This window comes from Bufo gargarizans, chromosome 1 (genome assembly GCF_014858855.1).
Source record: "Bufo gargarizans isolate SCDJY-AF-19 chromosome 1, ASM1485885v1, whole genome shotgun sequence".
Classification (NCBI taxonomy): Eukaryota; Metazoa; Chordata; class Amphibia; order Anura; family Bufonidae; genus Bufo; species Bufo gargarizans.
Genome location: NC_058080.1, coordinates 498,251,804 through 498,304,827, shown reverse-complemented (window position 1 = coordinate 498,304,827; position 53,024 = coordinate 498,251,804). Strand labels below are relative to the sequence as shown.

Below are 53,024 nucleotides of genomic sequence, written 5' to 3'. Positions count from 1 at the left end.
AAGCTCCAGTTTTGCGTCTGGTCATCAAAACGGAACAAACCGCATCAGTCACTAAAAACAACAGTAAGTCAATGGTAAATAGAAGCCTTAAAAAACTGGATCCACCACCCATCAACTGTCAATGTATTTAATGATAGATCAGTTTTTTCCACAACTGCATCCTAATGTGCAAAAACCAAACCGATGTTTAATTCTGGAATTAAACGCGAGTGTGTAACAGGTCTAAGTCAGTTAAGTACATACCTGTTTTTTTATTTCAGGAGGATTCTGGTTTTTTTCCCATTTCTTCCTGAAACTAGACAACCCCTTTAAGGCATATAGGAAAATAAGTGACAACCATAAGGAGCCGCATAGCTTCTGATCCTGTTGCCACTTTTAAAAACGTTGAAAGAAACCACTAAGGAATTCAAATGGCGATATATAATTTGCAAAGAAATAATTATTGTAAAGAATGTGGTCCGCAGGCATTACAACAAATAAAAAACAACCACCACCATGCAAGGTCTGATCTTTATTTTTCTCTTGCATTTTTATTTGAAACTACGACTAGCTCCCCCTGGTGAAACTTCACAAGTACTGCAAATCATGACAAAAGGGTTTACCACATTGGCCGAGCCTAAAACGCTAACTCTTAAGTAATGAAAGCACAAAACCACACACAAAAGGTGGCATTGTATCCCTGAGGAATCTCATTTTATTGTTTAGAACAGGACTGAACAATCAAGGTGTCATTTACAAGTGCTGTTCGACAATCTGAGTGTTCAGTAAAAATTCTCTTAATCTACCACAATCTTAAAAAAAAAAAAAAAAAAAATAGCAAACGGGGAAAAAGGTACAAAAAGTTGTTTTTACTTTTATTTGTTTACATGTCTTCAAGGTCTGAAAAAAACCACCATTTACACCTCACTGCTAGAGAGAAAAAGAGCATAGGCAGTGGAAAAGGGAAAAAAAGAAGAAGCAGCGAGGAGAATGATGAGGACAGACTCCTGACACAAAATAACAGAACGCAAAGGAAGTAACATTGTACAAGAAATCCTAGTAGAGCAGCACAAGAAATATGAAAACGGCAAGCTTTAAGAGGAGGCAGGGGAACTGGTCAAATGCACATAGGGATACAGGCAAACAACCCAGCGGAGTAGACTGGCAGTGTCACTTTAACCACTTAACTGCCACACAGCGTCACAAAGTCCATGAAGTAATGGAAGGGTTTATAGATACAATAAGAATGTCTTTAAAAAAAAAAAAAAAAGTGGAGATTTTTTTTTTTATGTTGTGAAAATTTATTATGGATTTCATTTTGTGACCAGTCCAGTTAAGAAGACATAATAAAATAATGCCATATTGGTCCATTTTAACCATCACATAGCATCCCAGCAGTCTGTAGCAGCAAAAGCACAGGTGGCACACACCTCAGACTCAGGGCACGTGAAGGAAAAGGTAAGAAATTCTCAATTTTGGGAACAGATAATATTGAGGAATGAGTAGAAAGACAGGACGTGGGGATTTACTTCAAAAGTAGAAGGGGGTGAAAAAACTGAATGTGAGTTGGGAAAAGGAAGAGTTCACGCTAGTGTTACTTCCTCCTCTTCTTTGACGGGGTGGGTGCATGCCCAAGACTCTTCCTCTTCTTAGTCAGAGTTTGTTCCTCCTCTTCCTCATAACGACTTTCACGGTCAGCTGTTGAGGGAAGACCATTAACGTTAAAGCCATCACAAAAGAACAGCACTTATTTTTCTCAACTTTACACCATTTGTGACCATGTGGTGAATGAGCCCAAGCTACAATACCAAGAACAGAGCTGTGCTAGGTAAGGAGGCCACGTCACTCACTGTAGTACCGCTACCTCTTCTAACGGCAGACCAGCAGGGATGCCAGGTGTCGGACCCTCACTGATCAGGTACTGATGGCCTGCCCTGAAGATCGGTCACCTATATTAAACACCCAAAGAACCCCTTTAAAGGAAACTTCAGAATACAGAAAAATTTGATATCACACACAACTTGTAGTTGCATGTAACCCTCAGCAGGATGAACAGCCGTAATCCACAATATATTCCTGCCAACTTTAAAGTGGTTATACCACAACAATTGTCACCTAGCAACTGGTCAGATAATACACATATGCAACAATCTATAACTAGAATGCGATCCCCAGACCCCCGTTGGAGTGGTGGTCACACATGAGGCCTGCCACTTAATTCAGTCTATGGACTGACTGAGATGCACAGCGTTCACCTATTTCTGTACCCAAAGACTTTAATGTATAGGCAAATACATTCAAATGTTCCAGGAAAAAAGGGGAGGAGGTGCAAGGGCCGCCATTCTAGCGATTGGGGGGGATCCCAGGGGTCCTGTGGATAGGTGATAAAATGTTTGCTGTGGAGAACACCTTAAGTGTAAAGCTCATCTCTTTGGTCAAAGGGGATAGACGGTAACTTAATGTGGTGCCTGCATTTAGACTCACTCTTTACAGTAAGCTAGCCTCTGTTTCCCCTAGGACATTATGGACACTGACATAGGTTGAGGTACAGTGTACCTGTCTGCATGTGGATGTTCCTAATACTTTGGCTGCAGGATGCAGCATTTACAGTTCACAAGAGACACCTAGCCTTGCTCAGAGCAGATTTCTGTCAATTTTATTGTGGCCTCTTCAAGTTGCTTCCCATGTGGTTCAAGAAGGGTTGTCTACCACCATAACTTACTGTGAGATTCTTGTATTAGAATAACGTAGAAGGAGAATACATTACAGGGCACAGAACATCCTATTCATTATCACTATTTTACCTTTCCGGGCTTCTTCTTCTAGTTCATCCCAGTCTTTACCACTCTCTTCATCGGTGCCTAGAGAATCTTCACTGTAAACTGTAAATGGAAAGAGACTTTACTCACAGCCGTCCATTCATTGACTATGAACAACTTCTACTTGACTAGCCCAGATTTCATTCCCAATATGCAGTATTTCCATACCAGATTCTTCAGTTTCATCCGAATAATCCTCATCACTGTCTTCCTCCTCCTCCTCAATTTCTTCCTCAGAGGGATTGAAGGTCTCATCTTCTACTTCAGACTCTGAACCTGCAGCTTCTGCATCACTGCCCTACAGGAGTAATGCGGATTTTACACATTGTGCTACCACAAAAGAAAATTGGAAGAATTTTTTTTGAAAACTAGTCATAATAGTAAACGAAGACGGCCATTTTGTGGACGACAGATTGTTCTAGATGACGCTGCCATTTATCCCTGGACTGGGCTTTATTAATCTAAATCATCTTTTTGACTTTCCAAATTTGGTAGTTTATCACCAGCTGGTTACAAGTTAACGGAAATCTGTCACTGGCTACCTTCCTATGAAACTGCTCGCATAGAAACACAGCTGTCGTTCACATGATACAAACACAGTTTTTCTTTTGTTGATCCAAGATGATGATACTTTTTCTTAACATGCAAATGAAGTGCAATGAGGGCATCACCACGGCTCTCGTTGCACCCAAGTTCCACTCATTTCTGTGGCCACTCTGTGTCTGCTTTGATTGACAGGGCCTGGCAGAGGCATAGCAGTAAGGGAGAGGCTGGTCACAGAAAGGAGTGAAGCCTGGATGCACAAGACCAATGGTAATGCCCACATTGCTCCAACAATCTAATTTGCAAATTAAGAAAAAGTGTAACTCAAGGCCAGAGCCTCAGATCAACAAAAGAAAAGCAGAATTTTAATCAGGTCAACCTTGGCTATGTGTCTATACAATCAGTTGAATAGGGAGTTGACTGGTGACAGATTCTCTTATAAATCAGACGTTGCTTTAGTCTCTCACCTCGCCTTCTGGTTCAAGGAAAGACCAGCCACCCTGCTCAAAGAAACCTTCAGGGTCATCCACAATGGTCTTCATAATTTTTGTCCAGTTCAGTGACTGAACTCCCTCAGTGTACTTAATATCACAAGAGCTGTGTAACACAATAAGTGAGCAGATTAGTGCATGACAGTTTTCTAAACACAACTTTGTACGGATAGATCTTCTACGGGTCAAAAGCAGTCAATATAAAGCAATCTATGTACTGGAATGAGGAATACAAAAATAGATAAGTAAACATTCCCTCAGTAGTTTTCACCTAAATAGCTCCTTTTAAAGGGTGTCAGGGTGTTTAGAAAGAACAAGGGGGTACTCACTTTAACCACTCTTTAATTGGATCAAGGGATGCCACAGGAATGGCATTGATCATAGTAACCTTCTTATTGTAGTCCTTGTAGACTATGACCATGTCAAAGTTCTTCAGGTGAAACTGGACTCTCTCAAAGTGTACAAGCTCGACCTCATCTAACGTTACAACAAATGGAGGCTGTCAAATAAAACCAACACATTATTCAAGGAAAAGGCTAGGGAAATGCTACAGTTAAAGATACTGAATAGTTAGTAATATGCAGACCCTTGGGGAAAGTGAAGTGGATACTCACCCATTCAGTCGTGTTTACCAGAGAACTGCTCGTGGGCTGCAAAAGACACGTACTCCTGTATGGGGCGCCATTGAACCTAGAACAAGAACGTGATATCTATAGTATGAAAACAGTTTAAAGTTAACAAGCTGCTGGGAGTATTTTTTTTTTTTTTTTGTGGACAAAAACCCAGGAAGTCTGCAAAATGCAACTACATTGATCAATGTAAAAAAAAATATGTCATGAAAATAAAGTCTTACCCCAAGTCTCTGAATGGAACCTCAAACTCTAGATCTTCTTTTGTTAAAGATTCAACCTTTTCAATAAAGTTTTTGAAGGCAGTTTTCAGTTTGTGCCTCATCTCTCTCTCCAGCTATTAACATGCAAGATAAAAAAAAAAGTTTAGGATCCATTGTACAATACAAATGACAATTGCAGACCCCCACCCCAATTTATTTTTATTACTTCGGTACAGCTAGAATACATGATTATGTCTTATATAATCTACACACATTTAGGAATACACTGCATCACATACTGCCCTGAGATGGACACTGAAGCCATAATGTGAGGCACGCCATTCTGACAGTCCAAAAGAGCCCACAGGATAGATTATTGTTAGCGAAAACCAATCTTATGGCTAAGGAAAGGCTATGGTAGAAGCTGACCGCACAGAAAAGCCAATCATTGCAAATAAAGACATTAACACAGTGCAAGAAGAGTCTTTTTGGACCAAAAACAGCAATTGAACATTCCTTGAACATTCCTTCTTAGCAGAATGACCCCAGGTAGATAAGGATGGATCTGCTAACCTGTTCTGCATAAAGGTCATCGCGGTCATGCATGTGCTGGTGCTTTCCAAGATCAGTAGTGATCTCTCCGACTTCTGTATAGAACTGGACATCCGTGTGCCTCTTCTTCCCAAACATTATGGCATTCTGTACAACAAAATTATTGTATGTGATGAATTCATATGTGATCAGTTATATGTCTCCAAATACACTCATTTTTCATATTTCAAAAGATAGTCTTTACCTTGAGATGGAAATGAAGCACAATGATCATCTCTCCATCACAAGGCTGGAAAATGGCATGTTTAATGTTATTGTACAAAATATCCACTTTATCTCCTCTTACAGACGTGAAACGGAAACCTAAGATGTGAAAAGTATAAAAAAAATAAAAATCACTTACAAGTGTCTCTTAACCAAGATGCAGGTTACTATAGAAATTAAATAACTTCACAATCAATTATGTTTATGTGCTCTAAATTGTGTGATCCCACTACTGGTAGTTTAAAGGGAACCTGTCATGAACTTTCTGCTGCCCATACTAACAGCAGAATAAAGTAGAGACAGGTGAGTTGATTTCAGCGGTCTGTCATTTATAGGTTACAAGTAAGTGGTTGCCGAGAACCAACATTACAATCATTGCAGACTGGGCCTGGAAAAAGAGTCCTGGCCACCTGAGAAGAGTCCTGGTTATTCATGAAGTCCTGCCCACCTGCTGATGACTGACCGTCTTCTACCTAGTTTTCTCCCTGTCTCTCTAGTAGAAAACTGCCAATCATCAGCAGATGGGTGAGAGACCAGGAGATTATGAATAACCAGGACTTCTCAGGTAGATTTGGGCTGTAATGATTATGATGCTGGTTCTCAGCAACCACTGACTTTTAGCTCCTGACTGACACACCGCTGAAATCAGCATTTCTGTCACTATTTTATGTGACCCTAAGTGAGGTCAGCAGAAAGTTGATGACAGGTTCCCTTTAAGGGGAACCTGTCACTATGAAATTGAAATGCAGTACAAACTGCAGGCTAAATGTTAGAGCAGGAGATGCTGACTGAGGTAGTTTTGTGGGGAAAACATTCAGGAAAACTTGTAATTTATACATTTAAAAGGGGTAATCTGGCAGTTCAATAATAATGATGGCCTATCCTCCAGACCAATCAGCTGTATGACGAGGCTGCGGTGCTCCAGTGAATGCTGCAGCCTCCTCACAGCATACTAAACACATGCATATAGCGACTGAGCTCGATATTGCAGCCCATACCCATTCACTTGAGTGAGCCCGAGTTGCAAACAGGCCATGTGACCAAAGAATGTGACATCACTGACCTAGGAAGAGGCTGAGGCCTAACAGCTGGTCAATATGGGTGACAGGAGTTTGACCCTCACCAATCAGATATGGATGGCATTTCCTAAGGATAGTCCAGTCCTCTGGCACTACAGATGCGGTGAAACTACGACTCCCAGCATACTCCATTCACTCCCACAATCTGCATGCTGGGAGACAGTGTTGTCAAACTGGAGTGCCGGAGGAGGCCGATCCCTGGCAAAGGCCATCAATACTGATCTCCAGGAAACCCCCATTAAGGCTACTTTCACACCTGCGTTCAGGTGTCCGCTCGTGAGCTCCGTTTGAAGGGGCTCACAAGCGGCCCTGAACGCAGCCGTCTGGCCCTAATGCATTCTCAGTGGAGGCGGATCCACTGAGAATGCATCCGTCTGCCAGCGCTCAGCCTCCGCTCCGCTCAGTGAGCGGACACCTGAACGCTGCAAGCAGCGTTCGGGTGTCTGCCTGGCCGTGCGGAGGCGAGCGGATCCGTTCCGACTTATAATGGAAGTCAATGGGGACGGATCCGCTTGAAGATGACACCATATGGCTCAATCTTCAAGCGGATCCGTCCCCCATTGACTTTCAATGTAAAGTCTGAACGGATCCGCTCAGGCTACTTTCACACTTAGAAATTTTTCAAAGTTATAATGCAGACGGATCCGTTCTGAACGGATGCAAACGTCTGCATTATAGGAGCGGATCCGTCTGATGAAACATCAGACGGACCCGCTCCAAACGCTAGTGTGAAAGTAGCCTAAAGCTCTGCTCTTTCTACGCATAGGTGTCACTGGCAGCCTTCCCTGTACGCTTAGCTGTCAGGTACTGATACAACTGCTCACATGACAAGCAGAGAAAGTTAAATAGTCAAGCTGTTCAGCTTCTTTTGCTCGATATGACGCCTACAGACTGAACTGCATTTTAAAGGTGACAGGTTCACTTTAACGTTCTGACCGATGGTCGTGCAATTATAAATGTGTTGTACGTGGAAAAACTATTATAAGAAGGTCATGAAGAAAATGTATAATTATTACAGGCATTTATAAGACACTTACCATTTACATGTGCTTCAAGAGATCCCTGCATTCGCTTCTGTGCAATGTTAGGCCTAATGTACAGGTCTTTCAATTTGGGATTACTACGATTAAGATTAATGACAAGGGAATCTTGCTTCACAATGCCCTGGAAAAGGAATTGAAGGCCATATTTAACATTCATAAAGCTCAAGGGTCAAGAATAGGGACCAACACAGGTCAGTCTTATTTTCTCACCTCTTTCTCCTTCTCCTCTGCCTCCCTCGTCTTGTATCGTTTCTGCACTTCCTTGATAATTCGGAAAGCATTCTGCAAGTTAAGTGATGGCACAGCAGTCTCTCCAGGGGTCTTCATATTGGAGGCTCGGTATGTTCTAAATAAAGAAGAATTATGAAGAAATCAAGAAAGAAAAATATTCTGTGGAAATCTAATTGTTGCCACAAACATTACTTACATTTCCTTAACAAATGTGGCATCAGGGTTGGGGAAAATGTTGCCCTCATTTCGCCCTAGAGCACTACCAGGGCAGTAGAAGTTGATACGGAGATAAGTGTAATCACCTTCGACTGACATACTAATATTCTGTGCAAAATAAAACAGAACACATTAGAAAGAAAGAAAGCACTCAAAAGCAATCAAGACAAGGACATGTCTACAAGTACCTTCATATTGGGAACTAGTACTACACCTAGCAATCTGGATCTCATATGGGTATATAGGGGACAGTAATAGCAGCTGAATGTGTTGCCATTTCACAGCTACAGATTTGTTCCCGAGTCCACTGTATCTGTGAAGGAAGCATTCCCTCCACCCCCTGTGTACATGTGGAAACAGCTGTCTGTCAGTCATTGCAGGAGGAACGTTCTTCCCCTGATGAGGAAACCTCACTCATAACCATGTATTCTCCTATTAGCCAAAACCACTCAATATAAATTTCCACCATCATAGCTACAAAGGAGGCTATGTTCACACGGCCAAAAGTTTTTGATCAAGTAAGGGTGCTTTCACACTTGTGTTGTTGTATTCCAGATGGCAGTTCCGTCGCCGGAACTGCCTGCCGGATGCGGCAATCTGTACGTAAACGGAAACAATTTGTAGACTGATCCAGATCAGTCTCACAAATGCATTGCAATACCGGATCCGTCTCTCCGGTTGTCATCCGGAAAAACTGATCCGGCATTTATATTTTTCACATTTTTAAAGGATCGTTTTTTCCGGGACCGGACCTGGAATTAATGCATTTCAATGCAAGTGTTCCGGAATTTTGGACGGAGAAAATACTGCAGCATGCTGCGGTATTTTCTCAGTCCAAAAACCATACAGTGACTGAACTTAAGACATCCTGAACTGATTGCTCTCCATTCAGAATGCATTAGGATAAAACTGATCAGTTTTGTTCTGGTATTGAGCCCCTAGGACGGAACTCAATACCGGAAAGGTTTAACGCAAGTGTGAAAGTACCCTAAAATGGGCATTTTGCACTGCATAATGGATGTTAGAAACACTACCTAATAGCTTCCCACTGATCTTAATGGGAAATACATACCCAAGGGCACATAGGCGTGTATTTTTACACCGCTGTTCAGAAGCAGCACAGTTACTTCTTTCAAGCATTTCTGATGCTGCTTTTGAAGAAGTCAAGATGAAAAGGGTAGAATACATTAATTAGGGGGGTTTATAGCTGCTGATTGCACTACTGATCTGCCACCAATTTTATTGCTGTGTTTATTCCTACGTGAACATAGCTGGAGCATGGCCTGTAGCTTTAAAGGGGTTATCCCATCTTAGACAATGGGGGCATATCGCTAGGATATGCCCCAATTGTCTGATAGGTGCGGGTCCCACCGCTGGGACCTGCAGCTACAAGGAGAACGGAGCCGGGTAGAGTTGTGGCTGGAGGACTGTCCACCACCAGGCGCAGCTGCCCGCCTCTCCCATTGAAGTGAATAGGAGCGCACTGCGCATGCGCGGCCACCGCTCCCATCCATTTCTATGGGGCAGACGGAAATAGCCGAGCCAGCGCTCAGCTATTTTAGGTGGCTCCATAGAAATAAATGGAGGGCGGCTGCACATGCGCAGCGCGCCCTCAAGTTTTTCCGCTCTGTTCTGCTTGTAGGTGCGGGTCCCAGAGGTAGGACCCGCACCCATCAGACAATGGGGGCATATCCTAGCTCCCCTTACTTAGGGATACATATATTTAGCTGACAGATTCACTATAAAAACACCTTGGTATCAGATGCTCTGCCTGCAAATTCGCTTTCGCATAATCTGATTACTAAAAATGGACTGCTATCCCACTATTAACATTACAAAAAAATTGTACCTAAAATATCACCGGTTCCTGGACAGCTTGGTGATCAGATGTTCTGCAGAGTAATAAAATGGCTCCCTCTGTGCTGCCACTGCTCAGGGCACACGCAGCACAGGTAGTCCTACGGCCGATTTCTTTCACATGGGTGTCCTTAGAGTTTTATATGCTGTTGATTCAGCAATACAATATACTGTTCACTTTACATACAGCAGATGCTTATTTACCTTGATGGTGGCAATATGGAAGGGAGTAGAAATTCCAAACACAGGCATAATGACAGTCTCATACTTTTTGTCTATACAAATCTTCATCTCCCGAATTTCTGGCTCTTTTGGCATTTGAGAAGCGTTTTTGTACGAAACGTTAGACTTCCGAGCCCTGGATAAAGAGAAACAAATCACTACCACTGAATGCGACTGCATAAAACAGCCATATGATAGTATCTTGGAGAACAGTGCCGTTAACATCAGTAACCTACTTCTGCGCTTGCTGTTCACCCTTCTGTTCTGTTAACCTCCTTCGTGCCTCCTCATTTAGGTGTGTTGCAAGCTCCTTCTGGTGAGTCCGGCGCTTCTCTTCTGCTGTCATCTCATTCTATGGAAGAGATTAGCAGTGATCGTCACAAAGACAATACATACAATCCTAACAGTAAGGTGCGCACAGTTCATTCTCTAGTTAATGTTTGGTTAAACACAGAACATACTCTGGTTCTCTCCGTAAGAAGTGCTGCAGCTCGAGATCCTCGGCCAAGAAGCTCCTCAGCATCATCCTTGGCTTCATCCTCCTCTTCATCTTCATTCTGATGAGACAGTTCTAGTTATAGTCAAATTCTTACACATCACTGCATTTTATAACTAAGTAAAAAAAAAAATGTCATTTTATTTTTTTCTCTTTTTCAAACTGTCCAAACACAAGCTCCAAAAACACAATCAACACAAAAAACTTGTCTTTCAGAGCTTTATACAGGTTACCTTTAAGAAGATTCCGACATTCTTAACCTTCTTCTTAACACTGGTAAGAATAGTTGCTGGTCCCTCCTAAGTAAAACATACAAGAAAATAAAATATAGTATTGAAAAAGCAGCAGAGACATTATTTTGGAAACTAAACGTTAATAACTGAATTACATCAGAATGTTTAATATAATACAAGTTCACCTCATTAACCAGCACTGTATCCCCAACAAACAAAGCATAAGTCTTCTCTTCTTGTTTCTTTCCCTCTTTTTTGGTCAGGTCTGCCAGGCCCAAGTGAACACTGAACACCATTCCTAAGAAACATAAAAAAGGTATGGTCAGCTAAATGCAGGAAAAAAAAAAAAAATGAAAGTGAAAAAACAATACATGCATATATACTGTCCTATTACCTTTCTTGAGTTTGTACTGATTTTTGCTGTTTATTACGAGAGATCCTTCCCGAAACTCTATTCCCATAGCAAAACTGATAGGCAAAAATAAAATAAAAAAGTTACCAAGATATCTGTTGCACGTAATATTATGCACAAGAATCCGTACCGCACACACCCCAGATTTTTTGTGATCTTGCTCATTAGATCTGGCTTCTGTTTTTTCACTTGATCCATAATTGATTGATAAATGTCACTTATTTTTGCACCTGGAAACAGAGAAGAATGAAAATCATTTAGGCTCTGTTCACACCTGGTTTTTGAACTACATTACAAAGGAAACAAAAAAAAAAGGGTGAAGAGTCTAAGGACATGTTCATATATGCGGCAACCTATTCTGGTAGTCTGTTCTAGCGCAGGAACAGACTACTGGCGTTTACCATATCCGACACAGAGATTTTTGTGGACTCCCCTGTAAAATCTCTCTCTCGTCGAGTTCATGGGGGGGGGGGGGGGGGGGACGACGACATAAAACCGTGGGTATAGCTGCTTGCTGCCACTAGGAGGCAACACTAGGCTAGAAAGCGATAGCTCCTCCCCTGCCAGCTATACCCTCCCCAGCCAGGAGAGACCATATCAGTTTGTGCCCAAGCAGTAGGAGTAGCAGTAAAGAACTGACAACACAGTCAGAACACCGCCTACGTCAGTAGGTACGAACAAAAACTGAACTCCAACCGATAACCAACCAACCAACAAAGGAAAAAACAAACAATGGGTGGGTCCCGTGTCCCCCAATGAACTCAGCGAGAAAGATTTTACAGGCGAGTCCACAAAAATCTCCTTTTCTCGCTCGTATCATTGGGGGACACAGGACCATGGGACGTCCCAAAGCAGTCCAGGGGAGGGAAAAATACTAGCCCATGAAAAAACTGCCCTCGCGGACGCTCAGGACACAGCAGCCTGCAAGACTTTACGGCCCAGGGCAGTATCTGCTGACGCCAGGGAGTGCACCTGCTAGAATTTCGTGAACGTGTGTAAGGAAGACCACGTAGCCGCCTTACACAACTGGACAGCTGATGCATGATGGAAGCTGGCCCAGGAAGCGCCAACCGCTCTGGTTTAGTGCGCCATGATTCCAGGGGGCGGAGTCCAGCCCCGGAAACAGTATGCCTCGGTGATTGCTAAGCATATCCACCTAGCAATTGTCACCTTAGAAGCGGCGCATCCCTTACGAGGACTGTCAGGAAGCACAAAACACATCCGTAAGGCGGAAAGAGCTAGAGATTGACAGATAGATTCTCAGAGCTCGAACCTCGTCAAGCTTGTGAAGAGAAAGCTCCCTAGGATGCGAGGGAGCTGGACAAATGGAAGGGAGGACAAATGTCCTTGTTAACATGGAAGGCCGAGACTACCTTTGTTTGAACGGCAGGTATGGGATGGAGCACCGCCTCATCCTGATGAAGGATTAAAATAGGTTCCCTACAGGAAAGCGCTGCCAACTCTGAGACACGCCTGATTGACGTGATAGCCACCAGGAATTCAACCTTCCAGGAAAGATAGCGGAGGGACACTGTCCATAGCGGTTCAAACTGAGACGCTTGGAGTGAACCCAGCACGAGGTTCAGATCCCAAGAAGGCAAGGGGGGCCGATAGGGGGGAATAATATGAGCCACCCCTTGGAGGAAGGTTTTAACCAGGCCTTTCAAAGCCAGAGGGCGCTGAAGCAAAACAGACAGCGCCGACACTTGCCCTTAGCTCCTTAAAGGGTCAAGTCCCAATTCTAAACCAGATTGCAGAAAAGAGAAGTGGAAAGAGAGAATCGTAGTAGAGGGAGATTATGTTTCTCACAGAAGCCCAGATATGACCTCCAAGTCCTGTAGTAAATTTTGGATAAAGCTGGTTTCCTGGCTCTGATCATGGTGTGAATAACCCCATCATAGAAACCTCGCTGTTTTAAAATGGCGGTTTCAACAGCCACGCCGTCAAACATAGCGACTCTAAATGCTGGTGGAAGGCAGGTCCCTGAGAAAGCAGATCGGCCCTGAGTGAAGGGGCCACGGTGCGTCCCCTAGGAGGAGGACGGCAGAGTACCACGCCCGACGGGGCCAGTCTGGGGCGATTAGAATCGCCTGTATGGCCTCCATCCTGATCCTGCGTAGAACACGCGGCAGGAGAGGGAGAGGCGGGAACACATACACTAGAGAAAACCCGTCCCACGGCGCATGCCTTGGAATCTCTAGTGCGCGAGAGGGTGGGAAGTTTGTGGTTGAACCTGGACGCCATCAAGTCCACCTGCACGACCCCACCGGAGACAGACCTGTTCGAACACCTCCGGGTGCAGGGACCATTCTCCCGGGTCCAGAGTCGTCCGGCTGAGAAAATCCGCCGCCCAGTTCTCCACTCCCGGAATGAACACTGCTGAAAGAGCTGGGACATGTAACTCCGCCCACCTCAGTATTTTATCCGACTCGCTCATCATTGCAGGGCTGCGGGTACTCCCCTGGTGGTTGATATAAGCCACAGCCGTGGCATTGTCAGGATTGAATCCGTATTGGCCGGCCCTTCATGAGGGGCCCAATGGAGAAGGGAGAGACGAATGGCCCGGAGTTCAAAGATGTTGATTGGCAGTTTGGACTTCAATTGAGACCATAAGCACTGGACCGTCCTGGGAGGGAAGACTCCTCCCCATCCTTGAAGGCTGGCATCAGTGGTAATGATCGTCCACGAGACCGGGAGAAAAGACTTCCCCGACTGCAAAGTCGGGGTCCGGAGCCACCATCTGAGAGCTAGACGCACCTGTGTGGGCAGAACAACGTGACGGTCCAGGGACTCGAGATTTGCCCCAACGAGTCAGGATCACCAGTTGGAGCAGACGGGAGCGAAATCGTGCAAATGGAATCAACCATAGCCCCCAAGACTTGCATACAGCAACGAATAGATGTGCGTTTGCGATGGAGAAGCAGACGAACTGACCGTTGGAGTGCCAGCTGTTTTTTGTCCACAGGGAGGCGGATCAACGCCTCCTCCGTGTCCAGGGTCATGCCCAGGAACATGAGTCGTCTGGCAGGGGCCAGGGAGGACTTCCGGAAATTCACCAGCCAACCGAACTAAGGGTATCCAAGGTGATACAAAGACTGGCCTCGTTCTGAGCCAAGGTTGACACCTTAACCAGAATGTGGTCCAGGTACGGAATCAAGGTGATGCCCCTGGAACTAAGCAGGGCAAGTAGGGGAGCGAGAACCTTCGTGAAGACTCGCGGTGCCGTTGCCAGCCCAAAGGGGAGGGCGACAAACTGGAAGTGATGGGGCCTTAAAGTGAAACTGAGAAAGCGCTGGTGCACCGGGGCGATGCGTACAAGGAAGCCTCACAAAGGTACTTCCCTGCCTGAGCAATCTGCAGAGCTTGGGACTGGAGCTCCACTAGGGGGAGGTCCGTCACCAGACCCTGATGCAAACGGAGCGCCCATTCAGAGACCGACTTAGCTACCCAAGCAGAGGTGAAAATGGGACGCAGAGCTGAGCCACTTGCTGCAAACAAGGACTTAGACACTGTCTCCATCCGATGGTCTACTGGATCCTGGAGGGAGGAGCCGTCGGCTAACAGAATGCCGATGTTTTTGGCCAGAGGTGCAACCGGAGGATCCAACTTGGGAGGGGAAGCCTATTTAGTCACGGACTCAGCCGGGAAGGGATATAGTAAATGAAGTCGCTTAGGCGGGGCAAAGCGACGATCTGGGTGGTCCCAGGCCCTGGCAATGACAATAGAAAAGTAGTCATGCAAGGGAAACACTTTGGAGTTTGCCTGGAGCGGAGGAAGGACACTCCCTGGCTAGTAGAGGGAGGGTCGTCTTGCACCTGGAAGTTGTCCCAGATTGCCATTACTAGGCTATCCACCATGGAAGCAATCTTAGAAGAGGATTCCGAATCCAAGTCAGACAGTGAATCACCAATCTCCCCTTCGGATAGGACTTCCCTAGGAATGGAGGATATGTCTGAGCGTTAGTCAAGGGGGGGGGGGGAGCAGAGACATCAGAGAAGGAATGGCGTCCTGCTCTAGTCCGCTTCTGAGACGACCTGCTCCTAAGGGGTTTGCCCAAGGAAAGTGAGGACTGCTCTGGTGGGGACTTATCAACCAAGCGACCCATGAGGGATAGGGTGGATTGGGATATTTTAGCGAGGTCCTCCACCGCCCGGGATAGGGAACGCACCCAGCCCGGTTCCACAGAATCAGAGCAGTCATGCGGTTGCATAGGCTTTGGGGGCAGTGTTACCCCAGAATGAGAGAATGCGGAGCATACAGGGTCCGACTGACCGCGAGGGAATTTCAGATTGCATATAGTACATGCAAAGTGCGCAACAATAGGCAGGCGGGGGTCATTGGTGGGTTCAGACATGGCTGAATTAGCCTAAATGACCGACTCAAGACTGGGGAGAGAGTAAAGAAACGTCCTGCCAGCAAACAAAGGATACCCAGGTCCTATGCTCCTCCTGAGACACGGCTGCAGCAACAAAAGCGCGGGAAGAATAGAAGGAAACGCCCGCTGCAGTGGCGAAAAGCGAAGCCCCGTCCTTTCCTCTCAGAGGGAGGTACCACATGCAGCGTGTCCGGCTGTGAGCCGCGGCCGACCGCCGAGTAAGTCGGTTGGCCACCGGAAGTAGGACTGGAGCCGGAGTCGCTGCCGCCCGCAGCAGACCCTATTTTAAGCCATAGGGACGGAGTATATCCGGTAATAAACATAGCCTTGGCCCCCCGGGGAGTATTAATAAAGAGTACAGTGCCCGAGAGCGAGAGTGAATCCCTCTACCAATGCCCGATATGCACACTGAGGACCGGGGTGGGGGGAGGCGTGAGGTATACTCCTCCACTTGATGCAGTCCACTTCCTCCTCCAGCCGGCAGAACCAGCAGGGTCACCCCTTCAGCCACTGGCAACTAGGTGGCAGGAAGCTGGAACAGAGGGCTTGGAGATATGGGTGACCCTTAGGCTGGGGGGAAGCAGCAGAGCGAGGCTGCCCTGGTCCACATTTGCTTCTAAGGGGGAGGATGGTCTGTGAGGGAATCAGACACCGGCTATACACCCCGGGAAAACAGAGAGGCTAGGCGACTGTTTCCCATCCTAAAGAGAAAGAAAAAGGAAAAATAAAGAGAATTAAATAAAAAGCCACCCTACAATATGCAGGGAGGTCTGCCTCCTATGACACTAAGCTAAAAACTGATATGCTCTCTCTCCTGGCTGGGGAGAGTATAGCTGGCAGGGAAGGAGCTATGACTTTCTAGCCTATTGTCGCCTCCTAGTGGCAGCAAGCAGCTATACCCACGGCCCTGTGTCCAATAATATGAGCGAGAAATCTGGATACTACTGCACACCGCCAGATCCCCATTGACTAGAATGGGATGCGCATGCTTCCTGTAATAAATGGCAGCTTTTGGTCAGACAAATTTCACCATATGCAGCTGTATTTGTCCACCTGAAAGCTGGCATTTATGCCATAAAGCTGACAGATACCATCATAGTCAATGGGGTTCTGGTGGTGTGCGGCAGTATCCAGCTATGTTGGATATAGCATTCTCCAGTAGAGAAGATTGCCACATATGTGAACATACCCTTACTACTATAAAAAAAATAAAAGTTGCTTGAACAGCCCCTTTCCTGGTTAAAGAGGGGACTGTACAAGGCATTCAATCCAGCCAAGAATGAAGTTGTGGGCTGAATATTGTTAACACCTATGCCAGAGCATTCACCAAACATATTGCTGGACCCTCTAATGAATACACTAGTAGTATTATGCCAGATGGCATCAAAACACTCAGACATATCTAGGGATGAGCGAATTGCATAAAACTTTGTTCCAATACTGTACGGAGCAGGAGCTCTGTACAGTATTAGAATGTATTGGCTCCAATGAGCCGAAGGTATTGCTTCGCAAAGTCTTACAAGACTTTGCGTAATAACTTCATAAATTAATTTATTCTGTAAAAAACCTTTCCTGAACTTCGAACCAAATCAGAGTTCAGGAAATGTTCTTTTTACAGTACAAATTAATTTATTAAGGTATTGCAAAGTCTCGCGAGACTTTGCAAAGCAATAACTTCGGCTCATTGGGGCCAATACATTCTAATACTGTACAGAGCTCCTGCTCCATACAGTATTGGAACAAAGTTTTATGTGAATCGACTTTGGATGTTTCATCCGAAGTCGATTCGCTAATCCCTAAACACATCCCCACGCCAAGATCCTGTGCCCTAAAGGCTCACCTTAGGCAACAGCATTAGGAGAGTGCGTGCACAGAATTTAAATAATCCATGTTCTTCTATTACCTGGATAGATTCCACATTATACTAGAAAGATGCTGTAAATTCAATCATGAGCTACACTGATAGGATCTCAGAAAGGGGAAGAGAGACAGACAGGGCCTTCCTAGACATGAAAGCTGTGAAGCCCAATACAGAAACTTTCCCAGTGTGCTGACACATTAGATATAACGTACAGTAGTTACTGCATGCAGATTCCAACAATTCATTCAGCACATACCATGCTTCAACTCCTTGAATAAATCATCCTGCATCTGTAGCAAGAAGTTGTAATTTTCTTGCATTTCCTGCGTTGGATCCACCATGAGTGTGCGCACTAAATTGGAGCAATAGGATTTGTAGCGGACACCCATGGCACATGTGATCGCCCCAAAGTGCATGTGGTTTTTGTCACTGTAAGCAAAACACAAAATGAGATAAGATATTCATCCATAATCCCTTGATCATTTCACTGGATTAAAAGGGTCACCAACTTTTCAAAAACATCTGATATGTCAGAGATGTATCAGGCGTTTTGATTGGTTGGGGTCTGAGCGCGGAGACCCCCACGATCTCTAGAAAAAGGGGAAAGAAGTGCATGCATATCGCATTCTCTGTCCCGAAATTGGCCCATAGACTTCTATAGAGCCCATCCATGCAACATATTGCGTGCTCTTCTCCCCCTCAATCTAGAGATCAGTGGAGGTCTCAGCACTCACACCCCCACCCATCTAAACTTCTGATATTAGTGATGCTTTAAACAGTAAAAACTCACCTGACCACACTAAATTTTAGATTGTAATTGCCTCCACTCTGGATTATGGGAGGATAACACATTTCAATGGTGGATGGGTCCGTCCCACCCAAATATTTTTTATCTTCTATGGCTTTCTCCACAGACTCTGCAAGCTTGCTGTGCCGTACTTTCTGTAATGGGAACAGGTGAAACATTTAGTCCACTTTGTCAACTTGGCCGTGAAAATGGTTAACAACAGTTCAGCGTTTCGTTACCTCATCAGCATCTACAATCTCCATGACACGCTCTTTAAAGAACTTGTTAAAGACATCCGAGGTAATGGTAGATGCCTTTTTCATCAGGTTTAGTTCTCCATCCTCTTTTACAGCAATTGTGTAAGCCACAGTAGCGCTGATATCAGCCTAAGGAACAAGAGACTCTTTAAAACAGAAACAAGTAAATGTCCTATGCCTACTGCACACACTCATTTTAAAGGACTCTGCCCAAAAAACTTCTGCCCTGGCTATGAGGGAAGCTGCACCAGGGATATGTCAACAACCCTGTAGATTTCTCCTACAAACATGCTGAAGTCCATATGAAAAGTAATTTCTGATAACGCTGTGCACAAACCCCTGAAGTAGCATAACCCATTGTTGTAATAGTCTACCAATTATCAAAAAAAAAATTTGTCCCCACACTGTATGTAAGTGAGCCGTGGAGAATTTATAAAGTGTAGACTATTCACTGCGTTTTTAAACACTTGATCCTAACAATAGGGAACTTACTCAGATCAATCATTACATATATCATTCATTGATGGATTAGAGGGGTTTCCAGGGCTATATTGATGTGCTACCAGTATCAGATGGGGTGCCAGCAGTCTGACACCACCCACCATCCTTTCGCCGTTTAACAGGCACAACTGGAGTGCCTGCTAAGCAATGAAGGGGAAATGCTGGGGGCGACAGGAATCCGACACTCACAATTTGATGCCAATAGCCTATTCTAAGCATAGGCCATCAATATTAAATTGGTATTCTGGTTATAACAAGTTATTCCCCATCCACAGGATAGGGAATAACTATTATATCATTGGGGTCCCACTGAACAGAGGAACCAGGGCCCCATGCCAAGTGGAGCCCCCCTGACGGATGGAGTGGCTGGTCAGAAAAGCGCGTCGCTGCTCCTTTAATTTCTATGGGAGCACTACAGAGTACAGCGCTTGGCACTGCCATAGAACTGAAACCAAAATACCCCTTTAAAGCACTGGAAATGCCTTTTACTAAAATCTTTAATGCCATTTGATACAAAAATATCAGAACATGGGTGACCACATAAATATAAAGATGTTCAACCCTTACCTTTTCAAACCCTTCTTTATTCAAGCAGTCATACCAGCTCTTCATGAAATCCCCTGGGAACTTGTCTTTGCTAAAAACGCCAATTTTCTTTCCTTTCTTGCTCCCTCGAATGGCCTCAAGCATCTTGTCGAAGTTCGCCTTGTTACCCTCATTTTGCTGCACGAGAGAAGACAACCAATAGTTAAGCTTTGTACTGATGTAAACAAAGTATTAATCTGACCATAGAAGTAAAGATTTCCCCTGGACTAGAGATGGAGGGAGCCAAAGGAGGAGAGGAGGCCTAGCCCAGGCAGGAGCCGAAGACTGAGGGACGCCCCAAGAGGTTAGGGGAAAAAGTGGCCAGCAAACCAGGGGAAGGTGAAAACACTCTGGAGGAGGAAGGAAAGGGGACCTGGAGGGGAGACTGATGTCCCTAACCAGGGTAGGAGGCATACTTAACTTCCAGTGTCTTCAGGCCACAGCAGGATCACCCCTTAAGTGAACTAAAACCAGAAGGGATCACCTGCAATCCACTGTGGGTGACCGGTGAGGTCTCCCGCAGGGGATGCTACTATAGTGGTGGCTTACAATGAAGACCCCATGCATAAAAGCCTGCAAAGTGGAAGGAGTAAGGCTACTTTCACACTAGCGGCAGGACGGATCGGACAGGCTGTTCACCCTGTTAGATCCGTTCTGCCACTATTTTGCCGTGCCGCCGGACTGTCGCTCTGTACCCATTGACTATAACAGGGAAGGGGGCGGAGCACAGCGAGAGGCCACCGGACTACAAGTACTGCATGTCCGACTTTTTAGTCGGCGGCCTCTCACCGCGCCGGAGCTCCGCCCTCATTATAGTCAATGGGGACGGAGCGGCAGTCCGGCAACACAGCGAAATAGCGGCAGGATGGATCCGACAGGGTTAACAGCCTGTCGGATCCGTCCTGCAGCTAGTGTGAAAGTACCCTAAGGGAAAAAATAAAAATGGTAAGACTAGTGTCTGTGGAGAGGGTACAGCACACCTGGGCAGAGCCAAAAACTTTTTGATTCTAGTTTCACCCATAGTGCTGTGTCCCCAATGTCATTAATGAGAAATATTTTTTGGTTGGGAAAGGGCACAAACGAGAGGGAAGTTTTCACATGAATAGAAAAAAAAAATCCCCTAAAGTCACAGGTATACTGCCTTTGAATCTATACTATAATCTATACTGTCAACATAAAAAAAAAAAAAAGTGCTAGCAAGTTCAGTAAAAATAACAGAAATGTCAAATTATGAGAAAGAAAAAAAATAAGCAGATTTTCATTGTTGGAAATTTGTTTTGTTTTGTGTGCCACACTAAAAATCAGTTCACCACAGAAAGTGATCACACATTTAGGCTCCATTCACACATCCGTAACGTGATTTGCGGATCCACGGATCTGCAAAACAGACACCGGCAATGTGCGTTCCGTATTTTGCGGACCGCACATCTTCAGCACTATAGAATATGTCTATTCTTGTCCGCTATTGCGGACATGAATAGGACATGTTCTATTTTTTTCGGGAACGGAATTGTGGACCCAGAAGTGCGGAACGAAATTGCGGACGTTTGAATGGGGCCTTAGGGCTCATGCACATGACTTAGATCAGTCCCGAAAAACACGGTCCGTATGTCTGCAGGATCTCCCAGGGAGACCTCTGCTCCTCTGAATTATTGTTTCTGGGCAGCAGATTGCGCTGTCAAAACAGATCTGCTGCCCAGAAACAGTGCAGCTGTATGAGGGACAAGCGATGGCAACAGGGATCCCTTGCCCTCATACTGTGGAGGTGATCGCTGCATGTAAATACAGTGCCTGGCCCCCACTGAACGAGAAACCGACTGTCAGGAAGGAACGACTCCTTCCCGAATATCGGCTTCACACCAAAATACTATCAGTTGAGGGGAGCAGTGTTCGGCCTGGGAGATCCAGCAGACACAGGTTTCCTGGTCCGATCACAGCTGTGGGCATGACCAGTTACCAGGAATGAGCATTCATACGAGTTATTGGCCAATACACCTGCCAGCGCAAATGAGCCCTTATCCTCTCAGGAGGTCTTTATTTTGGGCCAAGGATTGGATCATAGCAAACTTAAAAAAAAAATAAAAAATTAATAATAATAATAATAATAATAATAATAATAATCTGACCCAGCACTTCTTTTTAAATCTATGTCCGCTGCATTTATGCAATAATAATCTCTTTACTGCAACCACAGTCACCACACTGGGACCAGGGACCTTTAACAATATATGTTATACTTGTAAGGACAAAGTCCTAATGAGCGGGGGCACTCAAACTGGTCAGAATAACAATGTTACTGCACATCCTAATGCTTACTACAATATACAGCCTTTGTTCAGCTCAGTCCCAGATTAGCAGTAGTACTATATACAGTGCCATGCTTGGTATACAACCGCAGCAGCCGGGGCCCCTTCAAATAGCCGATTGGCACGTGCGCCAGGATTCAGACCTGGTCATAAATACACAATTTCCAGAAAAGCCCTTTAAATAACTGCAGCCTAGTGCTACTGGCAATGTAAGGTGTGATATTAATTGGAGGACAGCCTGTTATCCAGGCCAGCTTGATGGTGGCAGCTCTTTGCCGTCTACCTGCACTCCTCTGGCACATGATTAACCCTCGATTTAAAAAATAAAATACAAAAATGGCAACATGAAGCTGGTGGGTACAATGGCACCCACTGAACAGACGTTTGTTTGGAGTGGGGTCTACAAACAAGTCCAGTATTAGGCATTATTTGAGGTTTTGATGCGGACCTATTCATTTCAATAGGACCACAAAAAAAAAATTTGGAGAGCACATAGTGTGCTGTCCGTATCCGTATGTCCAAGAATAGGCATTTTGACAATCGGGCCTGAGAAAATTGCGAGATGCACACAAACTGTATCCGTATTTTGCGGATACACAGTTTCGGACTGCAAAATAAAAATAGTCGTGTGCATGAGGCCGCAAAGCAAGATTCTCAGCTCTGGCAGATCCAGGTTTTTTCGGCACGCTCTGCAGTGAAACCACTTGAATTCACCCTGAATCCGTGCTGCCATTCACAGGGCTACAGATTTTTCACACTGGACATGTCCCATCATGACACCGTTTTCATGGCAGTGCCTGCATGCAAATTAGCCCCACTGAATGTCCACCACGGAAAAGCAACATTCCTAGTCTAAGGCCTCATGCACACGAACATATTTTCACTCCGTGTCCGTTAAATTTTTTTTGCGAACCGTATACCCCACCATTCGTGTCAATGGGTCCACACAAAAAAAAAAAAAAATGGAAGGTACTCCATGTGCATTCTGTTTCCATATGTCCGTATTTCCGTTCCGTAAAAAAAATTGAACATGTCCTATTATTGTCCACATTACGGACAAAGATAGGACTGTTCTATTAGGGGCCAGCTGTTCCGCAAAAATACTGTATTGCCAAGAGATTCTTCCTGGCCGTAGGAACACCGCCTGCCAGGTTAAAGGGGTTGTCAGGGTTCAGAGCTGAACCCACACAAACCTCCATTTTCACCCAGGCAGCCCCCCCTGACTTGATCATCGGAGCATTAAAGGGATTCTGTCACCTCCCCTAACCCAAAATCGGATTTTAAAGCAGCCATGCAGCACAGCTTACCTTGATTAGGCTGTGCTCTTCTATCTTGTAATCCGTCCAGTAGTTTATGTGAAAATCGGCTTTTATGGTTATGCAAATTAGCCCTGAAGGTGCCCAGAGGGGCGTTTTGTTCCCCTTAGAGAGCCCAGTACCGCCCCTCTTACAGTGCCCAGCCCGCCTTCCTTGCACTGTCTAACCGCCCCCAGCCTGCCACAGCCTCTCCTCCCTCTCCTCCCCCTCCCTCACGCCGAACGAACTCTCGCACAGGTGCAGTACCCACTGAGGGCTGCGCCAGTGCGATCTGAAGGAGACTGAGGGCAGGAGCTTCATCCTCGTCACTGGGCATGCGCCGAGCCCAGTGACGTCCGATGCTCGCTCTTCCCTCAGTCAGCAGGGAAGAGCGAGCATCGGACGTCACTGGGCTCGGTGCATGCCCAGTGACGAGGATGAAGCTCCTGCCCTCAGTCTCCTTCAGATCGCACTGGCGCAGCCCTCAGTGGGTACTGCGCCTGTGCGAGAGTTCGTTCGGCCGTGAGGGAGGGGGAGGAGAGGCTGTGGGAGGCTGGGGGGCGGTTAGACAGTCGCAAGGAAGGCGGGCTGGGCACTGTAAGAGGGGCGGTACTGGGCTCACTAAGGGGAACAAAACGCCCCTCTGGGCACCTTCAGGGCTAATTTGCATAACCATAAAAGTCGATTTTCACATAAACTACTGGACGGATTACAAGATAGAAGAGCACAGCCTAATCAAGGTAAGCTGTGCTGCATGGCTGCTTTAAAATCGGATTTTGGGTTAGGGGAGGTGACAGAATCCCTTTAATGCTCCGATGCACTCCTTTGCGCTGCGCTAAGTCGCGCAGGGCAAGGGCTCTTTTGTTTACAGTAACACACTGCCGGGCGAAGGCTTCCGCCCGGCAGTGTGTTCGGTGAAGTCACCGACTCTGTTGGGCGGGCTTTAGTGCTGCCCTAGCAGTTTTACTAGCTAGAGCAGCACTGAAGCCCGCCCATCAATGCCGGTGATGTCACAGGGCTTCCTGAGCAGCCAGAAGAGGCTTCAGCGCTCCTGCAAGGGACCCGGTACGTCACAGAGTCTAAGAAAACGGGGCTTCAGAAACATGTGGAAAAAGGTAAGACATGGATGTATGTTATGTGTATGTCTGTCTTGTACTAATGGAACAAAGTCCTCAATCCCGGACAACCCCTTTAAGTATCCATCAATCTGATACTATCTTGGCAAAACCCCATAAAAGTGCCCTCTCACTAATCTGTGGGGCCCCAGCACAGCAGGGGTCTTAACACCCCTAAGCCTGGTCAGACACTTCAGAAGAGAATGACAGATCCTTATCACGCAGTTGGTGGGTACAAGAAGGAAGATGACCTTAAAGTCACCTACAATCCATAGACTGCATATTTTCTTCATATTTCATGGGTTAGGAAAATACGAAATGAACACTCTCTTCAGAAAGGGTTGGGGTTCTTCTAACACATCTTTCAGGAGAGCCGCGATTAAATCAGAAATTCCTGCTTTCAGATATAAATGTTCTCAGTCACACGGTATTGTCTTCCAGTCATATTTAGTATCAGATGATTCGTAAAGTTCTACTGATTATAAATATGAATTACATTTTTTTATTTGATCTACGGGTACGGAGAAACTGGCAAAGCAAGGATTCTGCCAGATTTTCTCTCTCTGGGGCAAGAACTGCCCCTCTTCCAATTAATTACCCAGGGCTGTGCTTGTACGTGTCATAGCCACTCCCAGCTACAGAGTGGGTAAAACAGAGTGACCTACTCAGGTCGGGGTCCTTCACCTACCATCTGACCGCTGGACATGGGCACCCCGCCATCTTGGATTATTCCTTGCAAAGACTTTATCTTTTACTGGACTCTACCACGGTAATTCTGAACTTACAGACATTCTATTCCCTTCCACCTCTTACCTATTTCTATCCAACCAATCTGTTCGACTGGCGGGTATATTTATCTGTCAGTTTTAATGTATAGTTTTTATAATAAAACTAACCATTTAATGGTTCCAGTTTTGCCCTGATTATCTGGTCTATGCTAAGAACTCTGTCCTAAGAAGAGACATACTACCGCATGGTCTTATTTCTATAAATTGTTGATTGGTTAGCCAGGTTGCAAATATCCGTCCCTTCTCTTTAGGATTAGCTAGCCGGGGTCTCTTCGCCCCAATTCAATACGAAGAGAGTTGGCAGCAAAATTAAGTTGATTTCCCGCGCAAAATCGATAATTTTATTTTACTGATTGTACATAGAATCGCGATTGGTTGGTGAGCCCATACATGATACAATCTTAAAGGGACACTGACAGACCCAATAACCATAATTAGCTGTACATATCCATGCACAGGTCTTCTAATGTGCATTAAAAACATAAGTATCCCCCCCCTGTCCACATTATGAATACAGTTAACTGACATTTTATAACCTGAACTAATTGCTGTTCTTTCTGCCCAAGGGGCGGGGTTTCAGCTTCTCTTGCGCCCAGCCAGCATCAGCCCAACCGCCGTTTTTGAAGCGCCGCCCAGCTCATCAGTATTCACTTAGCTGGGCGGCTTCTGCAGTCCCCGACCTTCCGAGATCCGGCGCATGCCCAATAGAAAGCTATGGGCATCGGACTCGCTTTCAGCTTCTGCGCATGCGCCCGGCCCCCATAGCTTTCTATTGGGCATGCGCCGGATCTCGGAAGGTCGGGGACTGCAGAAGCCGCCCAGCTAAGTGAATATTGATGAGCTAGGCGGCGCTTCAAAAACGGCGGTTGGGCTGATGCTGGCTGGGCGCAAGAGAAGCTGAAACCCCGCCCCTTGGGCAGAAAGAACAGCGATTAGTTCAGGTTATAAAATGTCAGTTAACTGTATTCATAATGTGGACAGGGGGGATACTTATATGTTTTTAATGCACATTAGAAGACCTGTGCATGGATATGTACAGCTAATTATGGTTATTGGGCCTGTCAGTGTCCCTTTAAACGTCTGCTGTGCTGACAGTGGATTTGCCTCCAGAAGTCTCTAGTGGACGAGACCTGTATGGGAACTGTGGCATAGTACGACGGGATTGGCGGGTGGTTGTCACAACCAGTGAACATACTCTTCACCTCCATATGGCGGTATTGCTCAGAGCAGTCTATTGGACTGACCTAGTGGTATATCCGTGGTGTAAAGGTAAAGTACGGTACTTACCTTCTCCCGGACTAGAAGTGTGATGGCTGGGGTGCCATTAGCATTTTCATTGCCTTTTGTGTTGGCAATCTGTTTAAGGAACTCCACTTTTTTCTTGCTGGCCATGAAGATAATTTTCTCCTCACAGAAGACCATTATTGTGTCTGTTAACTCGTAGCCAAAAAGCCAGGTCTAACAAAGACGACAAAAATATGCATTAGGAGGAGAACTCAAACTCTCATCAGGCTGCACACGCAAAAACTAAATTTCCACTCACCTGTAGGGCCGTGGACTTGGCGTACACAATCTCCTCGTCCACTCCCACTGATACCACAATAGCATCCACGTTGGAGAAGTCATCTTCAGCTTTCTGGAAAAAATAAAGTCAGCCGTTACTGGCAAAGCCTGTACTGGAAATCCTAATGAAGGCACTATGTCATGGCCGCCTCAGTTAAGTCATTTACACTCAGTCACTGATAGCGCAGAAGCCACCTGCTCCCGGCTGCAGTGTCAGTATTAGCATGGCAACTCATCACAGGCAAGGCCAGACAATGTGGGCACAACCTTCCTTCATTCAATGGCTGTGGCCGGTGGTCGGGCTTGAACTCATGGCCTCAGCATTGCAGGGCGACGATGCTGACCCCTCAGCCACGGTGCTACCCAGAACTTCTCTACTGTTACCAGCAACATGGAGCACCCGTAGTATAATACTGCCATACGCTGCACTCTTGCCAAGTTACAGCCGCAAACCCTGTCCTGACCCATCGGCATCATAGGGATCTATCATGCGGTAAGCTCGGTCTGAACACCGCCTTATACCGCATGGTTTATGGGCAGCTTACCAGACTAAAAATCAGAACACAGCTACAAACAGCCGGTGTTTTGTTTTTTCGCTTCCATCATTTATTACTTTTTTTTATTTATTTTTATAATGCATATAGAAACTTTATGGGGGGGAAAAAAGCTTCACAAAAAGCCTCCTAGTGACCTCCGCTCACTAGACTCATCCCTGCCAATGGCAAATGCAGAGCCGTATGGAGGCAGCACAGAGGGTCTAGGTGGCACCCTATATGTGTGCCCATGCCACACAGTAACCCCGATGCTGATGAGTGGGGCACCCTCCATTGTTCATGGCTGTGAGATGGAGATTAGATCGTCAGCCTTGTGGTCACAGCACACACGTGACTCGGCCGGATGACGGGCTATGGCGGGGATAATAGCACGTTACCGGGGACCGGTAACATGGAAGCCTGTGGCTCTACCGCTAACCCTGCAATTCATCACCTTCCAGTTGCTGTAGAGACGCTTAATTCGCCGGTAATAGGCTTCTTTATCCAGGCTGACCGCCATCCTGTACGCGGCCGGGTCTCCTGGGCTCCCTCCCGGAGCAGGCCGGGCTTCCCGCGTGCTTTCCTACGATGCTCGCCGGCTCAGCTAGCAGCCAGTTGGGTAGTGTTTCGGGAAACACCGCTGTCTGGACGATGGCCTGCACGAGCTCCCAACGCCAAACGCAAAAAAACCGATGGCACGCAGAGCGGGAAATCCCGACCTGCGAGAGAGAACCGGGGGGCGGAGAGAAAGGACCGAGAAAGGCGGAGAGAGCAGGGCCCACAGCGCCCCCTGCCGCCGGATGTTCACATTCAGCGCATCTATTGACTCCCTCTGTGGCGGTGTTTACACGGCGTCTGCTCGTGCCTGTCAGCGTGCGCGGTACCGCAGCCTGGAATCAGCCGGAGCGTTTATTTCATTAAATACTACTGCTGCAGAGAACGGAGTAGGTGGCCGGCCGACCAGTCAGGTCACTTCTTTCATTTCTCTGCAGGCCTCAGGAGGATGAGAGCTGTAATCCGATTGGTTGCTGTGACATCCTCCTCACTGTGTTCAGAAATCTCACCCCGAGACTCAACAGCTTGTGGCCACCATTTGACATATGTGCTCCAAACAAAGACGGGGTGGTAGAAATGTACCTGATTCCAGCTTCAGAATAACGACACATTCATGTGGTGTAATTTATTAAATGCATAGCTTGTTACATTCATAGGAATCAGTGGCGTAGGGTGGGTTATCAGCACCTGGGGCAAGCCATGTATTGCGCCTCCCCCTTCTGTGGACACGCCCCTTTTACGGAAAACCGTAGTAGATGTCACCTGCAGTCCTATGTAACACCACAGATAGCACAGTTATAACTCCCTGAGTACAGATAATGTAGTAGATGTCACCTGCAGTCCTATGTAACACCACAGATAACAGTTATAACTCCCTGAGTACAGATAATGTAGTAGATGTTACGTACAGTCCTATGTAACACCACAGATACCACAGTGATAACTCATACAGATAATGTAGTAGATGTCACCTGCAGTCCTATGTAACACCACAGATAGCACAGTGATAACTCTTATACAGATAATGTAGTAGATGTCACCTGCAGTCCTATGTAACACCACAGATAGCACAGTGATAACTCTTATACAGATAATGTAGTAGATGTCACCTGCAGTCCTATGTAACCGTACAGATAAAACAGTGATAATTCTCTGAGTACAGATAATGTAGTAGATGTCACCTGCAGTCCTATGTAACATCATAGATAACTCTCTGAGTACAGATAATGTAAAGATGTTACCTCCAGACCTATGTAACACCAGAGATAACACAGTAATAGCTCTCTGAGTACAGATAATGTACAAACCGGATTCCAAAAAAGTTGGGACACTATACAAATCGTGAATAAAAACTGAATGCAATGATGTGGAGGTGCCAACTTCTAATATTTTATTCAGAATAGAACATAAATCACGGAACAAAAGTTTAAACTGAGAAAATGTACCATTTTAAGGGAAAAATATGTTGAATCAGAATTTCATGGTGTCAACAAATCCCCAAAAAGTTGGGACAAGGCCATTTTCACCACTGTGTGGCATCTCCCCTTCTTCTTACAACACTCAACAGATGTCTGGGGACCGAGGAGACCAGTTTCTCAAGTTTAGAAATAGGAATGCTCTCCCATTCTTGTCTAATACAGGCCTCTAACTGTTCAATCGTCTTGGGCCTTTGTTGCACCTTCCTCTTTATGATGCGCCAAATGTTCTCTATAGGTGAAAGATCTGGACTGCAGACTGGCCATTTCAGTACCCGGATCCTTCTCCTACGCAGCCATGATGTTGTGATTGATGCAGAATGTGGTCTGGCATTATCTTGTTGAAAAATGCAGGGTCTTCCCTGAAACAGATGACGTCTGGGTGGGAGCATATGTTGTTCTAGAACCTGAATATATTTTTCTGCATTGATGGTGCCTTTCCAGACATGCAAGCTGCCCATGCCACACGCACTCATGCAACCCCATACCATCAGAGATGCAGGCTTCTGAACTGAGCGTTGATAACTTGGGTTGTCCTTGTCCTCTTTGGTCCGGATGACATGGCGTCCCAGATTTCCAAAAAGAACTTCGAATCGTGACTCGTCTGACCACAGAACAGTCTTCCATTTTGCCACACTCCATTTTAAATGATCCCTGGCCCAGTGAAAACGCCTGAACTTGTGGATCTTGCTTAGAAATGGCTTCTTCTTTGCACCGTAGAGTTTCAGCTGGCAACGGCGGATGGCACGGTGGATTGTGTTCACTGACAATGGTTTCTGGAAGTATTCCTGAGCCCATTCTGTGATTTCCGTTACAGTAGCATTCCTGTTTGTGGTGCAGTGTCGTTTAAGGGCCCGGAGATCACGGGCATCCAGTATGGTTTTACGGCCTTGACCCTTACGCACAGAGATTGTTCCAGACTCTCTGAATCTTCGGATGATGTTATGCACAGTTGATGATGATAGATGCAAAGTCTTTGCAATTTTTTCGCTGGGTAACACCTTTCTGATATTGCTCCACTATCTTTCTGCGCAACATTGTGGGAATTGGTGATCCTCTACCCATCTTGGCTTCTGAGAGACACTGCCACTCTGAGAAGCTCTTTTTATACCCAATCATGTTGCCAATTGACCTAATTAGTGTTAATTGGTCTTCCAGCTCTTCGTTATGCTCAAATTTACTTTTTCCAGCCTCTTATTGCTACTTGTCCCAACTTTTTTGGGATTTGTTGACACCGTGAAAATTTGAATCAACGTATTTTTCCTTTAAAATGATACATTTACTCGGATTAAACGTTTGATCCGTCATCTACGTTCTATTACAAATAAAATATTGACATTTGCCATCTCCACATCATTGCATTCAGTTTTTATTCACAATTTGTTTAGTGTCCCAACTTTTTTGGAATCCGGTTTGTAGTAGATATCTCCTGCTGTCCTATGTAACACAGATAACACAGTGATAACTCTCTGAGTACAAATAATGCAGTATATGTTACCTGCAGTCCTATGTAACATCACAGATAACAGTGATAACTCTCTGAGTACAGATAATGTCGTAGATGCTACCTGCAGTCCTATGTAACACCACAGATAACACAGTGATAACTCTGAGTTCAGATAATGTAGTAGATGCTACCTGCAGTCCTATGTAACACCACAGATAACACAGTGATTACTCTCTGAGTACAGATAATGTAGAAAAACAAAAAAGACCAAGGGTGTCAAATGAAAGATGGAAAACAGTGTCCACCTAGTATAGCCACAGGGGACACTCATAGTTTTAACTCGGTACTAGCTCCCAAGTGAAATAAGCGAAAAGACAAGAAAACTGAGCTTATAGTACCAAAAAGTAAAAATATATTTTATTTAGTTATGACATGATTAAAATATATACATGTAAAGAAATAAATAAATGATATGCCATTAAAAAGTGAATGGGAGCAGAAAAAGAGCGCCACCCTGGGATAGCACACGTATCAGTTGTGAAAAATATGTATATTGATCAATGGAATATGCATGGTGCAATGACCGACCAATGACCAGAGAAAAGTATGATAACCTTCATACACAGGTGAGTCGGCAGTCAAAATGAACCCACATGGTAAAAAAGCAGGGTTTGTGTTGCAAGTGCAGCATGATAGATAAACAACAAACCACAGAAGACCAGGTATAAGATATAGCCTGTGTCAAATGCCATATGGGTAAAAAGAGGACGGAGACTCACCTGAAAAAGACTGTGTGCTATGTCACCCAGGATGACGCTACCCCAACGCGCGTTTCGGTATCCGACAAAAAAATCAGGTTTATAAGTACATACCACTCACGCTGGGATGAAATGAGGAAGTGTCTGGCCTCGTATTGGCCTATCCTACTGACAGATCCTATTTTAAAAAACTCTGTCTACGCGACCTTGTTACAGCACATAGGGCCAACACTCTACGAGATAACCTAGTTAGAAGCTACTTACAACCAGCTTCTCCCCAACTCTTTGTCTGACAAGGCAGTCCAAAGACTGGCTTCAGACCTTGTGGCATCAAACCTATCAGAGAGATAGCAAAAATATTAGGCGTGGCCAAAACAACTGTTTGGAACATTTTTAAAAAGAAGGAACGCATCGTGAGCTCAGCAACACCAAAAGACCTGGAAGACCACGGAAAACAACTGAGGTGGATGACCGAAGAATTCTTTCCCATGTGAAGAAAACACCCTTCACAACAGTTGGCCAGATCAAGAACACTCTCCAGGAGGTAGGTGTATGTGTCTCAAAGTCAACAATCAAGAGAAGACTTCACCAGAGTAAATACAGAGAGTTCACCACAAGATGTAAACCATTGGTGAGCCTTAAAAACAGGAAGGCCAGATTAGAGTTTGCCAAACAACATCTAAAAAAGCCTTCACAGTTCTGGAACAACATCCTATGGACAGATGAGACCAAGATCAACTTCTACCATAGTGATAGGAAGAGAAGAGTATGGAGAAGGAAAGGAACTGCTCATGATCCTATGCATACCACCTCATCAGTGAAGCATGGTGGTGGTAGTGTCATGGCGTGGGCATATTTAGCTGCCAATGGAATTGGTTCTCTTGGATTTATTGATGATGTGACTGCTGACAAAAGCAGCAGGATGAATTCTGAAGTATTTCGGGCAATATTATCTGCTCATATTCAGCCAAATGCTTCAGAACTCATTGGACAGAGCTTCACAGTGCAGATAGACAATGACCCAAAGCATACTGCAAAAGCAACCAAAGAGTTTTTTAAGGGAAAGAAGTGGAATGTTATGCAATGGCCAAGTAAATCACCTGACCTGAATACGATTGAGCGTGAATTTCACTTGCTGAAAACAAAACTGAAGGGAAAATGCCCCAAGAACAAGCAGGAACTGAAGACAGTTGCAGTAGAGGCCTGGCAGAGCATCACCAGGGATGAAACCCAGCGTCTGGTGATGTCTATGCGTTCCAGACTTCAGGCTGTAATTGACTGCAAAGGATTTGCAACCGAGTATTAAAAAGTGAAAGTTTGAGTTATGATTATTTTTCTGTCCCATTACTTTTGGTCCCTTAACAAGTAGGAGGCACATATACATACTGTGTAATTCCTGCACCGTTCACCTGATTTAGATTTAAATGCCCTCAAATTAAAGCTGACAGTCTGCAGTTAAAGCACGTCTTGTTTGTTTCATTTCAAATCCATTGTGGTGGTGTATAGAGCCAAAAATGTTAGAATTATGTCAATGTCCCAATATTTATGGACCTGACTGTATATACTAAAAATACAAAGGGGGCTATTGTTATATATATATATACACTAATAATACAGAGGGGGATATATATATATATATGGGAAAAAAGTCCAGTGGGAGCACCAGCCAGAGCGTGGGTGCAAGGTCCAACGTAGGGTAGCGGCAATCCCCAATAATGCAGGAAAGGAAGAAGTAGGACTGCACTCGAATAGTGGTAAAAAGCAAACTGAAGTTTACTCACCTATTGTGGCAAGACTTGCCACAATGGGTGAATAAACTTCAGTTTGCTTTTTACCACTATTCCGGAGTGCAGTCCTACTTCTTCCTATATATATATATATATATATATATACTAATAATACAGAGGGGCAATTATATATTATAAAATAGAGGGGGCCATTATATATACTAATAATACAGAGGGGCTATTTTATACTAATAATACTGCGGGGCATTATATATACAAACCGGATTCCAAAAAAGTTGGGACACTATACAAATCGTGAATAAAAACTGAATGCAATGATGTGGAGGTGCCAACTTCTAATATTTTATTCAGAATAGAACATAAATCACGGAACAAAAGTTTAAACTGAGAAAATGTACCATTTTAAGGGGAAAATATGTTGAATCAGAATTTCATGGTGTCAACAAATCCCCCAAAAGTTGGGACAAGGCCATTTTCACCACTGTGCGGCATCTCCCCTTCTTCTTACAACACCCAGACGTCTGGGGACCGAGGAGACCAGTTTCTCAAGTTTAGAAATAGGAATGCTCTCCCATTCTTGTCTAATACAGGCCTCTAACTGTTCAATCGTCTTGGGCCTTCTATGTTGCACCTTCCTCTTTATGATGCGCCAAATGTTCTCTATAGGTGAAAGATCTGGACTGCAGACTGGCCATTTCAGTACCCGGATCCTTCTCCTAAGCAGCCATGATGTTGTGATAGATGCAGAATGTGGTCTGGCATTATCTTGTTGAAAAATGCAGGGTCTTCCCTGAAAGAGATGACGTCTGGATGGGAGCATATGTTGTTCTAGAACCTGAATATATTTTTCTGCATTGATGGTGCCTTTCCAGACATGCAAGCTGCCCATGCCACACGCACTCATGCAACCCCATACCATCAGAGATGCAGGCTTCTGAACTGAGCGTTGATAACAACTTGGGTTGTCCTTGTCCTCTTTGGTCCGGATGACATGGCGTCCCAGATTTCCAAAAAGAACTTTGAATCGTGACTCGTCTGACCACAGAACAGTCTTCCATTTTGCCACTCTCCATTTTAAATGAATTCTGGCCCAGTGAAAACGCCTGAGCTTGTGGATCTTGCTTAGAAATGGCTTCTTCTTTGCACTGTAGAGTTTCAGCTGGCAACGGCGGATGGCACGGTGGATTGTGTTCACTGACAATGGTTTCTGGAAGTATTCCTGAGCCCATTCTGTGATTTACTTTACAGTAGCATTCCTGTTTGTGGTGCAGTGTCGTTTAAGGGCCCGGAGATCACGGGCATCCAGTATGGTTTTACGGCCTTGACCCTTACGCACAGAGATTGTTCCAGATTCTCTGAATCTTCGGATGATGTTATGCACAGTTGATGATGATAGATGCAAAGTCTTGGCAATTTTTTGCTGGGTAACACCTTTCTGATATTGCTCCACTATCTTTCTGTGCAACATTGTGGGAATTGGTGATCCTCTACCCATCTTGGCTTCTGAGAGACACTGCCACTCTGAGAAGCTCTTTTTATACCCAATCATGTTGCCAATTGACCTAATTAGCGTTAATTGGTCTTCCAGCTCTTCGTTATGCTCAAATTTACTTTTTCCAGCCTCTTATTGCTACTTGTCCCAACTTTTTGGGGATTTGTTGACACCGTGAAAATTTGAATCAACGTATTTTTCCTTTAAAATGATACATTTACTCGGATTAAACGTTTGATCTGTCATCTACGTTCTATTACAAATAAAATATTGACATTTGCCATCTCCACATCATTGCATTCAGTTTTTATTCACACTTTGTTTAGTGTCCCAACTTTTTGGGAATCCGGTTTGTACTAATGATACAGAGGTGCCATTATAAATTATAATAATACAGAGGGGTAATTATATATTATAAAACAGAGGGGGCTATTATATATATACTAATCACCCTGACGAGGCGGGCAGGCAGTATATGAAGGGGTAATACTGGTAGGCTGGTATATGGACATCAGAGATGGCATCCTCTGGGTAGTACTGTCTCTGGTCATCCTTCACCAACACCCTGACTGCCACCTGCGTAGCCTGTGACATAGGGTTGTTTTGGATATCGAATTTTCGATACCCAATTGATAGTTTTGCCTGGTATTGCTTTTTTTGATACTAGGCTTCTTCGCTATTGCGCAGTCTAGTATCAGAGAACAATGAGCGCTCTGCTCTCAGCACGCTCCGTGTTCTCCTCAGCAGCACAGGGGAGAAGGAAGCAGTCTCTCCCTCCCCCCTGTGCCGCTGCTGCAGCTGCCACCAATGAGGAGAGAGGGGCAGTGCGCCCTCATCCCCAGTATTCAAATCATTGATGGCGCAGTGCGCCCCCCCAACCCTCCCCCCACAGTATTAAAATCATTGGTGGCAGTGGCCACAGGGTCCCCTCCCCTCCTCCTCATCGGTGGTACAGTGGCAGCTTCTGATCGGAGCCCCAGCAGTGTAATCCTGGGGCTCCGATCGGTTACGATGGCAGCCAGGACGCTACTGAAGCCCTGGCTGCCATGGTAACCTCCCTGCTGCTGTGTGTACTATGCACAGGGCAGCAGGGAGAGTGTGAAGTCCTAGTCACCCTGATAGGGCTCTATCAGGCTGAATAGGACAAGGGATGAAAATATCCCAGGATCTAGCCCCTAAGAGGGAAAATAGTTATTAAATAAAAAGTAAAAAAAAAAAAATGTTAAAAAAACCATCAAGATATTAAGTATAAATCACCCCCTTTCCCAATTTTACATATAAAATATATAAACAATAATTAAACATATTACATATCGTCACATTCTGAAAAGTCCAAACTATTAAAATATTTTAAAAATCTCCCATGCTGTGAGTGCCGTAACAGAAAAAAAAATTATTATAAAGTACGTGATTCGCCAATTTTTTTAGTCACCTTGTCCACCCAAAAAATAGGATCGGAGTGTTCTATTATGGGCCGGACGTTCCATAAAATGCGGAATGCACGCAGATTTTTTGGGGTTTTTATTTTTTGCATGGTATCGAGTATCGCAATACTTTTTTTTATGGTATCAAAACCGAATAAAATTTTTGGTATCGAAACAACCCTACTGTGACACTGACTGTCACTCACTGATAGCCAAGCAGCAGGCAGTGAAGTGCCATGAGAGCCAGGCCAAGCAAGTGGCAGTCAGGATGACCAGAGACAGTACTGCCCAGAGGATGCCATCTCTGCTGTCCAATCTATATACCACCAGGCCTACTACCAGTATTACCCTTAATATACCGCCTGCCCACCCCACACCTAACACTTAGGGAGCTGTCACACTGACTGTGACACTGACAGTCAGACTGACTCACTGTCAGTGTCGCTCGACGCTCATTCAGGCTGCCTGCTGTGGAGTCCTGAAGCGGCACACTGAAGCAGCCATCTTCTTCTTGCTCCGGCTCCACAGTGTCTTTCCCGCCCGACAGGTGGGCAGAGCTTCGTACTTCGGTGATACTGCCCCTCACTCTGCGGCGCTGTGCAGTGCACTCAGTCAGTAAGTTCACAGATTTTTTGCAGTCTGGCGCCCGGGGCAACGGCCCCCCCTGGCCCCCCACACTATGCCTCTGATAGGAATCTAACCCATGCCTGACACAGACATTTTTCTTTCTTTTTTTTTTTTCATTTTAGTTTTTTACTTTCTGCCTTCCAGGATCCATAACATTTTTTATTTTTCGGTTCACTAAGTCGTATAGAGGATTGTTTTTTTTTGTGGAACAAGTTGTACTTTATAATAGACCATTTATTATTGCGTACAATGTAGTGGGAAAATTGGAAAAAATTCCAAATGGGGTTGAATTGGATTTAAAAAAAAAACGCTATTCTGACACAGTTTTATAGGTTTTGTTTAGAAACACTTCTGGGCGTATAAGTGACCCTTATTTACAGTGTCTCCTCCCTGGCTGTAGTGCGGTCCAATTGCAGGAGAGGAAGAAGGTGAGCTGTTTTGTTTCTCCCTGGCTGTGACGCTCTCCACTGCGAATTGGACTGAGGTAGAAGGAGATGCCCATTGAGAAACCCTGGCATGTCCTACTCCCTGTACCGATACTCATTTTTTTCATGTTATCTGCTATACGTTTTCTATTAAATATTTGACATTCTGCCAAAGAATTGATTTGTTTGGACCTTGACTATTTATTTTATTGTAATATATTCATGGCTACTATAGTACATGCTATCTGATCCACCACTGTGTTCTGCATATTTGGAACAGTTTTTGTGAGGACACAGTGTTGTCTGAGGTTGGCTATTCTATCACCACTGTGTAAAAATGTGCCTTCTATTGTATTATGACTAATATTCTTTATACCCTAATTTATCTTAGGATATCTCACTAAAAGAACAAGTTGAACTGATGAGTAATCAATATTCAGTGATTGGAGACCTCCTGGCACATTTATAATACTTTTTTAACAACTATGGTTGGATCCACCCACCACTACTTTCAGGTCTAAGTCCGGGCGCACCATCTAGTTGCGCAGGCTATTCAGTTCTCACTCTTTCTCCCCCCCCACGTCCAAGTTCGTGCGCACGTATGAGTAGCGCAGCGCACGCGCAGTTTCCCATAACCAGTGCCTTGAGTTAGGGAGCATGCGCCGTTAGGTCCCCCACCGATGACGAGACTAATTGGCGACGGATACATGTGCATCACTACCTGGTATCGTGAACACAGCCCAAGTATTCGCGCAGCCGCAGAGCTTAGTTTGTGACGCGTATGGTGGGCTGGATCGATGGTGCTCCAATGGGACGAATGTGGGGGAGTGTCTATGGCCCGGATTGGCTGGCTGTGTTATGTGTAGTGGGTTTGTTTGGCTTGTCATTGTGTCAATTAATAAAATCACAAGATTTAAATCCCTTTTGTCCGGGTCCATTAGTTGCTGCCCATTTAGCCCCTGAAGAAGCCAGAAATCTGGCGAAACATGTCAGTTAATCTAATAAAAGTAAAGTTTTAATATCTGGGTCAAGATAGGTTTTCTGCCTAGTCAGGCACTTGTAAATATAGATACTCTAAATGAACATATCAGGCGCCAAAAACTGCGGGGGATACAGCGCCTGAATGGAGGGGTATTTTAGAAAAAAAAAGTGCTGGTATCTGGACCATTAAAGGTCGTCTTTAAGGCTAGTTTCGCATTAGCGGCAGGGGACTCCGGCAGGCTGTTCCAGCAGGTGAACAGCCTGTCGGATCCGTCCTGCCGCTCCGTCCCCATCGACTATAATGGGGGCGGGGGCAGAGTTCCGGCGGCACGCCAGCACACGGACTAAAAGTACTTACTATCAGTGTCGGACTGGGGTACCTAGGGCCCACCAGTAAAATTTATTTTGGGGGCCCACCATACAGATACATTCAAATATAAAAAATAATCTAACAAGTTTTTTATATGAACATAGGCTGGTTGAGGTGCTGTACATTGAATATATGTATGAAGTGCAGTAAGTTTACTGCACTTGTGCAGAGGGTGGGAGACTAGGGGCCCACCGGGGGATTCCCCTGTACCCCTGTGGGCCAGTCCGAGCCTGCTTACTATTATCCCTGGGCACCGCTCCGTTCTCCCGCTATGTCCTCCAGTATCTTCAGGGACTCCTGGGCGTCTCCTTCTCACAGCCTGCGATTGGCCAGCGCTACAGCCTGGGAGAAGGAGACTCCCAGGAGAACAAGGGCAGTCTCCACCCAGTATAGCCAAGTCCCTGAAGGTCCTGGAGGAATGGAGCGGCGCCCAGGTATAATAATTGCAGTGAGATCCCTGGGGATGGAGTGGCAGTCCAGGCCACACATGAACTAGCCTGATACACACATAAAGACCCAGGCTGCCATAGAAACTGAATGGCTCCTGCAGTCGCATCACAAGACAGATATTTGGTCAGAGGGAGTGCCGTACTCTTGGAAAATGACCACTCAGATGCTGTGGGTGCAATTGACAATGATATCTGAAGGGTTAAATTTACATAATGGGAGTTGGCCCGATCACATACAGTTTGCTATGTAATCACAGCAGGGACAGGGGACACAATAATGCCTGTACAAGCATCATAGAAGCCTGTGCAGGCAATTTTACTCACTAAAAAGGGTCTGATGCATATAGCTGCGCATAAGACTTTACCTGCTATTACTGAGCGCACTGCACATTGTGAACATCACAGGCGGCACTGCAGTACTGCTGCTGTCTGAAACAACCAATAACGAGGCTCCCTACAGTCAGGAGCTTTCTTATTAGTAAGGAGGCTGCTGATTGGTCAGTTTGAGCGGGCTGCCGCTCTGAGACTCTCTCTGCAGTGGCGCAATGTTTACCAGTACTGCAAGCAGACTGGTGGTCATAAATACATCTATCTCTGTGAGAGCCGGACCCTGGGGGCAACCGGCCTCTCATTTCTTGCGCTTTGCATTAGACAGAGGGGACACAGAGATCGGCGGCAATTAATGACATAAGCAGGCTCACCGGTCCTGCTGCCCGCTCTCATGACTGTGCCCTATAGGGTACCGTTTGTTCGCAATGTGTTCTGTGACGCAAAATGGATGTATATAATCCAAATAAGGTCGGCACTGCTCAAAGATTTGGCGGTGCACGTGTCCGCGGGCAGGAATCCCAATAGATAATTCGAGAAGAATAAGACCAGCACTGAATAATCTTGTAGATTTTCTATCACCGCCGCGTCGAGGTAATGTAACACCTTCTATGACCTGATAGCGTAGTTGTGATATAGTATGCCCCTTTTGATGGAAATGATACGGTAGTGGGAGTAACAAATTCTCTTTTCTAATTGTCGATTTATGTTTACTTAATCGATCTTTAATTCTCATGGAGGTTTCCCCCACATACAATAAACCACAGGGGCATTTGAGAATATATATTACAAATCGACTATCGCAAGTAAATACCCCTCGGATAGGGATTTGTTCGCCAGAATGTGGGTGTGAGAAGTAACCACCCTTAATGACACTCGAACAATTCACACAATTCAAGCATGGGAATGTGCCCTGTCTGGGGGTGGATAATGTAACCTGTCTAGGGCTACTCTTGTTACTGCCTACATCTGCCCTAATATTCTTGTCACGCAGATTGTCTGCTCTTTTAAAGCACATCATCGGGGTTCTCTGAAATTCGTCAATTTGGGGATAGGATCTCGAAACTACCTGCCAATGTTTATTGACTATACTTTTTACCCTTTGGATTTAACCACCAGTGGAATCCGTGGTGATTGAATGTATTTAACCTCTTGTGGACCCTCAAGTCGACTCCTCTGTTCATCCAGTAGTTGTCTGGGGTAACCCCTCTCTAGAAATTTCTTCTTATGGTGTTGTCAGGGTTTCCGGTTACTAACTATCCGCTTGACCCGCTGATATTGTGAAAAGGGGATCGATTTATTTTATTTTTTTGTAGACTCAGGGTGACTACTGGTGAAGGAAAGTAGACTGTTCCGATCGGTGCTTTTAATGAAAAGGTCCGTGTGAATATGCCCATCTTCCCCTAGTAGAACCCAAGTATCTAGAAATGAAATCTTATTTTTATCAAAATGTATGGTGAACTGTAGTTCCTCCGAAAACCGTGAGGCATCCAACGCCACACGCAAAAAAATGTTGTCGATAAAACGACGCCAAAAAATACAGTGTTGCTGGTATAAATCATTACGGTAAATAAAATGACTCTCAAAATAGGACATATAGCAATTTGCGTATGGCGGTGCGACAGTTCGATCCCATTTACTTGCGATAGTCGATTTGTATTATATATTCTCAAATGCCTCTGTGGTTTATTGTATGTGGGGGAAACCTCCACGAGAATTAAAGATCGATTAAGTAAACATAAATCGACAATTACAAACCGGATTCCAAAAAAGTTGGGACACTAAACAAATTGTGAATAAAAACTGAATGCAATGATGTGGAGATGGCAAATGTCAATATTTTATTTGTAATAGAACGTAGATGACAGATCAAACGTCTAATCCGAGTAAATGTATAATTTTAAAGGAAAAATACGTTGATTCAAATTTTCACGATGTCAACAAATCCCAAAAAAGTTGGGACAAGTAGCAATAAGAGGCTGGAAAAAGTAAATTTGAGCATAACGAAGAGCTGGAAGACCAATTAACACTAATTAGGTCAATTGGCAACATGATTGGGTATAAAAAGAGCTTCTCAGAGTGGCAGTGTCTCTCAGAAGCCAAGATGGGTACAGGATCACCAATTCCCACAATGTTGCACAGAAAGATAGTGGAGCAATATCAGAAAGGTGTTACCCAGCGAAAAATTGCAAAGACTTTGCATCTATCATCATCAACTGTGCATAACATCATCCGAAGATTCAGAGAATCTGGAACAATCTCTGTGCGTAAGGGTCAAGGCCGTAAAACCATACTGGATGCCCGTGATCTCCGGGCCCTTAAACGACACTGCACCACAAACAGGAATGCTACGGTAAAGGGAAATCACAGAATGGGCTCAGGAATACTTCCAGAAACCATTGTCAGTGAACACAATCCACCGTGCCATCCGCCGTTGCCAGCTGAAACTCTACAGTGCAAAGAAGAAGCCATTTCTAAGCAAGATCCACAAGCTCAGGCGTTTTCACTGGGCCAGGGATCATTTAAAATGGAGTGTGGCAAAATGGAAGACTGTTCTGTGGTCAGACGAGTCACGATTCAAAGTTATTTTTGGAAATCTGGGACGCCATGTCATCCGGACCAATGAGGACAAGGACAACCCAAGTTGTTATCAACGCTCAGTTCAGAAGCCTGCATCTCTGATGGTATGGGGTTGCATGAGTGCGTGTGGCATGGGCAGCTTGCATGTCTGGAAAGGCACCATCAATGCAGAAAAATATATTCAGGTTCTAGAACAACATATGCTCCCACCCAGACGTCATCTGTTTCAGGGAAGACCCTGCATTTTTCAACAAGATAATGCCAGACCACATTCTGCATCAATCACAACATCATGGCTGCGTAGGAGAAGGATCCGGGTACTGAAATGGCCAGTCTGCAGTCCAGATCTTTCACCTATAGAGAACATTTGGCGCATCATAAAGAGGAAGGTGCAACAAAGAAGGCCCAAGACGATGGAACAGTTAGAGGCCTGTATTAGACAAGAATGGGAGAGCATTCCTATTTCTAAACTTGAGAAACTGGTCTCCTCGGTCCCCAGACGTCTGTTGAGTGTTGTAAGAAGAAGGGGAGATGCCACACAGTGGTGAAAATGGCCTTGTCCCAACTTTTTGGGGATTTGTTGACACCATGAAATTCAGATTCAACATATTTTTCCCTTAAAATTGTACATTTTCTCAGTTTAAACTTTTGTTCCGTGATTTATGTTCTATTCTGAATAAAATATTAGAAGTTGGCACCTCCACATTATTGCATTCAGTTTTTATTCACGATTTGTATAGTGTCCCAACTTTTTTGGAATCCGGTTTGTAGAAAAGAGAATTTGTTACTCCCACTAACGTATCATTTCCATCAAAAGGGGCATACTATATCACAACTACGCTATCAGGTCATAGAAGGTGTTACATTACCTCGACGCGGCGGTGATAGAAATAAATTGCTGTTAAAAAGAGAGGCATATTGGATCCATCGGTTACAAACCATGGATCCGAAAGGCCTAAATCAAGATTATAATGTCAGTGGTTTCATGTGATGCGATTATCTGTAATTATGTTTTCCTTTTATTTTTCTCTATAGCGAAACTAGATGTTTCAGAGAACACAATTCACCTGTGTTGATTCACGTACACTCCGCAGAGATTCGGCTGTGGGAGGAGTCTAATGAAACAATGTGATGTAATTTCCTTTGTCTTTATTTAGTATATATACCAGAGCTAGCTGTAAGATGTTTACATACAGTCTGATGAAAGCAATTAGTTGCTGAAACGCGTCACTATGATGTAATATGTGACTGAATAAATCTACAAGATTATTTATCAGAGCGAGTGCCGGTCTAATTCTTCACAAAATGGATGTAGTGATCACAGAATTCATTTTATCTTTAGAAAAAATCTCTCCCCCTCTGTACTGCTGTCCTCGCTCGGCTTTCCACCTTCCCAGGTTGGGTCAGTGACTTCATCGTCCACCACCTCATCTTCCACTTCCTCACTCTGCTCATCCTCCTGACTTGTTGACCTAACCACTACCTCAGTGATTGACAACTGTGTTTTATCCTCTTCCTTAGCCTCTTGAGACAGTAATTGCCGTTAAGTTATTGGCAACTGTGTCTCATCATCATCCACCTCATTAAACGGTCATTGCCGTTCCCCACCGTCATCTTCTTGTGATTGTGGATGCTCAAGAGTTTGGGAATCAGGCCTCAAGATCTGTCCCTCTTCAAGCATGCTTGGCGATAGGGCCAAATCAAGGAATGGCGCTGAAAAGAGCTCCTCGGAATATCCAAGTGTCGGAACAATTGTTTGCCCAAACTCTCCATGGTGGAAGGAAGGAGGATCAGAGTGAGGATTGGGTTGAGCAGACTATTGGGTACTGAGACTGGACTTGGTGGAAGACAGGGTGGTGCTTAACCGACTGGAAGCATTATCTGCTGCAATCCAACCGACCACCTGCTCGTACTGGGCTGACTTCAAGAGTGGTGTCCTGCGCCGCCCTGCAAACTGGGATATGAAGCTAGGTATTGTGGATGATTGTTTTTCTTGTACTCTGGCAGCAGGCACAGTTTCACCGAACCCAGGGCCACGGCTCCTGCGTGCACCATCAGCATCACGACCACTGCCCCGTCTCTTACTACTCGGCCTTCTTCATATTAAATGTTATATATGATTGAAAGTCTGTCACATGTACAGTAGTGTAGGATTTGGAAGTGTATGCACAAACCAATTTAAAAAGGTATTTGGGATGTGGAAACGTCACACAGGCGATATCCCGCAGATAATGTCAATGCTGTCACCAGCGGCTAATAAAAAATTACAGGGAATGTCACAGGTATTTGAGATGAGGAAACTTTATACAGGAGGGGAACCACTGGTAATGTCACTGTATGCAGCGTCTACGCAAAAAAGTACACTGTAAAGATCTTTGCATGGGCTGAGGCTGAGCAGTCAGGGAGAGCTCTAGGGCTTTTATAGGGCTCACCCATTTGTTCCTTAGTTTGGGATCAAGTCAGTCGGATCTTTATTTGTTACTTCTTGTTTTCTACAACACCATCCGTAACACAATCTCTGAGGTTTTCCTCATGAATATTTGTGGGTGTCAACAAAGACTGCCTTTCCCCTCCCTCTGCTCTGCAAAGGGAGTGAATAAAGGTGCTTCCCAGCTTGCAGTCTGACTTTTGGGATACTCATGTTGTATGTGTGGGACAACAAGTCCCAGATGTACAGTACGATGACATTGCTGATACACACAAGATCTTCCCCTTAGGCTACTATCACATCTATGTTTTCCTTTTCCTGTTTTGAGATCTGTCCCTATTTCTATGTTTTTTTTTTTTATAGAATCAGAATTCTCATGTCAAGTCCTGAGGGACTGTTGTCCCATAGAGAAACAATACTGCTGTGTAATTTGTGGCCTCTTGCACATGGCACTGCTTCCAAAGATGAGGTTAGTAGGCCCAACACCTCAAAGCTGTCTGAACTGAGATTGCTGGTTGAATGAGAAGAGACTTGATTTCTGTTATCAGAGTTTGAACTTGAATTTGAACAGACTGAGATGCAAAGTAACAGTGTTTATGATCAACCCAAGATATTTTATTTCTTAAGTAGGAATTAAAACTTTTCTTCTTTAATGAGAAATTTGTGAATTCAAAGAAGCTTGAAAGTCAGCTGAAGATATCACTGTAGGGTCTCCGTAGAGGAGGCTTTTACTAGCAAATTATGGGACTACATAAATACCTTTCATTCTCAGGGCTACAGACAGGATGATGGCCACTTTTGTAAATAACCCAGGGTGCCAAGAACAGACCAAAGGGAAGGCATGTCAATTGTAGATCTTCAATGTGTTCTTGGCCTGCCACTTGCCTTTATAGACCTCCAATTCTCCTGTGGCTCAGAATTGGAGGTCTGTAAAGGCAAGAAAATGTTTTTGGTTAAAGGGAACCTGTGACCATGAAAATGCAAAATAATCCGTAGTCAGCATATTATTTAGCAGGACGAGTTGAGCAGATTGATATATAGTTTTATGGGAAAGGATTCGGTATATATAGTCAGGTCCATAAATATTAGGACATTGACACAATTCTAACATTTTCGGCTCTATACACCAGCCCAATGGATTTGAAATGAAATAAACAAGATGTGCTTTAACTGCAGACTGTCAGCTTTAATTTGAGGGTATTTACCTCCAAATCAGGTGAACGGTGTAGGAATTACAACAGTTTGTATATGTGCCTCCCACTTGTTAAAGGATAACTGTCACACTTAGACCCTAATTTCAATTTTCATATATGTAGTTACTAATAACATGATATTCCAGAATCAGTTACTATTAGACTGACTTACCCCATATTTAATAAGATTCAGCCCTTAGCAACCATTCTGCATAAAACTGCAATTTCACTATTCAGTTAAGATGGCCTCCACTGCCCTCACCCTGAGGCTAATCCTGCCTGCCCTCACTAGCCAGTAACAATAGCCCCCCAAAAGTTTCAGCAACAAGAGCCCTCCCCCTAAAGGGTTAATCTCCTGCAGCACAAAGGGGTCCTCTTACCACATGTTGCTTTCATTTATACACTGAGCAGACGGCAGATCTCCCTTCCCTGCTCTGCGCTGCTCCAACTCTGCATTCTCCAGCTCTGCTGAGTGAGGGAGCGTCTGCCAAGCGCAGGGACAGGGAGAAGTGCACACAGCCCAGGCACTGTTATCAGCTGCTGGGGAGGACCTGGCTTTAATCATTTACTTACAGTCCCTGGCTGTCAGTAATCTGACCTTGCACAAAGCGTGCTTCTCTGTCCTTCAACCAGTGGCGTACCTACCATATAGGCAGACCATGTAGCTGCTATGGGGCCTGTGAGGAAGAGGGGCCCGCAGCGCAGGAGAGGCCCCGCCCCGTAATTACTTCTGACTATCTTTCTAAAGCTAATGGACCTTTGATGATGTAATCACAGGTCCTGTAAGGGAACTGCACAGTGTAAAGTGTAGTTCCCAGGTTAGAACAGTGCATCTGCCAGGACCTGTGATGACATAATCTTCAACATCACAGGTCCTGCAGGATGTAGCAAAGAAACTTCACCAAAAATGGTGTAGTTCCTAGTTTTGAAAGGTACATCTGCCAGGACCTATGATGACATCATCACAGGTCCTTCAACCCCTAACAGCAAGTATTAGAAGTTCACAATCAGCTCTGCGTTGATCCATACAGACTGGAATGATAAGAGAGGCCCTCCACTTCTCATCATTTACCCCCCCCCCCTCCTCCATGCCCTGTTTTTACTTATTGCTCACTAATGTATAATACTTCAGACAGATACAGTGACAACTACCTCATGTAGCTCACACACACAGTGACAATAATGTATAACTGACCACATATTTCTGTAAACACTGCATCTACAGTATTATACCTTGTATGTCTCACATCAATACACTGCTCTGTGTGTGTGTGTGTATATAAATATATATATATATATGTGTATATACACATACACTGCATATATTACACAGAATTATAGATGCAATATGTACAAATATATAATATATCCAGCAGTGTACTGATATGTGAGGTAGGAGGTATAATAGATGCAGTGTGTACAGATATATAGTATCTACAGCAGTGTACTGATATGTGAGGTAGGAGGTATAATAGATGCAGTGTGTACAGATATATAGTATATACAGCAGTGTACTGATATGTGAGTAGGAGGTAGTAATAGATGGCAGTGTGTACAGATATATAGTATCTACAGCAGTATACTGATGATGTGAGGTACGAGCAATAATAGATGCAGTGTGTACTGATATGTGAGGTAGGAGGTATAAGAGATGCAGTGTGTACTGGGATATATAGTATCTACAGCAGTGTACTGATATGTGAGTAGGAGGTATAATAGATGCAGTGTGTACTGATATATAGTATCTACAGCAGTGTACTGATATGTGAGGTAGGAGGTATAATAGATGCAGTGTGTACAGATATATAGTATCTACAGCAGTGTACTGATATGTGAGGTAGGAGGTATAATAGATGCAGTGTGTACTGATATGTGAGGTAGGAGGTATAATAGATGCAGTGTGTACTGATATATAGTATCTACAGCAGTGTACTGATATGTGAGGTAGGAGGTATAATAGATGCAGTGTGTACTGATATGTGAGGTAGGAGGTATAATAGATGCAGTGTGTACAGATATATAGTATCTACAGCAGTGTACTGATATGTGAGGTAGGAGGTATAATAGATGCAGTGTGTACTGATATGTGAGGTAGGAGGTATAATAGATGCAGTGTGTACTGATATGCGAGGTACGAGGTATAATAGATGCAGTGTGTACAGGTATATAGTATATACGGAGTGTAATATGTGAGGTACAAGGTATAATAGATGCAGTGTGTACAGGTATAGAGTAAATACAGCAGTGTATTGACGTGAGGTATGAGGTATAAATTACAGGTCGTACCTCATATATCAGTCTACTGCTGTATATGCTATATATACTATATATCTGTACACACTGCATCTATTATACCTCGTACCTCACATATCAGTTCACTACTGTATATACTATATACCGGTACACACTGCACATATTATACCCCGTACCTCACATATCACTACACTGCTGTATATACTATATACCTGTGCACACTGTATCTATTATACCTCGTACCTCACATAACAGTACACTGCTGTATACTCTATACATCTGTACACACTGCATCTATTATACCTATTTTGTGTGCCAGGGCTGTTTTGTAATCCCAATCCGGCCCTGAAGGCATAAATTATAAAACGCAGCAGCAAGAATAGTTCATGGAACAAAGAGAGAGGCCTGGAATGGGTAGTGGGAGGGGCTATAAACAGGGAATGGGGGCCCAATTTCGATTCTTGCTATGGGGCCCAGTGATTTCTTTGTACGCCCCTGCCTTCAACAGATAGACGGACCATGCCTAGCAACACTATTTAAAGCACAGGTAAAAGTAGGCAATACAGGGAACAAAAATGTGGAATTAAGGGGTAATTGAATACACAGTGAAAAGTTGAAATGGGACCACCAAGGTGATATTAATCACCACAATCCAATACTCCAAAAAAATAAAAATATGACAGTTATACTTTAAGTGACCAAAAGTAATGGGACAGAATAATAATCATAAATCAAACTTTCACTTTTTAATACTTGGTTGCAAATCCTGTGCAGTTAAGTCTGGAACGCATAGACATCACCAGACGCTGGGTTTCATCCCTGGTGATGCTCTGCCAAGCCTCTACTGCAACTGTCTTCAGTTCCTGCTTGTTCTTGGGGCATTTTCCCTTCAGTTTTGTCTTCAGCAAGTGAAATGCATGCTCAATCGGATTCAGGTCAGGTGATTTACTTGGCCATTGCATAACATTCCACTTCTTTCCCTTAAAAACTCTTTGGTTGCTTTTGCAGTATGCTTTGGGTCATTGTCTATCTGCACTGTAAAGCGCCGTCCAATGAGTTCTGAAGCATTTGGCTGAATATGAGCAGATAATATTGCCTGAAACACTTCAAGTCACATCATCAATAAATACAAGAGAACCAATTCCATTGGCAGCTATACATGCCCACGCCATGAAACTACCACCACCATGCTTCACAGATAAGGTGGTATGCTTAGGATCATGAGCCGTTCCTTTCCTTCTCCATACTCTTCTCTTCCCATCACTCTGGTACAAGTTGATCTTGGTCTCATCTGTCCATAGGATGTTGTTCCAGAACTGTGAAGGCTTTTTTAGATGTCATTTGGCAAACTCTAATCTGGCCTTCCTGTTTTTGAGGCTCACTAATGGTTTACATCTTGTGGTGAACCCTCTGTATTCACTCTGGTGAAGTCTTCTCTTGATTGTTGACTTTGACACACAAACACCTACCTCCTGGAGAGTGTTCTTGATCTGGCCAGCTGTTGTGAAGGGTTTTTTCTTCACCAGGGAAATAATTCTTCAGTCATCCACCACAGTTGTTTTCCGTGGTCTTCCGGGTCTTTTAGTGTTGCTGAGCTCACCGGTGCATTTCTTCTTTTTAAGAATGTTCCAAACAGTTGTTTTGGCCACGCCTAATGTTTTTGCTATCTCTCTGATGTTTTTTTTTTTTTTTTTTTCAGCCTAATGATGGCTTGCTTCTCTAATAATGACAGCTCTTTGGATCTCATCTTGAGAGTTGACAGCAACAGATTCCAAATGCAAATAGCACACTTGAAATGAACTCTGGACCTTTTATTTGCTCATTGTAATTGGGATAGTGAGGGAACAGCTGAGAAGCCAATTGTCCCATTACTTTTGGTCCCTTAACAAGTAGGAGGCACATATGCAAACTGTTGCAATTCCTACACCGTTCACCTGATTTGGATGTAAATATCCTCAAATTAAAGCTGACAGTCCGCAGTTAAAGAAAATCTTGTTTGTTTCATTTTCAAATCCATTGTGGTGGTGTATAGAGCCAACAATGTTATGAACCTGACTGTATGCATTTTATTCATTTAAATTCCTTCTTATTCTGAGCTTTGAGGTCAATTAGGCAGTTCTATCAGTGATAGACAGCTATCTATGCACAGGCATACTGTATAGGACCGCTTCCTTGACTTCAAAGCCCATAATAAGCACATATATAAATTAATAAATTCTAAGTTATACTGAATATTTTCTCATAAAACTATCAATCTGCTCAGCTCCTCCTGCTCTGTAACATGCTGCCTGGAGCTTGGACACCATGTTCAACAGGTTACCTTTAAAAGAAGGTAATACCTAACTTTATGAATTCTGTTTTTAACTTTTTCTTTTGAAGTAGCCTGTCCAGAAATGGTCAGTCTAAGTCTATTTAAGTCTGGAATAAATTCCCTTGAAACATAGTGGTAAGTGCCACAGGTTCTAGAAATCCTGTGGAACGTAAATCTATAATGGAAAACAACTGGGTTGTCTGGTTGATTAAGGGAGAATGGAGTACAAGTCAACGACTGAGCCAGACTGAGGGTTCTTGCGAAAAGAGGCTAAAGAACCCTTACAAATTGCTGCTGATTTTTTTTTTTTTTTTTTTTTAAGAATAGGCCTTCCTATCCATGGACTTATGCAGGAACGATGATTCCTCTGATAGGAAGATGGACTGCTTAGATAATTTTGCCATCATAAGGTTGATCATTGGCAGATGTTCCAGATTTTATCAGGTTTAGACCAAACTGCTCTGAATGTATGTATAAGAACTGAATGTTAACATGAAGCATGTTGCCGTTTTTGTGAGGAAAATAGTAGAGACTACCTTTTAGGACACTTTTCTCAAATATGGTCTCCCCTCCACCATCCTTATCAAACAGGTAAGTTTCATCCATAAAATCTGATTTCAGACAACTCGGGGTGATTTTCCTTTAGACAGAGTGTTGGATACAGATATCTCAGAATTTGTGAAGGTGTGTAAGGAGGACCAGGTCGCTGCCTTACACAGTTGGGACGCAGAAGCATGGTGTAGGTGAGCCCAAGGAGCCCCGACCGCCCTGGTAGAGTGAGCCATGATCCTAGGAGGAGGTGCCTTGTCCTTGGAACGATAAGCCTCAGCAATCGCTGACAAAATCCACCGGGCAATCGTTACCTTGGAGGCCGCCAACCCCTTACGAGGACCCTCTGGGACCACAAACAAAGCATCCGTACGCTGAAAGGGTGCCACGACTGCTAGGTAAGACTTCAAAGCCCGCACCACATCCAGGCAATAGAGCAGGACCTCCCTCGGATGAGAAGGCTGCGGACAAAACGAGAGCAGAACAATGTCCTCATTAACATGAAAAGCTGATACTACCTTAGGTAGAAAAGATGGCATGGGGTGAAGCACCACTTTATCCTGATGAAACACCAAGAAGGGCTCCTTACAAGAAAGAGCCACCAGTTCTGAGACTCTCCGGATAGACGTGATGGCCACTAAAAAGGCTACTTTTCAGGAGAGCAAGCGAAGAGAGACCTCTCTCAGAGGTTAAAATGGAGCGGCCTGGAGAGCACCCAGAACCAAGTTCAGGTCCCAAGCATGCAAGGGGGGGACGATAAGGGTGCACTGTGTGAGCCACCCCCTGCATAAACGTCTTGATCGGACCTAAACCGACCAAAGGCCTTTGGAAAAAATGGACAGGGCCGAGACCTGCCCTTTCAACAAACTAAGTGCCAGACCCAGCTCCTATCCGGACTGCAGAAATGCCAGTACATTAGGAAGGAAAAACTGTCTGGGAGGAAGATGTCGCTCCTCCCTGAAACGCAGGAAGGACTTCCACGTTCTGTAATAAATCTTGGATGATGAGGGTTTCCTGGCTCTAATCATAGTCCTAATGACCGCATCCGAGAAACCCTTCTGTCTCAAAATGAAGGTTCAAATAGCCACGCCGTTAAACGAGTCCGGAGCAATCAGGATCGCCTGGATGTTCTCCATTCTGATTCTGCGCAGAATCCGGGGCAGAAGAGGTAAGGGTGGAAAGACGGAAGTCGTCCAATGGTGCCACTAGAGCATCCACGCCGTGTGCCTCGGGATCCCTTGCGCCAGAGAAGAAGCACGGGAACTTGCGATGGAGCCTGGACGCCATTAAGTCCACGTTTGGACGTGCCCACCGGAGACAGAGTCTCGAACACCTCCTGATTGAGAGCCCACTCTCCCGGGTCCACCGTCATCCGGCTGAGAAAATCCGCCGTCCAATTGTCCACTCCCGAAATGTAGACCGCAGATATCACCGGAACGTGGTCTTCCGCCCACCGCAGAATCTTCGCGAATTCCTTCATCACCGCCAGGCTGTGGGTCCCCCCCTTGGTGGTTGATATAAGCCACCGCCATGGCATTATCTGATTGAACTTGGATCGGACGGCCCTGTAATAGGGGAGTCCAAGGGCAAAGGGATAGATACATTTTCCGGAGCTCCAAGATGTTGATGGTCAGTTTGGACTCCGATTGAGACCAAACGCCCTGGACCGTACGGGTGGCTAAGACTCCCCCTTGAAGACTGGCGTTGGTTGTAACAACCGTCCAAGAGATTGGGAGACAGGATTTCCCCATCGTCAGGTGTGCAGGAGCAATCCACCAGCCGAGTGCCGACCGTACCTGGAGACAGGTAAATCTCCTGATCCAGCGAATCCAGGAAGACAAAATGGCACGCTGAAAAGACCTGGTGTGAAACTGAGTGAATGGGACTGCCTCAAAGGAGGCCACCATCATCCCCAGTACCCGCATACAATTGCGTATTGACTTACTGCGGCGCTGAAGTAGCAGACGCACCAATCGCTGGATGTCCAGTCTCTTGTCCTGCGGAAGGCACGCCAATGCTGTGCCCGAATCCAGCGTCATGCCAAGGAATCTGATCTGGGTAGACAGACTGAGGGAGTATTTTCTTAGATTCACTATCCAACCGAATCGGGCGAGTGTGTCCAGGGTGATCCAGAGACTTTCCTCGCACTGAGAGACTGACTGGCCCTTGATCAGAATGTCGTCCAGATACGGGAGAAGAGTAATGCCCCTGGACTGCAGAAGGCCCAGGAGGGGAGCGAGTACCTTCATGAACACCCGAGGAGCTGTTGCATGACCGAATGGAAGGGCAACTAATTGGTAATGGCATGACTGAACAGCGAAACGAAGGAAACCCTAGTGAACAGCTGCGATGGGAACATGCAAGTAGGCGTCCTGAATGTCTATGGATGCTATGAAT

General features: G+C 44.8%; 1 protein-coding gene and 1 non-coding gene across 2 annotated transcripts; both read right to left on the bottom strand.

Annotated features, from left to right (window-relative positions):
* Positions 1-498: 498 nt before the first annotated feature.
* On the bottom strand, positions 499-28,087 carry SUPT16H (SPT16 homolog, facilitates chromatin remodeling subunit). The gene is made up of 26 exons (XM_044274683.1): positions 27,690-28,087; positions 26,683-26,775; positions 26,427-26,597; positions 19,618-19,773; positions 18,532-18,678; positions 18,296-18,447; positions 17,762-17,934; positions 11,409-11,499; positions 11,252-11,325; positions 11,043-11,155; positions 10,858-10,923; positions 10,590-10,685; positions 10,365-10,480; positions 10,111-10,264; positions 8,030-8,157; positions 7,813-7,948; positions 7,597-7,723; positions 5,461-5,579; positions 5,238-5,363; positions 4,686-4,798; positions 4,447-4,522; positions 4,162-4,331; positions 3,809-3,938; positions 2,967-3,096; positions 2,784-2,861; positions 499-1,677 (listed from the first exon to the last, which is right to left on the bottom strand). The coding sequence occupies exons 1-26, from the start codon at positions 27,753-27,755 to the stop codon at positions 1,574-1,576; spliced, it is 3,105 nt and encodes a 1,034-aa protein (XP_044130618.1). The 5' UTR covers positions 27,756-28,087; the 3' UTR covers positions 499-1,573.
* LOC122925292 lies at positions 26,848-26,946 on the bottom strand. The gene has a single exon (XR_006387603.1). It is a non-coding gene; the product is annotated as a small nucleolar RNA U6-53/MBII-28 (small nucleolar RNA).
* Positions 28,088-53,024: the final 24,937 nt, after the last annotated feature.

What these genes read in the sequence shown, in the direction of transcription:
- SUPT16H (XM_044274683.1), bottom strand. Translation starts at nt 27,755, where the DNA reads ATGGCGGTCAGCCTGGATAAAGAAGCCTATTACCGGCGAATTAAGCGT. An exon ending in CACTTCTAGTCCGGGAGAAG is followed by an intron (nt 19,774 to 26,426) that starts GTAAGTACCGTA and finishes TCTCTCGTGCAG; the next exon opens with CAAAATGAGGGTAACAAGGC. An exon ending in ATACAGTGCTGGTTAATGAG is followed by an intron (nt 10,924 to 11,042) that starts GTGAACTTGTAT and finishes TGTTTTACTTAG; the next exon opens with GAGGGACCAGCAACTATTCT.